We start from the raw sequence: 72,089 nt of genomic DNA, 5'->3' as shown, positions 1-72,089 counted from the left end.
TAATTTAATTTTGAAATTGTGGTGAAATAGGGGCTAAATTGAGTTTTTCTACTTTAAGTGTTAAAAGATTTGGAATTGAATTGAATTATGTTTTGTTTAATTTTAGTTTCAATTAGTTTAAAATTAATCTTAAAGTATATCTAACTTAATTTAATCAAAATTTTGAAATTTTGGCATGAGGTGGGGTGGATATTTAGATATCAACATATGTTTGTTTTTAAAATAATAATGAAATCAAATTTTGTTTTAGAAAATTTTAAAATTTATTTCTCAATAAAAATTAATTTGGGCCTCAAACATTTTATTGGGTTTAATTTTAAAAGATGCTTAAAGTGAAGACCCAAATTAACTTTATTTGTTAAAGTCAAGGCCTAATTTTAAACTGTTGTATAAAGCATAAAATCAGCTAAGGCCCAATTTTAAACTATTTTCCAAATGAAAGATTATTTAATATTGAAAAAGTATACAAAATGATAAATATGTTATGAATGCTATTAAGTGGATGTTTAACCTTTCACCTTTCATCTTCCTTAAACTTTCACCTTTGTCTTCCTTAACTCTTCACCTTTCATCTCCTTGTAATCCCTTTCCTATTTATGCATTAGAAAATGAAGAGTCTAATTTCCCTATATATATAGGAGTATACTAATTGTAATGATGATGAAAAATAAGATAACGCGATATAAGCCATCATATTCTCATATCCATCTTTTATCTATTATTCTTGTTTATAATACGTTATCAAGACGAGCGTTTAAATTAATCCAAGAGTCTTGTATTTTTCGTTAATTTGGATCCAGTTGTGTAATACGTTTTATCATGATGTCCATTACAATAAAATTACTTATGTTTATAATGTGTTTCATTTTTAAAGGTTTCACTAATCCCGTAATTTGTTAAAATTTCTAACATAGTCAAATTACTTGTAATTTATTTTGTGACCAAATTGTTGTAATTATTTGAGTACTCTTATTTTATGTTATGCTTGAAAGTTTGTTAAGGGACTACTGATATCTATATTAAATTTACGTTTTAGTTGTATCATCAATGTCGAACCTTGCAAAACTTGAATTTGCAGCTCTTGATATTACTAGAAAGAACTATTTATCCTGGATGTTAGATGTTGAAATACACTTAGATGCAAAAGGCCTTGGTGAAACAATTAATAAAGGAAATGAAACATCTAGTTAAGATAAGGCCAAAGCTATGATATTTCTTTACCATCACCTTTATGAGGGATTAAAGACTGAATATTTGATTGTTAAAGATCCACTTGTCCTTTGGAATAGTCTAAAAGAAATATATGACCACCAGAAAATCGTAATACTTCCAAAAGCTCACTATGATTGGCTACATTTGAGATTATAAGATGTTAAATCTGTGTGTGAATATAACTCAGCTATGTTTAGAATCACTTCCTAATTGAAACTATGTGGAAAGAACATAATTGATGAGGATATGTTAGAAAAAACATGCTCCTCATTTCCCGCAAATAATGTTGTCCTGCAGACACAATATCGTGAAAAAAGTTTTAAGAAATATTATGAGTTAATGTATTGTGGCTGATCAAAATAATGAACTGTTAATGAAAAATCATGAATCACGTCCAACTGGCTTTACTCCATTCCCTGAAGTGAATGTGATATCATATAATGGAAAGGATAAGGGCTACGTTATCAGTCCTGGTCGAGGACATGGTCGTGGCTGTGGTCGCAGTCACGGTCGAGGATGTGGACGAGGTGGTCATTTCAAGAATACCCACCGAAAGTGGGATTATAAGGATGGAAAGAATGATAAAGTTACAATTGGGAAAGTGGAAAGTTTGTGTTATCATTGTGGATGTAAAAACCATTGGTCCTGTACCTGTCGTACACCAAAGCATCTTGTGGAACTATATCAACAATAATTGAAAGATAAAAAGGGAAGAAAATAGAGACAATTTTTTTTGTGAGAATGACGAAGATAATTATGGCATCGTTTGTACAACTCACTTGGAAGTTGTTGATTTCTTTACCACTCCTGAAGGGAATAATCGATCTTTTAATTTTATTATTATAGTTTTAAAGAATAAATTTTATGTTAATTTATTATGTTATTGATAGCATGATTATTATATTATGTTTTTAACTATTTACAAAAAGTTTATATATTTGAAACTTTGTGACATTTGTTTGTTTTCTTTGAAGAATATGAATACCTTTCAAATTCAATTAGTGATAAATTGTGAAAACTTATGCTTAGTAAACAGTGCAACTACTCATACTATACTTACGAATAAGAAATATTTTTCTCATTTGATAATGCAAAAAGCTAGTGTGAGTACTATATCAAGTAGCGCCAAAATCATAGAAGGCTCCGGAAGATCAAATATATTGTTTCCTAGAGGAACTGAGTTTCAAATTAATGATGCGTTATACTCTCCTAAGTCTCAAAGAAATTTGTTGAGTTTTAAATATATTCTCCATAATGGATATCATATTGAGATAATAAGTGAAGAGAATGATGAATATCTTCAAATTACGAGTATAGTTCAAAGAACTAAACATATTTTGGAGAAATTGCTCGGACTCTCCTCTGGTTTTTACTACATGAGAAACAGTACAATTGAAGTACATGGTATAATAAATCAGAAGTTTACTGATGAATTTATTATTTGACATGATTGGTTAGGCCATTCTGGTTCAATTATGATGTGAAAAATTATTGAAAATTCATGCGGACACTCATTGAAGAGCCAACAGATTCTTCAAGCTAACCATTTTTCATGTGATGCTTGTTCTCAAGGCAAATTAATCATTCGACCATCACCAGTCAAGATAAATTATGAATTTAACACTTTTCTAGAATGGATACAAGGAGATATATGTGGACCAATACACCCTCCGTGTGGACCATTTAGATATTTTATGGTTTTACTCGATACTTTGACTAAATGGTCGTATATATCCCTGTTATGAACTCGTAACCTAGAATTTGCGACGTTATTTGTTCAGTTGATCAAATTACGAGCAAATTTTCCAGATTTCTCTATCAAGACAATTCATTTTGACAATTCTAGTGAATTTACTTCCCACACTTTCAATGATTTTTGTATGTCTGTTGAAATAAGTGTTAAACATCCTGTAACACATGTTCATACACAAAATGCTCTTGCCGAATCATTAATCAAACATCTCCAATTGATTGCAAAACTATCCCATATGAAGTCAAAACTTCCAATTTCTGCTTGGGGCATGCCATACTACATGCAACATCACTAATTCGAGTTAGGACAATAAATTATCATAAGTTCTCCTCATTACAAATGGTTTCTGGTCAGGAACCAAATATTTCCCATCTGAGAATTTTTGGGTATGATGTATATGTTTCGATTGCTCCACCATAACGCTCTAAGATGAGTCTTCATAAGAGGTTAGGAATATATGTTGGATATAAATCCCCATCAATAATTAAATATCTCAAGCCATCAATGAGAATTTTATTTACAACTCGATTTGCTGAATGTCATTTTAATGAGTCAGTTTTTACAATGTTAGGGAGAGAAAATAAACAACTGGAAAAATAAATAGATAGGAATGAATTATCACTGTCTCATCTGGATCCTCATATGTAACAATGTGAATTGGAGGTTTCAGAGGATAAATCATTTTCAAATTTTAGCAAATCAATTACCAAACGCATTTACTAATCCAAAAAGAGTGACAAAATCACATATACCAGCTGTAAATGCTCAAATCAAAATTGATGTCCTTGAAGGAAAAAAAATCTAGTTGCTAGTGAGTCTATAGTACGTTTGAAGCGTGGTTGACCAGTCGATTCCAGAGATAAGAATCCTAGAAAAAGAAAAAGAGTAAAAACAGATGATGGCCAGATCGAAGAAGCGATGATGTTAAGAGGACCTCTAGAAGAGATTTTAGACATGACTGAAGTTCAAGAAAAATATCAGGTACCTGATAATGAAGACATCTTAACGAATTATGCCATTCCTAGAATTAAGTGGAACCGAAATCAAATCGACGTCGATGACATATTTGCATGCAATGTAGTGCTAGATATTTTGAATGACAATGTGGATCATGGACCAATGTCAATTGAAGAATGTAGACAAATAGATGATTGGCTAAAATGGAAAGAAGCAATTGAAGCAGAATTAAAATCTCTTGCGAAGAGATATGTATTCGGACATGTAGTTCATACACCTGAAGGTATAAAACCTGAGGGATATAAATGGGTTTTTATGAGAAAAAGAAACAAAAAGGGAGAAATTGTAAGATATAAAGCGTGTTTGGTTGCACAAGGATTTTCACAAAGATCTGATATTGATTATGAAAAGACATATTCTCCTTTGGTAGATGCAACTATTTTTAGGTTCTTGATTAGTCTGGCAATAAAAGAGGGGCTTGATTTATGCCTAATGGATGTAGTTACAACCTATTTGTATGACCCATTTGATAATAACATTTACATGAAAATCTCGGAAGGTTTGAAATTGCTATGAGCAGCTAATTCATGTTTTCGAGAACATTACTCGATTAAATTAAATTGATCCCTTTATGGATTGAAACAATTTGGGCACATGTGGTATAATCGCCTTAGTGAGTACTTATTGAGGAAAAACTATAAGTATGATCCTATTTCCTCGTGCATTTTTATAAAGAGGTTTGGACCAAGATTTGTTATAGTTTCTATGTATGTTGCTGATTTAAATATCATTGAGACTCCTGAAGAGATTTTAGTGACAATGGAGTGCTTAAAGAAAGAAGTTGAAATGAAAGACCTTGGATAGACCATATTTTGTTTAGGGTTACAAATTAAGCACCTAAAAAATGGAATCCTTGTGCATCAAACAACATATGTAGAAAAATTTCTAAGAAGATTTTACATGCATAACGCACATCCATTGAGCACCCCAATGGTTGTTATGTCACTTGATGTAAATAAAGACCCTTTCCGTCCTCTAGAAAATGATGAAGATTTTCTTGGTCTTGAAATACCATATTTAAGTGCTATTGATGCATGTGATGTATCTTGCTTGTTATACATGATGTGATATATCATTTGCTGTTAACTTATTAGCAAGATTTAGCTTTTGCCCAACCTAAAGACATTGGAATGAGGTTAAACATGTTTTTCGTTATCTTCAAGGTACAAAAGATATGAGTTTGTTCTTCCCTAACCTACCCAAAATAGAACTGGTTGGTTTTGTAGATGCAAGGTACTTATTTGATCCTCACAATGCTTGACCACAAACTAGTTATGCTTTCACATATGGTGGTACTGTAATTTCTTGGCGCTTTATGAAACAAATAATTGCTACTACTGCTTCTAATCATGCTGAGATTTTTGCAATCCACGAGGATAGTCATAAATGTTTGTGGCGAAGGTCTGAAATTCATCACATACAAAAAGATTATGGTTTATGCTCTGGAAAAGAAGCTCCAACAATCTTATATAAAGATAATACAGCTTGCTTTGCACAACTTAAAGAATGGTGTATTAAGGGTGATAGAACAAAACATATATCACCAAAAATTTTCTTCACTCATGATCTACAAAAGAATGCAGATATAAATGTTCAACAAATTCGTTCAAGTGAGAATTTGGTAGATCTTTTTACTGAGACTGTAACACCCATAACCTGTTTTCGTTGTCGAATTAGGGTTACGGAGTATTACCGGATGATTCAGAACAATCAATAACATAAAGCATCAAGTTACCGAATTAATTAACGAAATTCATAAATAATTCAAATAAGAGTAGAACTTACACTTATGGACCTTAAATAGAACCTACAAGGCCTTTAAAATAGTTTAGGAACAATCGGGGATCAATTTGAGACAAAACAAAAGATTTGGGGTAAAAGTAAAAATTTTCAAATCAGGGGTCACACGGTCGTGTGTCCAAGCCGTGTGACAGAGCCCAGACTATGTGGCTCAAACATGGTCGTGTGGCCATTCCACACGCCAGTGTAGCTACTCCACACGCCCGTGTAGCCCGTGGAGCTCACTGACTTGGCTCATACACCCATGTCCTAGCCCGTGTGTCTGCCCGTGTTAGCTACTAACTTGGGTCACATGACCGTGTCGTAGGCTGTGTGTCAGCCCGTATGAACCCTGCACCTAGCACAATAGGGGTACATGCCCATGTGGGTTGTTCGTATGTGGCACATGGTAATGTGGCAACCTATGCCCTAGACCGTGCATATAAAAAACCAGTCCAAATCATGTCATTTTCACTCCCAAATGCTTAGGTGGTTAAACACACTAAAGTACCTGCATACCAACCCTCAAAACATAATCAAGAACACTCAAACCATGTCATAACAATCAACCTATGTGTCTAACCAATGTGCCACCATTCACACCACAATTCAAATACACAACATTAAACTAATTAAGCTAGAATCTCAATTCATAAGTATATGTCCTAGTGATTATAAATCACTTAAGTACTATACCATAGTCCATGTCAAGGCTTACCATTTCCTATACTCATTCAGCCACAACCTTGCATCATGGAAACATACACCAAAGGACCATTTAACACAACAACCTTACAAGCACTCCAACTATATAGGATGAGTACATAAGGATTAATACAAAACATATTCCAAATTTCCTATTACATGTCGTATAAACCAAAGTTTGTATTCAAATTCTACCAAAGGTTCTTGGGTAGTGTGATTCTTCGAGTTGATCTGATCTCCCGATTTCCACAAAATGTATCTATAAGAAATAAAACAAACAACATAAGTAAGCTGTCATAAAGCTTAGTAAGTTCATCGTTTAACGATAAAGCTTACCGAATTAAACATAATAATTAAAATAAAAAGGTTAATGAATATAGTTCCTGTCACAAGGTTATTAACAGAGTTCCTGTCAATCACAGCTCATAACAGGTGGGTAATGCTTAACACAATAATACTAACAAATTTTTACATTTCAATACCATACAGAGATCAATAGAACATATCCCGATGAACGATAAGTGGACGTGAGTACACAGTTAACCATTCAACCCACTAGATGCTTGAATAAGCCAAACCAACCAACACACCAGATGCTCGTATGAGCCAGACCAACCAACACACTAGAATACACTATAATATAACACGATAGTCCGCAAAAAATGCAGGACTTCGGCATATCTAATGAACAAACCAAAATCATCTCTACTACTTAAATCAATCCCATACAGTGCGCAAAATAACCTATTGCATGTCAATCATACTCTATCCTACGTTTATCAGCTCAAGAGATATAAACAGTAACTGGTGTTTAATCAAATCGTTATTTCAGTTCTCATTTACATGATATCAATACATTAATCCACAATCAACAGATAAGTTTCATTTAATATATATTTAAAACGTATTAGAATTGACCGAACGAACTTACTAGACTAAACTGCAGCGATGACAAAAGTACAGGGACTATTTAGCAACTTCTCAATGCCTCGATTTTCAACCCATTCTTGGTCTAAAATAATAATTCCATTCAATTAACTAATTCCAACAGCAAAATCAACTCATTTTATGCAATTAAGTCAATTTTGAAATTTTTACAAATTTACCCCCAACATTTCATTTTTATGCAATTTAGTCCCTAGGCCCCAAACAAGCAATTTAACCAATATTAATTAATACTAAATTCAGCCGAATTGTATAACACACCACTACAGGCCATACATGCTGTTATTTCACATCAAGTCATTGTAATTTTATCACTTTAACATTTTAATCCTTAAACATTAAAATTATCAGAAACTACTTTACAAAATAGTCATATTTAACAACCAAGCTTACTAATATATCATTAAACTTCAAGAACATAAAAAATTTCTCAATGACATAATCCATAACATTTAATAGCTTTACAGATTAGTTCTCGAATTAGCTAGATCAAGCTAATACGAGCTCAAAAACATAAAAAAATTACTAAAAAAGGGAAATGTTTACTCACCATATCGAAGGGTCTAAGCTTGGCCGAAGCTTCCTAATTCTAGCTATGGTGTTTCGGCTATAGAAAAGAAAATTCAAAGAAGATGATAGCCAATTTGGCTTTTATTTTAATTAAATTTCTTTTATTTACTTAATTACTATTATACCCTTTTAATTTACACCTAAATTTAACAATTACAAGCCCCATTACCGTCCACTATAGTTATTTATGGTTTAATACAATTTAAATCCATTGATTTTCCTTTTAACAAATAGAAACCATCTTTATCAACTTTTACAATTTAGTCCCTTTAAATTAATGAGGATATATTTACAATTAATCACAATCTAGAGAATTCTACATCATTCTTACCATTTGGCCATCTAGGAGGGTCCAATTACACAATTGCTCCTTCAATTATTATTATTCTTTAATTATTAAGTAATTAAACTTTATTTCAATTTAACATTAAAGTATTAGGACCTAATGAATAAATAACCTAAAGGTTAGTGGAATGATTGACATCCACCACCGCTTGGACTTTTTGTTCATGGTTTAATCACCATTTTAGTCCCTTTAGTAATTTAAATCTATAGCAATTAACTTTTACCTCTTTTACAATTTAATCCTTTTACCTTAATTAACTATCTAAACATTAAAATTTTTTAATCAAACCTTCATATACCAAAATAATTACTCTGTAAATATTTAATAATAATATTCATGAGCTCGGTTTACAAAACAAGGTCTCGATACCTCATTTTCTGAAACAACTTGACTTCCGGGACAACTACTTATACTAACCCTTAATTCAATTAATTAAAATAAATCAAAATTTAATATAAAAATTATTATTGACTCATATAAATTTGAATACTAATTATACGAACTTACTCGTTGGATTTGGGGTCCCAAAACCACTGTTTCCGACAACACTTAAAAATGGGTTATTACAAAGACGCTTCTTACTGCTACATTTGAGAAGTTAATTTTCAACATTGGATTGTGTTGTCTCAAAGATCTTAAGTGATGCTTACATGAGGGGGAGTAAATTCACGCTGCATTTTTTGTTGTACTCTTTTTTCCTTCACTAGGTTTTTTTTCCCACAGAGATTTCCTAGTAAGGTTTTTAATGAGGCATATCATTTATATAATGAACATCCAAGGGGGAGTGGTATGAATGCTATTAAGTGGATGTTAAACTTTTCACCTTTCATCTCCATTAGTCTTTCATCTTCTTTAACCTTTCACCTTTCATCTTCCTTAACTCTTTACCTTTCATCTTCTTAACTCTTCACCTTTCATCTCATTGTATCCCCTTTCCTTTTTATGTATTAGAAAATGAGGAGTCTAATCTCCCTATATATATATATAGGAATACACTACTTGTAATGATGATGAAAAATAAGAGAATGTAATAGAAATCCTCTTATTCTCATATCCATCTTTTATCTATTATTCTTGTTTATAATAAAATAGATAATGAGTTACTTATCATGAAGATTTTTCAATAATTTATTTTAACATTATATTATTGTTTACAAGCTTTACTTTTAAATTTTTAAAATTTACATTTATCAAATAATCTAATTATATTTCGTACTTAGTAATATACCAAACAAATTTTATAATTTAAATTCAAGTACTTAATTTTTTAATACTTAATTTTATACCAATTAATTTTTTAGTTTATCAATGGCTTAAATAAAAATTGTCCCCCAAACTATAACGCTTTTCCCATTTAGGTACCTAAATTATTTTTTGGTCAAAAGTGGTACCTAAACTTTAATTTCATTACTAATTTTAGTCCAAACCATTAGTTTCGTTAAAAAAATCTCATAACCAATAAAAGTGCGACACTTTCGAATTTTTTTAATGGCTTAAATATAAAATTGGTACTTAACATTGTCCACCTCTCCCAAATTGGTACTTAAAGTTTTTTTTTTTTGTCTTCGATTGGTAGATGAATTTTTCTTCCGTTAACTAAATCAATACATTTTTTTAACGCTGTGAAGTTCAGAACAAGTGGAAGAATAGGATTTAAAAATAAATAAAAATATTTTAAAAAATAAAAAATCTAAAAAAAAAAAGATTTCCTATTTCTATCGTTCTTCTCTTTGTATTCCACCAATAGCGAAGCCGATGAGAGGTCGGCGTTCTCCTTCTGTCTCTGGCTCCAGTTCCTCTTCTCGTTCTCATTCACGGTCTAGGTCTCGCTCCTACTCTTATTCCAGTTTAGACTCCAAGTCCAGTTCTCGCTCTCATTCCGTGTCCCGCTCCAAATCTGCTTCCCCGTCTAGCTATCATTCTCGCTCTAGATCTTTCTCCCCTTCTCTCCTTCTCGTAGTGGTAGCTCTCGAAATCATAGTCCTCTTCAATGTTGAAGGTTACTCCCTCCATAGATTTTATGATTTTTTATGAAATTTTCATATCTGAATTTTTAAAGATATAACTCTAGTTGAAAGGCACCTAAATGGTGAGGTATGTTTTGTTCCAGTTATCTATATGAATCCTTAAATTGGGATTTTTCCAGATCTGAGTAAACAGTAATTTCGTGTTTGTGATGAACAATAGTTGAAATCCATGATTTCGAATATGATGTTTATTACATTTCAATTTGTTAGTTGTTTTTTAAGATATGATTTTTTTATAAGATCTGTATATATTCGAGATATAGGTACTTAAAGTTAGTAAATGAATGATCTACATCATGATAAGAACTTGGAAACTTGGATCATGTTGTTCTAGTTCACCTACTCACTTTATGCAGTAATTTAACTTTATTGAGTTATGGTTGCTTGGAAGGGTTGGAAGGGTGAATTCTAACATATCTTTGTTTGTTGATTGAGTTGGAATCCAATATATGTATACAATGTCGATGAACGTTATGATTTTAAATATATTTTTTAGATTTTTATTTTTTTAAATATTTTTATTAATTTTAAATATATTTTTTAGATTATGACATTATCATGATGTCATAAATGTCACGTGACATAATCCTATTCTACCACCCATCTCGAATTTAACGATGTTACAAAAGAATACTGATTTAGTTGACGGAAAAAAATTTTGATCCCAATTTGGGGGAAAAAATCTTAATTACTAATTTTGGAGAAGTTGATAAGTTTAGGTATCTATTTTATATTTAAGTCTTTTTTAATTAAATAAAAAATTAAATTTAATATTAAATGAATTAAATTAGATTAAATATTTTTTCCCTATCCCACTTTCATGTTCTTCTTCCTTCTTAACAGAGGCGAGGAGTAGCTGTGAGGGAAAAGGGAAAGATTTTGGTGGTTACTCATGGTTTTTTAGGTCTTGGCAAGAAGGGAAAGGCCGGTCATATATGTGTGAATACTCTTGTTCACACTCTCATGAAAAGAATTTAATTAAATAAGATTAGAAAACATTAAATATCTTACAATTTATAAAATATGAACTATAAACATAAATTGTATTCATCATTCATGGACAAGTTAAAGATTTTGGGTTTTATAATAATAATAATAAATTAAAGGAGGAAAAAGAAAAAAATGAGAAATCCAAAAGTTGGACAAGCTAAATGAGTTTTGTGAAAAAAAAGAAAAAGAAAAAGAAATTCCATTGATTAGTTTATTCTTCCCTTATAAATGACATATAAAGAGAAATCTCATATTCTTTCCTTTTCCTCACAGCTCTTCTTAGTCACTGTTATCAGGGAGGCACATACTTTGATTGGTTATGAGATTTTTTAATGAATTTAATGGTTTAGACCAAAATTAGTATCGAGTTAAAATTTAGATATCATTTTAGACAAAAAAATAGTTTAAGTACTTAAGTGAGAAAAATACGAGTCAATTTTTTGTTTAAGCATTTAACAAACAACACGGCATGAATTGTGAATTTTTAAAAAGTTATGATTATAAATGTGATTTTTAAATATTGTGGATGAAAATGAAATTCTAATAAATGAAGATGGACTATAAGTAAATTTTATCAAGTTTTCCACTTAAAACCTCTTTGCTACTTCAATGAGAAGCAACCATTGGTCTATTTAAGCTTAGATATTCTTCTTTCTATTCCACTACAAAATGCAATAAAGAAGAGAAACAAGAGACCATTGAAAGCAAGAAGGGTAGACCAAAGGTCGAGTCTGACACAATCCACATACCAACTGTTGTGAAGTGACCATTTATGCAATGGCAAACTTAGGCTGTGAAGCTGTGAGCTCATTTAAACTTGCAAGTTCTAAAGATGTGAGCTCATTGGAAACTACGAGCCCACTCAAAGTTGTGAGCTCAAACAAAACTACGAGCTCTGCCAAAATTGCTAGCTCACTTGAAGTTACGAGCTAATTGGAAGCTGCGAGCTGTCAAGACTTTTGGTGAAGTGCAAGATGAAGTGCAAGATGGGTTCGCATGTGTTGAAATTGATTTTTGTTTTTGGTTGCTTGTTGATATTACTTATTAAAACAAGCAAATTTAGTATTGAATTGATGTTTTTAAGTAATGATTTAACTAATCAGTTAGTGTACAAGTTTTATCTTTATTTTTCCAAGACGATTTGATAGGATTAGTTGATAACTTGTAACCGTTTCTCTTATATATTCTAATATTCTGGAATGAAAATATGATGAAAAAATTGATAGCAATTCATTCAATTTGCTAAATGTTCCTTTTGCATTTCTTGTTAATTATCTTTGTTTTGTTCTCTCAACTTAAAAAATACCAACAATTGGTATCAATAGCCTAAGTCTTTAAGGGTTTTGTGAGTGTTTTCTTTTTTAAAAAAGTGTTGATTGTATCTTGTTTGTATTGCAATATCATCTGGAAGTTTTACACCCCCTCTACCTCCTATCTTTGCTGGAGAAAACTACTATATTTGGGTAGTGAAGATGAAGACATATCTTTAGGCATATGAATTGTGGGAAGCTTTTGATTCATACAGATAACCACCATCTTTGCGAGCTAATTCAATTATAGCTCAAATTAGACAAAATAATGATGAGGCTGTTAAAAAATATAAGATTTTGTCTTTCCTTGAAAGTGGTGTGTCTGATGTTATTTTCACAAGAATCATGGCTTGTGAAACTCCCAAACAAGCCTAGGATAAGTTGAAGGAGGAGTTCCAATGGGCTGAGAAGATAAGGCAGCAACAACTTTTGAACTTGAGGAGAGACATTGAGAACTTGAACAAGAAAGAAACTGAAACAATCATGTAATACATAGACAAGATCATGTCTATTGTCAACAACATAATGATGCTTAGCGATCAGATCAGTGATCGAAGGATTGCTGAGAAAGTCATCACAACACTGCCAAAAAAGTATGAGTCCAGGATCTCATCCTTGGAGGACTTGAGAGACGTGACAACAATCTCTCTATCAGAGCTCATAAATGCCCTATATGCACAGGAGCAAATAATAGCAAGTAGAAAAGAGGGGTACACTGAAGGTGCTTACTAAGCAAGGAACAAGGAGAGTCTAAGCTCTTCAAGAAACAAAGGCAAAAAGAAAAGGAATCAAACAAAAGAAAGGCCAAAAAGAGATGGTGAGAAGGAAAAATATCCACCATGCTCTAATTGTAAAAAGATGGGTCATTCAGAGAATTTTTATTGGACCAGACCTGGTGTGCAGTGTAAAAACTACAACCAATTTGGCCATGATGTTACAATTTGCAAAAACAAAGTGCAACAGTCTAATCAGACTCAAGCTGCTGATGAAAATCAAGCTTAGAAGGAGCTTGCATTCATTGTCTCATGCTTCGCAGTCAACAACGAAGTCAAGAAAAACTAGTTGATTGATAGTAGTTGTACAAATAATATGGTTTCAGATGAAAGCATGTTCAAGGAGATTGATAGAGCCTTCTGTTCGAGAATCAGAGTTAGAAATGGCCATATCCTTGAAGCCAAGGGAAAGGGAGATGTTCAGGTTAGCACTCCTGCAGGTACAAAAGTTATTACTGATGTTCTTTTTGTACCAAATATAGATCAGAACTTGCTCAGTGTTGGTCAGCTTGTTGAGAAGAATTATTCTGTTGTTTTTGAAAAGAATAAATGTGATGTATCTGAATCAACTGGTCATGAGCTTATGTGAGTTAAAATGAGTGATATGAGCTTTGTTCTAAAATGGAACTTAGTTACCTTTAAAGCCTACTTTAGTTCAACTGATGGTACTGACTTGTGGTGTAAGAGACTGAGGCATATTAATTACATGTCACTTAATATGTTGTATAAGCATGGTTTGGTTGAGAACATGTCTAATGTTGCAGAGCGAACTGCAATGTGCGAGGTATGTCAGTTTGGGAAGCAAGCAAGGCTTCTATTTCTTATCAACAAGGCATGACGAGCTACTGAGAAGCTACATTTAGTTTACACTAATGTATGTGGACCAATGAAGATTGCTTCACTTAGCAATAGCAGATACTTCATTTTATTTATTGATGACTACACTAGATATTGTTGGGTGTATTTTTTGAAGGCCAAGTCCGAAGTTGCTGAGGCTTTTTAGAAGTTTAAAGCTTCTGTGTAACACACCAAACCTGGCACAGTCGTTATGGCCGAATTTAGAAAGCTACATTGGCTACCGAAATGGCTCAAAAAAAATTTTAATTTCAAACATACTTTTTGAACCATTTGCGCAGTTTGTTCAAAACTAGTAAAATCTAATGTTCAAATTCATTTTCAATCGCATTTTAAATCCATTTGTCCATGAAAATGGTCGAAATAATCTTTCAAAATTTTGAAAAATATTTTAAAACTATTGGCTTATCAATTCAAAACAAATGAAGTAAAGTGTTTATTTTAATTTCAGTAAAAATTATGCAAATTTCAAGAATTGAAATAATTAATATCTCAATCGAGACATTCAATCATTTATTCAAAGTATTTGATTTTCAATCATACTTCTAATCATTTGTATATTAACTTCGAAATCAAATGCCTTTAGAAAACTCATTTGTAAACATTAATAATTTTGAAAACTTAGTCTAATTTTATTGAAAGCTCACTTTTCAAAAATGCAGCGAAAAAATATGTTATTGACAGATTCTATTTTAAAAACTGAGTTTCAAGCGAAATCTTATCAAATACTAATTTATGCAGTTTTTAAAACTTAATGTCATGCAAGCAATTTATGCAAATGAGAATGAAAAATCCCCAAAATAAAATCTCATGCCACAGTCCATACATAAACTTATTACAAACCTAAAATATCAAAATAAAATTTAATTACTTTAATTTAAAAAGACTTCCGAGAAACTCCTCCAAATGTCATCGTCGAATCCTAACCTTGGGGTTATCTGTAGCATCAGAAAACTATAAGGGCTGAGGTATAAAGCTCAGTGTGAGATTAACATAAACACAATCACATACATATAAACATACACGTTATACAATCATAATAATCATATCAATTTCATATAACTCAATAATTCACACTTATACTATGCATGATCACGTCAATGCACATTTCGTAGAACGATGCAGATTTTGTGAAAACTATCCTACCCATCTCTGCTACACACAAAAATCGAGTTCCTCAGAACTTTTCCATCCAATAACACAACAAATTGTGAATAGTGTCACAATAACGCAAATAAACTACCAATAATCAATATTGCGAACAAGCTACCAAAATCGCAGACAAGCTACCAAAATCGCAGATAAACAGTCAATAATCAATATCGTGGACAAGCTACAAAAATAGCAAGTAAACTACCAATAACTTCCACCTTTCACATATCCCACCCAATGCATGTGATATGGCCAAAATCACTCAAATTCATATACGCATGTTTAACATGCAAATCACATATGTACACATGGTACCAAAATTTCACATTTTGTAATCATGCAAAAATCACAGATGCCATATGATCACATAACATGAGATGAGATTTACATATTTTTCAAATCAATAATAATCATTAATATCACACAACATGCTTTTCACAACATATACGATTTGGAAAACATTTACTTGATATAGTCCATAACGATGGGTTTATCTCTCTTTATGGATACATAATGTATCATCATCAAAAAACATAATTTAAATAATAATTTTTTTATCAACATAAAATAAAGACTTAATTTTGTTTAGTGTTAAAACCCACACCTGATCGTAGTAATTCTAATGCGAAAACTCCTTCTGATGCCCACTTCTGAATTTATTTAGATCTATCTCAGATCTAAACATAAAACGAATAATCTATCATTAAAACACCCTTGATAAATCTTTGATAAATGATTACGCTTTGGCTTCTATGACAATACTTACTCTTTATTAATCCAATATGATTCCATTATTTGAATCATAGGAAATTATATGCTTGAAATCGATCCTTCAAATAAGAAACACCTAGTTAGGAAGATGGCAATCAGTCACTATATAAGGATTAAGAAGTTTTGAATAAAGTAAGTATTCCAAATACTTTTGATCCCACTATTTAGGAATCGGTACGGAAGACAAGATGACTGAGATTTGGGAGTAATAGCCACAATATCTAAGATATCCAATACTAAGAAGAATTAATAGACAATAATAAATAATCCTACTATGATAAATAATAAAATCGCTATAGAGAGGAAGGGAAAAATATTATTATTTTACGGTTGTTTTCACGGTGGCAATCACGGTGGTAGACAATAAAAAAAGAAAGGGGTTTGACACTTGCGAAAAGGAGGAGAAAATAAAAGAAAGAAAAGAAAAATGAGTATTAAAATTGGTGATGCAAGGTGGTTGTCACAACAGAGGAGGGTGGCACTTAGGGCGGTGGTGGAGAAAATAGAGGAGAAAAGTGGCGGCAATGTGGAGGTCTTGTGGTGACAATGGTGGTTCAAGGTAAATAAGTGGTGGAGGAAAGGAAGAAAGATAATACAAATGGTGGTTGATGGCTAAAACAAAAGAAAAAAAGGGAGAAAATAAGGATGAGCAAAAGAGGGGGTGGAAAAAATGAATAGGAAAATAAAAGATGGACAACAAAAGGTGTCATTCACCTTGTCCAGGTTCAATGTATGACACACAAGATAAGGGTGAAGAAAATAGGCATATAGAGGGGACAATGGAGCAAAAAGGGGATCATGGGAGTGAAAAGTGGGCTTAATGAGGAAAGATACACTCACACACAATCAAGAATCTTTCCCCATGCGTTGTAACTAGGTTTGATGGTAAGGAGTGTTCACACTAGCAAAAGTTGTTAAAAAATTAAATAAAAATTTGAGAGTGTGGAAAATTGAACATTGGACCTCTAGAAATTTATTTAAGCACTCAACCACTTAACCACATTACTCCTTGTGATAATTTTAACATAAAATATTTAAAAACATGGGATAACCTTTGCTAAGGGTTTAAAAGAATCTATACCAAATAGAAATTAACAAAAGGGAAGGGATTCAAATACAAGGACAACTCCACCACTACTCAATCATTATAATTGATATTTCTTTATTATCAAATGGGCAAAAGATTACCAAAATAAAAGTTTGGTCATGACCACTCTCAGTTCATTAACCCAATTTCTACTAACCCAGTTTTTGAGATGTGACATGTTGAAAACCAAACTTGTTACAAGCTAAGAATACTCAGGTCAGACAATGAGACTAAAGACACTTTTGAAAACTTTCAAAGGTTTTGCGAAAATGCTGGGATCGAGCATCAGTTGACAAATACATACACTCCTCAAGAAAACAGTATATGTGAAAGAAAGAATAGAATAATGATGGATATGCCAATGTGTTTTTTGTTTGAGAAGAAGTTACCAAACAAGCTACCAAACAAGCTGTGGGCTGAAGCTGCGAACACCTATGTTTATCTGCTCAACAGATTACCAACAAAAGCTGTGAAGGATATGACACATTTTGTAGAATGGTTTGGATTCAAGCCTTTAGTGTCACACTTGAAGATCTTTGGTTGCTTGTGCTATGCACTTATTCCTGCTGTTAAAAGGAATAAGCTGGAAAGAAGAGCTCAATCAGGTATCTTTATTAGTTACAACAGTTGCAAGAAAGGGTACAGAATCTTTGATCCCTTTATGAGCAAAGTGTTTGAGAGCAGGGATGTGAAGTTCAACGAATAAGCTTTGTGGAATTGGGAAGCTAAAAAAGTTGAGATGGTTGAACTAAGTCAGACTGAGCTGAATGTACAACCAAATGAAGCTTAAAATTACGATGATGATTATCTTGATGACTTACTAGTTAGAAGCACTAGGCCTATCTCTGATGTATATGAAAGGTGTAATGTAGTTGTGTTGGAGCCAATCAATTATGAAGAGGCAGCAAAAAAAAAAAGGCTGGATAGAAGCTATGGAAGCTGAGAAAGCCATGATCAAGAAGAATGAGACTTGGGAGTTGGTTGACAGACCAGTTCGCAGGAAGGTCATTGGGGTAAAATGGGTTTATAAAACCAAGTTAAATGTAGATGATTCAGTAAACAAACTCAAAGCTAGACTAGTTGCAAAAGGATTTAGTCAACAATATGGTGTTGACTATGCTGAAACCTTTTCACAAATAGTTAGATTAGATACGATCAAGTTGCTATCAACTATGGCAGCGCAGAAAGGGTGAAAAATACATCAACTCGATGTAAAGTTAGCATTCCTCAGTGGTATTTTGAAGGAAGAAGTTTATGTTGAACATCCACAAGGATTTGTAACTGATGGTGAAAAGCATATGGTATGCAAGCTGAAGAAGGCTTTCCATGGCCTGAAACAGGCTCTATGAGCTTGCTATGAGAGAGTTGACAAGCATCTAGTGAGCTTGGGATTTGAAATAAGCATCAGCAAATCCACATTGTATGTCAAGAAAGGATAGAAGGAGACCTTGCTGATAGTGTTTTTGTATGTTGATCATTTGCTAGTAACTGGCAGTGGTGAAAACCTGCTAACATAGTTGAATTTGAAATGTCTGATCTTGGAGACATGACTTATTTCCTTGGTCTAGAAGTGTTTCAGTTAGAACAATAAATCCTCATTAGTCAAAAGAGCTTTACATTAAAGATCTTGAACAGGTTTTGTATGGAGAATTGCAAGCCAGTAGGAACTCCCATTGCTCAAGGTGAAAAACTCTCAAGCCAAGTTGATTTTGAAAGAGTTGATGAAGGGAGCTATAGGAGCCTTATAGGAAGTTTGCTTTATTTGACAAAATTGAGGCCAGATATTATGTTTTTTGTTAGTTTGCTTTTGAGATTTATGCACTATTGTAATGTAGTTCATTTTACAGCTGCGAAGAGGGTTCTCAGGTATGTCAAAGGAACTCTGAGTTATGGAGTTAAATATGTGAAAGAAAAGGAGCTGAAGTTAACTAGTTTCACATGCAGTGATTAGGGTGGTTCTGTTGAAGATATGAAGAGCACTTCAGGATACTTCTTCATTTTGGGATCAAGTGTATTTAGTTGGAGCTCAAAAAAGCAAAAGATTGTTGCACAATCAACTACCAAAGCTGAGTACATCGTAGCAGGTGCAGCTGTAAGCCAAGCATTTTGGCTAAGAAGGTTAATGTCTGATTTAAATATTAAGCAAGTGGAAGCAATAGAAAAACACTATGACAATCAATATGCTGTTGTAATTGCAAAGAACCCTATCTTCTATGGCAAGACAAAACACTTCAAGATAAAGTATCATTTTGTACAAGTGGTCGAACAATCAAATAAAGTGAAACTGGTTCATTGCAGTTCAGATTTTCAACTTGCTAATATTCTCACAAAACCTCTTAAAAAGATGAGGTTCGAGAGTCTAAGACATAATATTGGAGTTCACAACATTATGGCCAAGGAGGAGTGTTGCGAAGTGGCCATTCATACAATGGCAAACTTAGGATGTAACCTACAAGCTCAAAAGATGCAAACTCATTAGAAACTACGAGCCTACTCAAAGTCGTGAGCTCAAACAAAATTGTGAGTTGCGAGCTTACTTGAAGTTGCAAGCTCATTGGAAGCTGCAAGCTGTCAAGACTTTTGGCGAACTGCAAGATGAAGTGTGAGATGGGTTCACATGTGTTGAAACTGATATTTTTTTTGGTCTGCATATTGAGATTACTTGTTAAAGCAATGTTTTTAGGTACTGATTTACCTAATCAGTTAGTGTACAAGTTTTATCTTTATTTTTCCAAGATGATTTGATAGGATTAGTTAATAACTTGTGACCATTTCTCTTATATATTGTAATCTTTTGGAATGAAAATATGATGAAAAAAATTGATAACTATTCATTCAATCTGCTAAGTGTTCCTTTTGCATTTGTTGCTAATTATCTTTTTTCTATTCTCTCAACTTCAAAAACACCAACACCAGTGTATCTATTCAGTGCTGGAGCTAATGATCTAAGTTCAGAACTTGAGTTTCTATCAATGGCGGGCAAAGTTACTTTGAAGCTTTTGGTTGACATGAGAGGCCAAAGAGTTTTGTTTGCCGAAGCCGGCAAAGACTTTGTTGTTTTCCTTTTCAACATAATGTCATTGCCTGTAGGCACTGTTGTTAGACTTTTTATCAAGGAAGGCATGGTGGGTTCACTTAGAAACCTTTATGAGTGCATTGAAAAGTTGAGTGAGGTGTATATGCAACCATTTTAGGCCAATGAAGTACTGTTGAACCCTAAAGTTTTAGCCTCTACTGCACCAAACTAGCCTCAGTTGTTGCATAATATTGATGTTGGAAAATATGGACATTACATATATAATAAGGGTAATTACATGTTTTTATTTACTATCATAATATGTTAGCCCAAATTAAAAGTGATCTAATTTGGTTATAGTTTATTGGGTTTTAATTATTAAATAAAGTATGAGTCAAATATGTGTAGATACTCTAGTAACTAATTTCTAATCGATGATGGGCTGATTAAAAATTAGGGCTAATGTGTCAAAGTTATATAGATTAGGGTTATGGTCCCCAAATTACACACAAAGTAACTTTTCTAATATCCTATCTTTAGAAAAGATCAAAGAGAGAGCCAACTTATCAAGATTTCTTGTGTGCTAATTTGGAAGATCAAATCCCTAATATTTGAAAATTTTCTAGTGACCCATGGATTCAGGTACGATTCTGCATCTAGTTTTATTCTTGTTTTGTTCTTGATGATTTGACATGAAAGATCTTGATTTATGATTAATTAAGTTTTATATCATATCTTAATTTATGATATTAACAAGTGGCATCCGAGCCTCATCATATCGAATCATTGAGAGTTGATTAAGGTTCTTCCCTTGAATGATTGATTCATGAAATTTCATGGGTTTTATATTTCAGATATATATGTTGACCTTTGAAGGTTTATGTTGAAGTATTTTTTAAGATATTGATTATCTTGAATTCATATTAAAATTTTAAGGTTTTGTTTTAATATTTTTAATTTGGGTGATTTTCAATTGATGGATTCAATTACGAGTTTGGAATATTTGTGTAATATATACTTGCATTTTAATCTATTTCTTGCGATTCAGTTTGTTTTCTTTCTTCATGATTTGTGCTGCTGTATGTTATATATATTTGCAAATCATGTTATTATTATTCGTTACTTTAGTGCCCTTTCTTTGAAAGCCATAGGTCCTATTATTATTTTTAAATGGTATAAGGAATTTAATTTGATGTTTAAAAAATGGTTAACATATACTCATGGCTTAATTCTTTAATATATATATTTTATTATATATACATATATAATACATGCATGTTGTTTTGGAAAAGTATATAAATACATATATATACACAATTATCTTTTAATTTGATAAAAGATAAGATTAAGATAGATCTTTTGAAACAAATAAGTTCGATTTTGGCTTTAGGTTTTAATTAAGGATGTCTAATATTTTAAATAGATTAGTTGAAAGAAAATGTTGCCAAAGTGACCTCTTTTGTGTAGATTAGTTTATTTAAAATATCAAAATGATTATATGTTTTTATGATTCATGCGTTTATTAATTGGCCCAAAGGTAAGTTAATATTTGATGATTTTTAATGACATTTGTGGTGATAAATGTGTGACAATTATAAGGTAATTTATGTGAACAATAAGTTAGTCCAAATATTAATTCATTATTTGACATAATTTATTGTCAATGTTTGATTGTTGCAACAAGAGTACCATTTATCGTTAATATTATTTTCCAAAGACTTGATACTAATATTGTGTTTGATATCTTGAGATGGGATTAGTCATTATCTTGAATTTATTGTTTACTTATGAATATTGATGTGATCTTGTTTTTATTTATTTTCGTTCTATATTCAGCTAGTTCATCTTCTGTTGCCACAATATCTGCTAATATAAATTCTATACCCATACTTAATGTGAATAATTTTAAGGAATGGAAAAGGCGCTTACTTATAGTGCTTGGTTGTATGGACATAGACCTTGCACTAAGGGGAGAACAACCTGCACCTCTCACTACGGAAAGCACCCCTAATGTTAAGAGGGATTTTGAGAGGTGGGTTCATTCAAATTGCATGAGTCTAATGATCATGAAACACAACATTCTAGAAGCCTTTAGGGGCACAAAATTTGAAAAGATTACTTAGGCCAAGTGTTTCCTTGATGAAATTGAGAAACGTTTTGCTAAAAGCAATAAGGTTGAGATGACATCATTTCTGAATTCTTTGATGTCTGTGAAGTATAAGGGTCAAGGAAACATAGGAGAGTACATTATGGAGATGTTTCATGTTGCCTCAAGACTTAAGGCACTTAAGATCGAGCTTTTTGAGGAATTACCTTTTCTTATGGTTTTGGTATCGCTTCCTGGATAGTTTAACCAATTTAAAATTGGTTACATCTATCAATAGGAGAAATGGACTCTAAATGAGCTCATTTTTTATTGTGTGTAAAAAGAAGAAAGGTTGAAACATGATAAGTGTGAAGGTGCTCATTTGGTCAGTGCCTTTAAAAACAACAACTTACATTCTGAATAAAATACCATTAAAGCAGTTGCAAAAACACCTTATGAGCTTTGGACAGGTCGAAAACCTAGTCTAAAGCACTTTCACATTTGGGGATGTCCACTTGAGGCAAGGCCTTATAAGCCACATGAAAAGAAATTGGACATATTTTTGAGATGAGAACTACAACATATTTTGAGGATGTTAAGTTTGGAGAGAGAAATAAAGTTAGAGACATTTCTTTTGAGAAGGAATTGAATTCTAACTCAGTTCCTGCTATCACTTTTAACGATGTTCTGGTCCTCATACCTATCATTGATCAAGAAGTGAATCCAGAACCTCAATAAGACAATGTTGAACAACTCCCTATTCAAGATGAGGTAATTGTTCCAAAAAAACAAACTCAACAACCTTAAGAATGAATGTCATTAAAAAAGGTCCACTAGAGAAAGGATTATAATGGCTTTAGTGGAATATTTCACTACACCAAAACAGGCTTTTAACAGCAGTTTTAGCGGCGTTTGGACAAAAAACGTCGGCAAAAATCGAGCATTAGCGGCACTTTATGGAAATCGCCACTAAAGATTGAGCATTAGCGGCGTTTTTTTGGAAAACGCCGCTAAAAATGAGCGTTAGCCACCGCAAAAACCTAAGCCCAACGGCGTCATTTTCTGACCTTTCGGGGCTTTAGCGGCATTTTTGAAAAAGCGCCGCTAATGCTCGGGGCTTTAACGGCATTTTTGAAAAAGCGCCGCTCTGGGCTTTAGCAGAGTTTTTAACAAAGCGCCGCTAATGCTCTGGTCTTTAGCGGCGTTTTTGAAGAAGCGTCGCTAAAAAACATTTTTATCTTAATTGGTTTATTTATATTAATTAAATAAAATTCAATTTATTTCTAATTGAATATTTAAAATCTTCAGAAAAAAATAATGACACGTAGAAATAATTTGAAATAAAACACATGGAAAAATTAAAATACTATTATTTAAAATAATTTTAAAGTTTTTTTGGTACATGATTACTGATTGTTTTTTAATTTGTATATTAAAAAATTTATTATATAATCGTAAAAGAGATAGTATTAATTTTAAAATATTGAATTAATTATCACTATAGTTTAGGGTTTTTGATTTAGGATATATGATTAATTTAAGATTTAAGGCCGATTTAGGGAGTATGAATTTATGGATTATGAATTAGGGATTATGGTTTAAGTGTTGGGATTTAAGGTTTAAGGTTGGGGGTTTAAGGGTTAGACATTATGGGGTTAAGAGTTAGGGATTTAGGGTTTTAGGATTTAGGGGCCGGGTTAGGGTTTTGGATTTAGATTAATTAGTTTTTTATTTATATTTTAAATATGTTCTTATATAATTGTAAAAGAGATAATATTAATTTTAAAATATTGAATTAATTATGATTATAGTTTATGGTTTATGGTTTATGGTATATGGTGTAGGGTTTAAGGTTTAAGAGTTACTATTTTAAGGTTTATGGATTATGGGTTTAGGGATTATGGTTTACGGTTTATTGTTTAAGGGTTGGGATTTAAGGTTTAGGGGTTATGTTTTATGATTTATGCTTTAGGGGATAGGGTTTAGGGTTTAGATTAATTAGTGTTTTTAATTTATATATATTAAATAATTTCTTATATAATTGTGAAAGAGATAATATTAATTTTAATATATTAAAATTATGATTATGGTTTAAATTATTTAAGAGATAATCGATAAACTTTATATATATTAAATGATTTAGGATTTAAGGTTTACTTGAGATTTGTTAAATGATAAAATTTTATACAATCAATTAATGCTTTTATATTTAAAATATTTAATGTAAACCATTTGATATATTTAAATATTAGATTTAAAAAAACATTGATAAATAAATAAATAAAAAGTAATGATTGATATGGATATGTAACTATCTATTTTGGATAGGACCAAATTTATCTAATTCTTTTAAATATTACTTAAAATTTTAAAAAAAATATTTATTTAAAATTTATATGAAAGATAAAATAATTTAATATAAAAAATTGTAAAAATGTTGAGCTTTAGCGGCGTTTATGAAAAAACGCCGCAAAAGGTAAGCAATAGCGGCAAAAAAGTTGAATAATAGTCGTTTTTGTTCTAAACGCCGCTAAAAGTAGAACAATAATGGCGTTTTTGTTTCAAACGCCACAAATATTTATTTGCAAAACGGCGCCGTTTTGTAATTATATTTTTTTAAATGAAAATCTTTCTTTTTTTCCCTTCTTTTTCCCAAAATCGATGCCCCTAATTTTTTCCCCTCCATTTTCCCTAAATCGGCAACCCTCCGCAGCCCATACCCGCTAATTTTGTTCTTTCTTATTCTTGATTTTTTATTTTCTCGGTTGTGGCGGTGGTTTTATTTTTGAACGATTTCACGATTTCGCGATTTTTTATTTGGGTTTTTATTTTTCGAGAACTTTCTTTGGTTTCTCCATTAAAAATTGTTCATCTTCTCTTCTTTTTTTTTTACCCTTTTCATTTGCATCGTATCCATTTGTCTGTCATCATGCACCTATTTTCCATCTTAGCTAAGACGGTAAGTTAAATGGGAAGTGTAGGAAAAAAGTAGCTGAAAGTTTTGGGTTTTGCTTGGTTGATTTTCTTTTTGTTTCACATTTTCCTACTGACCAAACAAAGGGTAAAGATAGAATGTTGTTTTCCAGTATCTAAGAGAATTTGCATATACAATTTACTTAAGTATTTTTCTTCTTCTTCTTATTATTTAGGGTGCGATGCGGGGTTTTTTTTTTTGGGTGGAAATTTGGGTTTGAATACTATATTTTAGATTTCTAAAGTTTCTTTTAGTAGTGTAAATCTGCAATTCGTTGTGATGTTTGGATCGGGACCGGGGATGAATTTCATGTTTATGGCATGTTTGGTTGTTGAGGAAGCTAAGGAAAACAAAAAAGCAAAGAACTGGAATTTGAATTACCAGCTGTTAAAGCTATTTAGTACGTCAAAATTCTCTATCAAAAGATAAATAGACTTTGTTTCAGTTGAGGTATACTTAAAATGTCCTTTCCTTGATTAATTGATATAGAGAATTTAATTTTCAATTAATAAGGAAAAATGAATAGGGCGGTTTAGTTCTGTGCATTATGGATGCTTTCTCGCTTTACCTTGACATGCTATGAACATTTGGTTTCTCAGCGACAAGCGATGAATGTTGTTCGGTTCAACTTATTGATGGAGATGGTTCATTCAATGATACTGGAATCGAAAGTTTTATCAAGGAAGTGAAACTTCATGAATGCGGTCTGTCATATGTCGTGGTTTCCATCATGGGACCGCAAAGCAGCGGTATGCCTTGTTATCTTTGTGACTTTCTTCTTTATACTTTCCTTTCCCTGTTACTTAGGTGTCTATTCCCAGTTCATAGTAAGCTGCTTTGTTTATTTACTTTGCATTATGTTTAATGATATTGTACTAGAAATATGTGGGATACAAATGATAGTATGATAAGCTTGAAGCCTAGTCATGTCAGTTTTCAGAAAATGGCATGTCTTTCATATTGCACTTTCATGTGAACTTGTTACTACATGATACTGTTAAATTACTTTTGTAGTTAGTGTTATATCCATCTTTTGTTATTGTTATTTTGAATGTAACTATTGCCGTAAATGATTTCATTTTAGCATATCTTTCATATCTCACTTTCATGTGAACTTGTTACCACATGATATTGTTAAATTACTTTTGTAGCTAGTGTTATATCCATATTTTGTTTATATTTTGAATGTAACACATTCCATAATTGATTTCAATTTTTAGCTGTTTTATCATTCTATGGTTGTTAAATAAGTTCTGCTTATGCCATTAAAAGTTTCTCTTCACTTTCCTTGATCTTGACAGGTAAAAGCACACTGTTAAACAATTTGTTTTACACCAATTTCAGGGAGATGGATGCATTTAAGGGAAGGTAACTTTTGTTTATGTAATAGCAAATTGCATTTGTTTCAATCGGTTCAAACAATTAATGAAATGAGCTTCTTATCAGGTCTCAAACCACTAAAGGTATTTGGATGGCAAAATGTGCTGGTATAGAGCCTTGCACTATAGTAATGGATTTGGAGGGCACTGATGGAAGAGAGTGTTCCATTCTCTCATTAACATGTTTTGTCAAAAAATTGAAACTACATTCAGGAAAATTCTCCTTCCTTGCCCTGACCCCAAAGGACAATAAAAAAGAGTATTTTTGGCATTGCATTTTGATTTATTAATCGAGTGCTTAGTGCCTGCTTTGTTGGCAATTTATCAACTACATCTAAAAAATTCTAACAAGTTTTGATTGGCTTGGTGTTGCTAATGAATTGTTAGTTGTAGGCAGTAGTTCTAATATTGAATGAATTTTTGTTTTACCTGATAGTAAAATGAAATTAAAGGTCAGTCATCAATTCTTTCTTTTTCTAATGTCAAGGTTTTAGTTCTGAATGTTCCATTCTCTTTTTGCTTGTTTAAACAAAGGTTATACCATAGGTGATATTTGTTCCCTAGCATTATTTTCAGCAACATTGATTAGTAGAATATACTTGAAATTGGAGCAATCAAATCGATCATGATGAAAGTACAAAATTTGGTGATTTGCACTGGAGTTTTTTTGTTAAAAGAAGAATTGGTGATTTTAGACAGAGGTCTTGGTGCTCCAATAACACGTAAAGCTTAGAGTGATGTACCAAGCTGAACAAATCAATAGTGGTTTGAGATTATAAAAGTTGAATATGAAGTTGATAATCTGTTTGTTTTTGTCTGTTCCTATCTATCTTCCTTGTTTTGTGAAAAATGCAGAGGATTAGAGTTTCTTTCCAAGTTATCTTATTAATTATTTTCTTTGCATTATTCCAGGATGACACAGCATTTGAGAAACAAAGTGCACTTTTTGCACTGGCGGTTTCAGATATAGTACTCATAAACATGTAAGCGTTGGCACCTACATGGTGCTTGATATAGTTTTGAATTTTCATTTTAAGTTAATTGCTGTCAGTACTGCATGCAAATAATATTATTGAGCAACTTTCATTTAGGTGGTGTCACGATATTGGTCGTGAGCAGTGTAAACTGTTTGCAATGTTAACTTTCAAGAATTGATTTTTTTTTGTGATGTTAACTTTCAAGAAAAATCAATTATTTGGTTTTTCCTGCTTCATGTCTCGTTTTTGTTTGAGAGGAGTTAACGAAACTGAAAATACCCTGTAAATTGTATTTTATAAATATTCTTAACCATTATTGATTGTCTGGTCTCTTTGCTGTAATCTATGATGTTAGGGCCTTCACTAATTTTCTATTTGTCTATTACAGTTTGGTAGTTTTGGGAGTGGTTAGGATATTAATTATTTTCTCAACTATTTTGTTCTGAAGGAATTAAGTTTTCTTGGGGTTTGAATTACTGGGAAGCTATTTCTGTTGTGATATACATACTTTTACATTTAAAATTATCTTAACACCTTACTGTTTTCTTCTTCCTATGGATACCATTACAGCTTGCAGTTGAATGTTTCTTTTAGGTATTTCTGCCTCCAATTCGCCTTCTGTTTGTTGATTGAATTTTTTTAAGTTATTAGGTTTGGACGTTGGTGCTAGGGAGAAGCAAGGAAATCCTAAAGTTGATGATGGATTCAATGTTCGAAAAGAAAAAATCACCTGCATTGCTGCATCTGTTGATGTGGATGAGGAGTTTGAATCTTCTGGAGTTGAAGAAACTAGGAGTACTGTTACAAATGGCAGCCGAAGCCACACTAACAGACGCTATCGTGATAAGACAGCTAATTTAACAACTAATTCTGGTAAGCTTTTTATCTTTATTTTGTCTTTAATAAGATTTTTTTAATTAAGAAACTGTTTTTTTCTTTTTAAAATGTAAAACTTTTATAGTAAGCAACAACATAACTAAATCACCATGTGTTGATAATGAGAAGATTTATTGTTCCTATTCCCTTGGCTCCAATTTTTTTAGTTCAAAACTTGATGTCTAAGTGCATGCTTGAGTATTTGGCAATCAATCCTGTGAAATAGTTTCTAGTTAAGGTGGCATAGAAGCATATAGTACTCCAGGCATAATCTCTTTTTGTAGAAATTTCAGGAATAACATATCCTCCTTTGTTTTGAAGTGTTCGATCTATTTTTGTTAGCTTGGCATTGCTTATGCTTAATTTAGTCTTCATACAATTGCTATAATTTGGTTATCAACCAGATTTATGATTGTTTTCTACTGACTCATTTATGATTGTTTTTTATTTTGATTGATTTATGTAATCAATCTCAATTCTGCTTTTCCAAATTAATACTATTGTTCCTTGTTAAAAAATTGAATAGTTTAGACAATCATTAGAAAGAATGCCTATTTGTGACACATGGAAGAGCTATGATTGAGATTGTTTGTTAGTATGGTTCAACTTGCTACTAAAGCTGCACGTAATTGTTTGTTATATATATTTTTTTGAGCCTTAATGGCTATATATAATTTTTATTTGATCATTTGGTTTTGCATCCTTTAGATATTGAAGGTGTTGTAGAGGATTCAATCTCTTCAAGCTGGAAAAGTCAAGGCTTAGCACTTCTTCAAGTGGAGTGTTATTTAATTTTTCATTCCATGGTCGTTTATCTTAGTCGGAACTTGAATTTGGTGTTATTGAAATAGGGTTTTGTAGCTACTTTGTGTACTAGCTTCTTTAACCATGATTGTTAATTATTACGTGTTTTGTAGCTTCTTCTATATTTGGCCGAGTTAATATAGATCAGATGAGTTGTGAGGTAGATTGCTCATTTATTTAAACATTATTTTTAATTCTAAATTTAAATTCATTAATTTTTATATTTAGCTTTAAAGTTAAAATTTTAATAGAAATTTTAATTTTATTAATTTTTATCCTTAAAAGTATATAGTTTAAAGTTTAAATTTCAAAATAAAACATAATATAATATTTATCATAGAAATAAATATTATTTAATTAAATACTTTTTTAAAAGTCATGTTTTTAGCAGCGTTTGTGAAAAAGCGCCACTAAAAGAACATAATATAATATTTATCATAGAAATAAATATTATTTAATTAAAATATTTTTTTAAAAGTCATGTTTTTAGTGGCGTTTATGGTAAAAGTGTCGTTAAAGTCATGATTTTTAGTGGCGTTTGTGGTAGAAGTGCCGCTAAAGGTCATGATCTTTAGCGGCGTTGTCTATAGCGGTACTTTTTGTGGCGCTTAAAGACACCGTTAAAAACCTAAAAAAGCGCCGCTAAAAGCCTGTTTTGGTGTAGTGTTTTGACCTTAAGCTGCATCAGATGAATATTAAGTTAATGTTTTCTCAATGGTTACATTGACCATACATTTATATGGTGCAACTAAAAAATCTTGTGCCTAATGATGCAAAGTTAATGATTTGCAAATTAAAGAACTTCATCTATGGGCTTAAGCGGACTTCTCGTCAATAATATTACAAATTTTACCAAATGGTTATCTCATTCAGTTTAGAGATGAATTTGATCGATAATTATATATACCACAAGGTCAGTGGAAGTAAGGTTCTATATTTGGTTTTATATGTTAATGACATACTATTTGTCAATAATAAGTTAAGTCTTGACCAATACCCCAAGAATCGTTTTGAGATTAAGGAAATGCACAAGATTCCCTACGTCTCAAAACTGGGAGTCTAATGTATGCTTCTCAAAACTGGGAGTCTAATGTATGCTTAAGTATTTATACGTCCTGACATTGCGTACATTGTTGGGATGTTAGGCAGATATTTAAACAACCCTGGTATGAACCATTGGTTAGTAGGCAAGAGGGTTATGAGGTATCTTCAGAGAACAAAAGATTACATGCTCACATATCGGAGGTCTGATAAGTTAGAGATCATCAAGTATACATACTCCGATTTTGATGGAATATTTATACAAAATTTTGTCACTAGGGTGCAAATTGTGACAATAATTGGTAGTCATTTATTCCAATAACAATAGGAGAACATCAAATTCAAAGTACATAGACTTAAAGTTCTTGGTTGTTAAAGTAAAAGTTTAGAATGTTAGTTGTCTATAAAGCATATTGGGACAAACTCTATAATTGCGAATCCGCTTATTAAGGGACTACACCCAAGGTTTTTCATGAGCACATTGCTCATATGGGTGTAATATCATTTAAGGATATTTGGTTTTCGTGGAAGTTTGTACTTTTAAATGATTTTATATTATAGACACATTTTCAGTTATTTCAATTTACGGATGTTAAGTTTATTTTCTGTAGAAAGAAAGTTTATTTGGTTTATTCACATTCTGGTTTTGGTAATGTTTGATCGCACTAAGGTTTAAGGAGGACCAGTTAGAAATAGACATGTTTAGATCATATTGCATGTAATTTCCATGCTACACGTCCATACTTGATCTATGTCATTTGGTTGTGTTGATATATGTGATCAGGGATGGATTTAGTTACGATATATGTAACGAAAGTCGCATTGGTTCTATGTTAACATAATTAATGGACGAGATTGTTCGGAATACCTTTTGGATATAATAGTAAAATTTTGAGCTCAAAAGGTTATATAATGACATGTAGTTATAGAGTAATTAGTATATATATGTGGTCTAAGTAAGAGATTGTTATAAAATATGGACATCACATATATAATAAGGGTAATTACATGTTATTATTTACTATCATAATATGTTAGCCCAAATTAAAAGTGTTCTAATTTGGTTATTGTTTATTGGGTTTTAATTATTAAATAAAGTATGAGTCAAATATGTGTAGATACTCTAGTAACTAATTTCTAATTGATGATGGGCTGATTAGAAATTAGGGCTAATGTGCCAAAGTTATATATATTAGGGTTATGGTCCCCAAATTACATACAAGGTAACTTTTCTAATATCCCGTCTTTAGAAAAGATCTAAGAGAGAGCCAACTTCTCAAGATTTCTTTTGTGCTAATTTGGAAGATCAAATCCCTAAGATCCGAAAAATTTCTATTAACCCATGGATCCAGGTATGCTTCCGTATTTAGTTTTGTTAATGATTTATTCTTGATGATTTGACATGATAGATCTTAGTTTACAATTCTAATTTTATATTAGATATTATTTACGGTTCTAACAATTGAGTCATCAAACAATTTAAGAAACCAAGGTTTTTACAGGTGTAGCAATAATGGCTGTCAGTTGTATATTATAGAGGATCCGAAGGCTGTTTGTTCTCAGTGAGGTTGTACGATGAGTAACCAAGTGAAACTTGTTAAGATAGATCATAAAACATGTCTTAAATCCCTGTCTTCATCAAATGAAGGTGAGGAGGGAGGATATGTGATAAGGGTGGTTACATATATGGTTATGGATGATCTTATAGTGAAGCCATTGTCAACTATTTCTAGTCTAGGTTTGCTTAACAGGTTTTCTGTCAAAGATAGTGGGGCACTCCAAGAGAAAACGATCAAAATCCGTATGGATGAGGTAATTACGTACATCTTTTTTTGTTTTTAACTATATTATACTTTGAGATATCACATTTTTGTTTTGCTTGTGTGTCAGGCTGTGAAATTGCTCAAGGCATCGTCGCCGTCCAAGACTGTGCTTAATGATATCTTCTATGGAAAGAAGGCACATGTATAACGTTCTCACCTAGTAATTTGTATCAGTCGAATGGGGTCTTTCTATGTTCTAATTTACTTGTTTGCTTTTAATTATTTTGCATTCTAAATTTGTATGACAACTTATTACCCTTTTAAGTTAATAAAAGTTGAGAGTTCTACACTTATTAAATATATTTTTTTAAGTATAAAATGTATAATGCATATTTTTTTTATATATTATTAGAAAGATTAATATTTTATAAAGCGTAAAACGAAACATATCGCACTAATAAACTAAAAGTGTCATAGAAATAAACATTCCAAGTTAAAATGTTAAAAAAAAAAAAAGTTCATTCCTATTCTCTATGATTAATGTGAATGAGTAACCTGTGGAGTAGGATACAAGAATGATTTTCTGGTGGGTATTGAGTTTGCATAACTTAGTTCACGACATGCATTTTCAGCTTACAGTAAAGCAGGAATATCTTACAGAACCATTAACTTGGGGAATCAATCAGTCAGTAAAGACGTAAAACACATGGAACAGTGATAGATTTAAAACAGCTAATTTACGAGATTATGATGCGGAAATTTAGAGAACTGATGGAGAACGGCTTGCCTTGAGAGTCAGAAAAACCAATGGAGAAAAATTCCATAATAGAACACAAGCAAGCGCAACCCAATCGACTTTTATAAATAATGTCCAAATGGCTTGAATGAAAGCACGGAGCCGTCCGGTGGGCACAGAGCGAACTATTCTTTCGCCTTTTACTAAAGAATACCGTGTGCTCGCCGCTCTTTGCGGCATACGCCTATTTTTGGAGGGCTGTTATTTCTAGAACCGGTCCATCAATATCAAGTTTAGAAAGCTTTAGTATTCATAGATTGTAGGGTTTCTTCTTTCTTTTTACTCCATAGGATTTTGTTGGCCTGGTCTTTACATGATTCTATAGCAGAGACCAAGCGAATTGGTTAGTAATAGAGAAATATGTCATACTGAAAACTGGTATACACTAGTCAAGGTTTTCACCATATATAATATTAAAGCTGCATGACCATGTTTCATGAAGTGCCTCGTGCTAGTTGTGCAGGGCTGAAGACAAAGGGCTTCTTGTTCGTCCAAACACAGTAGGTTTGTTTTAGTATTCTCTATTCTTAATTTTTATTCGGACACCCTCTAGATTCTTGGCTTTGCCTAGTTGGAAACTAGTGAGGTAGGGATGTGCAAGGATTGGGTTGTTGATTTTGATAGCTCTAGTGGAATAATCAATGAAAAGGGATTTGAGATCAGCAGCCTTAAAGTATAACAATGGAACAGCAGTTTTGAAAGGCATGCTCCACTGATTCTGGAAATAAACCCTTACTTTTGGTTGGGAACTTAATAGCATGTAAACTACATCCTTCTATTGTGACTGCTACACCAGCAAGGAAGTAACTCACACTCAAAGCATCACCTTCAACATAAGCATCACCTACTAGTTAACAAATGTATATACTATAAGCAATATAAATTAAAACACCAAAAAATACCGAATTCATATATACAAAGCAATTATATTTACCGGTAAGATGTATACATATTAAATAGGTAGAAAAATTTCAATAGTAAGCATTAAAGTTTTGTGTTTCCGACTTGAATTTATATAAAAATAAGATTGAGAATAATAATATTAAGATAGATGTAATTTAACAAGTAGTAACATAATAGTGAAAAGTTAATAAAATTGGGAGAAAACAACAAGAAAATAGCTTTAAAATAATAAAAATAGTAGATTTTTTTGTCATTTTGTGAATTCAGGTCGGGCCGGTACAAAAAATACCTTATTTGAGGCTCAATTTGTTTTTAAATATGCTTTTTTTTTGCCTATATTTTTATTCAAATCCTACCACTTTTAAAGTAGACCTTCGGACCGGATCGGGTGGCCCGACCCATGAACAAGTCTAGATATATGAAAGAAAATATTTTTGATAATGTTATGCGTAAATTAAAATGTATAATATTCAATTTATTATAATACTACACATAATTAATGTTTTTGGTAAGTGAGATTAAAATTATTTTATTTCCTTATATTTTATGCAATTAAGTGAAGAGAGGAGAGGAAAACAAATGCATTTACTATAACTCTATTGGTGGATCTCTCCCTCTTATATCGTCAGCAAAAGAAATGTAAAATACAATTCCATCAAGATAGTTATTTATATTAGGGGTGAGCAAAACTCGATTCGACTCGAAAAAATTGAAAAAAAAATCGAATTTCGAGTTAAACGAATCGAGTTATTCGAGTTAATCGAGTTATTCGAATCAACTCGAATTTTTTTTCGAATTTCGAGTTCGAATCGAGTTGAGTTTTCGAATTCGAATAACTCGAATAATTCGAATATTAAACTATAATACTTTACATTTTTACCCCAAACTCCCAAATCTTTTTACTTTTTCCTCAAAACTTTTACTCCTTCCCACTTTCCCTCCAAAACTTTTACTCCCCTCCCAACCCCCCAATCTACCCAAAATCCATTTCCCACCAAAATTTTACTCTTTCATTTTTTTTCTCAAAATTTTACTCCCCAAAACCTTTTATTTTGCCCCAAAATTTTTACTCCCTCCCACTTTTCCCCTAAAACTTTTATTCCCTTCCCATCCCACCTCCCATCTATCCCAAACCCTCCCCTCCAATTTTTTTAATATTTTCCTCCAAAATTTTACTCCCTATTTACTTTCCTCAAACTTTTATTCCCCAAAACTTTTATTTTTCCCTAAACTTTTACTTCTCACCATTTACTCTCAAATAAAAATAAAAATTATGCAAAAAAATCACCAAACATAAATAGTAATAATTTTATTTATATCTACTATTTATATTATTAAATTAAATTTCACATTTTATATTATTTATATTATTGAATTGTTTAGTCATATTGAATATTTATATTAAAATTGAATTATTAATTATGCCATAAAATATTCGTGTTAAAATTTTATATTGGTATCAATTTCACATTTTGTTTTTAAAATAGCTTTTATTAAAAAATCATATTTTTGCATTTAATATATTTTTAATTCTAAAATACATAGTGACAAGAATCAAGATAATTGAAACAAAAGCAAGCAAAGAAGCTAACCAATATATAAAAAATTAATAAATAAATTATGAAGTGATGAAAGTTAATAAAAAAATTGATTAAGGTGGATAAATTTTATTACGATGGGTGACAATGGTTACAATGACCCAAAATTATTTTTTAAAATTTAACTCGAACAACTATATTCGATTCGATTCGAATTCCATCTCACTCGACTCGATTCGAGAAAATTTCAAATAAAATTAAGATGATAAAATGAGATTCGAAAACTCGATTAACTCGAAAATTTTCAATTCGATTCGATCGAATGTTCACCCTAATTTATATTATAATATTTTAGTCTTTAATTATTATTAAACAACAAATTTTTTAATGTTTTTTAACCTTTTTTGTGTTGTTGGTTATTTTCCTTTCTGCTTCTCTTGTGCTTCTGCCTCTGTTACCTCCCTTCTTCATTAAAGTAGTTTTTCTATGTTAAATATCATTTCAAACATTCTTATTTTCTTTCTACCGCTTCATTTCTGCACATTCATGGAGAATTAAGTTATTTGACTGTAAAGTTGGGGTGGGTCTTTTCTTCTCCATTTGGGCCTTTACAATAACATCCCTCGCTTTTCCTTTTTGTTCCTTCAATTTTGGTACTCTATAAATTAAATTTCTTCACATGAAAAGGAAGGACAAAGAAAGTGATAAAACAATGGCTGTTTCCACTGAGTTGGACTTGCAGAGCAGCAGCGATTGCTCTTTTGTATGGGATCCTCAAACTCACCTCTATTTTCATGCCAGGTTGATTTATTTATTTACTTCAAATTTTCTATTTTATATATCTATAAACTATTACTATTAATTCTTCCTCTCATTTTTAATAAAATTAGTTTTTATATTTGAGAAATTAATTGTAGATTTTTTCCCTTTAAACTTCGATGATTCTATCCCAATATGTCATACAATTGGGTTTTTTTCCTCTCTCTGTCTCTCTCAATGATCTTTTGTTCATTTTGGCACCGTACGCCTTCGTTTGATTTGTTGCAGTAGTGGATTTTACCATGACCCTGATGCCGGATGGTACTATAGCAGTAGAGATGGTCTCTATTACACATTTGAGAATGGAAATTATGTGCTTTTGGACATGGTAGTTAGCTCATACCTTCTTTTATCTGGATGATTAATCCTATGTTCGGTATGCTTTTCATTTTAGGTTTTTGATTCCAAAATGATTTTGCAGGAAGGAGCTGTGGCTGATAATTCTGTTTTAGATGAGCCTTGTGCCACTGCTTCTTATAATGGTCCCGAGTATAATCGCTCTTCGTCTCAGGGCAATGAAGTTGATGCTCAGAATACTACTATAAATGTTGCTGATGAATCTACTAGTACAGGTAAAATTTCTCTTTACTCAATATTATGCTGTGGAATGATTGAAGGGTAGTTGAAGGAACAAGTTTTTCTTTGAGCGGTGCAATCTGTGAATCTGATTCATTAGTACAAAATTTCATCTCAAAAATAAGTTCTACTTCTGTAAATAATGTTCTATTGATTGGATTCTTTCTCAAAAATAAGTGCTTTAAACTAATTCACGGTACTTCTGATTACCAGGTCCAATAGAGGACACCAGTGCTCAAGCATCTGAGCAGCCACCACCACCATCAGAGTGGTTTGCTACTTCTGACATTTTATATCCTATATTTTGGTTGAACTAGTTGATTACATGTTTTCTTACTGAGGTATCATCTTGATTCAGGTTAGAAGACACACTCATTGACCTTTATCTTTCTGGGTATAACTTAGCTGCCAATTCTGCTGCTGATGCAAGTATTTCGTTGGAAACAGACGAAAAAGAGAATTTCAAGTTTCCTACTGATGGTTTGTCACAAATTTGTTTGTTCGAAATTTCTAAACGCTTGCTAGCTTCTGAAGATGATTGTAAAAAGTTGGTTATGTTCTGAAGTTTATCTAATGGTGTTCTGTTGAGGGGCAGGAAATGATGAGATGTACGAGTTGGAAGAGGGTGAATGGATCCCAGAGGAAAGCTTTGGTTTGGGCGGTTCAAGTGAAGTTGTCCCATATGAAGGTCTTGCGACAATGTTGCTATTGTTACATTTGACTGATATCCAATTTATTTGAAATAAACATCTACTTCAGTTTTGCCTACAAATTTTACCACTTAAGGGATTCCTGTGGGACAAATTCCACAAGTCTAAATCAACACACTGGAAAATTTTCATTCAGGTGATACATGGGATGAAGAAAACTGGCGAGCCCAATACGGACAAGTCACACGTTGCAAAGATGAGCCCTTGCTAGAATTTCCAGTTGTGGATTTGTGGGATTGGAGTATGGTGACAAAACCAAAAGAGGATGGAAAAAAGCAAGTGGCTAGACTGATAGGTCGGCTGGTGAAGCGGTCGGCTAAAGTTCACCCCTCCGTGCCTCTTGGCGGTGGTCTATTAAAAACTGCTCCTATATGTGAAGTTCATCTTGATCTGGTACGAGTTAGAACAGGTTTGCATCTGCCACTTCTCTAGAACAACTTTTGCGAACCAAACAAAGGGTGATTCTTGGGTTTTGATCGGGAGGAAGTAAGGAAAATATGTCTTCTTCTAAAACAACTCTCTTCATGAAATCTAATGTTAGTGCTCCTAATTTGTAAGGTTGTACCCCCTCCCCCATTATTTATTACAGGACAAGTGTACAAATTGCGAACTCCATGTCCAAGGTATTTAGCTTCCTTGTCAACATATGATTCTTCTGATCCAACAAAAGATTGGGGCTTCCCTGATTTATTAGTCAATAAGAAAAGCTTCGTCCAGTTCAAATCTAGACAAAAGCAAAAATCAGAAGCAACTAGAGAGAAAGGCTTAAAGGATTTGTCTATGTTGTCAGATCAGCTCTCTACATCATTGAAGGTAGCATTTGCTTTCGTGAAGTTTAATTCCAAGTTCTTTTTCTGTAGTTATGCATGTGAAGAATATAATTAAAAACTATAAGTAGATAGGAAAGTATAAGAAATTTAATAACAATGAAAGAATTGGTATTCTATTGAAGTTGAAGACAGTATTTATTTGGGGTGTAATTAAGCTGAGCTGAGCTCAAGTTATAAGAAGTTCGAGCTCCTCTCAAAATTTGGGGTTGGAATTTGGCTCAAGCTCAAATCTCACTTTTATAGCTCAAGGTCGATTCAAGATTAAAAAAAAGATTGTTTGAGCTCTTTTGGTTAGGATCATTTAAACTCGTTTATGTGTAAAAAATGAGATTGATTCTTATGATCAACTTCAAACTCGATTTTTATGTGTGAGCTCAAATTGATATTTTTAAATATTACCAAAAAACAAAACTAGAGGACTCAAGTAGGCTTGCAAACTACTTGAGTCAATTATTAAGATATTCGAATTTGGTTTACTCAATAGCTTGAGCTACTTGAGCTTGACTCAAAAATTACTAAACCAGAATCTTTTTTTTGTTTTTCAAGTCAAACTCGTGTAGCTTGTGTGCACATCTCATTCACACCCCAATGAGATGATATCAAGTAAACATTCCAAAGTTTCATGGGAAAATATACGATCTTCACATGTAGTCCATTTTTCCTGATTTGGCTTGTTAAAAATTCATTTAATTCCAATACCATTTATGTTGCCAAGAGACTGCCTAATGGTCATCACACACTCAAAACCTTTACATCAAATTTGGAGGCTCAATTTATATACCTATTCCCACTTAACTGTTATTTCTTTCTTGTTTCACCCAAAAGAAGAAATTAAAAAGAAATCAGTTTTTTTCTATAAGAAAATTCATATGTTGACTGGAGGTAATTTTTGTTAGTGTCTTGGAACTCAATTATATTGGTTGTCATTTTTTATAGGAGTTTGTGTGCGCTATGCTGATTCCTTTCACACTCTGCCTTTTCCTTTGTCTCTTGCAGGGAAGCCATGCATATCGTGATAGAGCTGCTGAGAGAAGAGCCTTGCGTGGTGGCTTTGGTCTGGGTCCAGGGCAAAAGAATGCAGGAAGTGATCATGATAATGATCCTACCTGTATAGAAGATGCCAAAGCTGAAGCCTTGAACATGTCATTTGGGGCTGGTAGTTATGCCAGACGAATTATGGAAGGCATGGGCTGGAAAGAGGTGAGTGTTGATCTTATTACATGTGGTACATGAGACAAATACTTACATCTATGATGATATTGAGGGGTATGAAACCTTTTATCCTAGATGATATTTATCAGTCATGACTGACACTAATTTCTCGTGTTGATTGGATGAAAGAATTATTTTTAAAAAGGAAAAAAGTAAGATTAAGACGTTAGAGAAAAATGCTTCTTCGATTATACTTGACACTTTTGTCATAAAGTCATATATAACCACCATTTTCCTACTGTTTGAAACTTAAATTGGATGCAGGGGGAGGCTCTTGGTAGCACCACAAAGGGCTTGACAGAACCATTACAGCCAACCGGGAACATTGGTAATGCTGGATTAGGATGGCCTCAAACAAGGCATCGCTAGGATTGCTAGCCACCATCAACCTTCTTTTTATACTTTGGGCCGATGGTATATATTATAGTTTCTGGAAACTCTTGTGTGGACAGTAAAGCACCATGATCAAAAGTTACATAAATGGAATAACATCATAATGGTGTTCACGGTTTAAATTCCTTTATCGTCCTCTCTTTTGGGTACATAAATTCCTCTTGTTTTAGGTAATACTGGCTGTGAGTAAATGTGAATGGGGGTGATATCATTATTGTCGTAAACGTTGTGGGTTATATCAATATTGATTTGTTGCTTTCAAAGGAGGCCAACTTTTCTTCAAATAATGATATAATGTCCACCCATAACAAATACATTAATTATATAAGGAAAAATATATATTCAAAGTGAAACTTCAAAGTAGTATTCTGATTTATTACTTGCTCGTAAAATATCAGATAGTGTGTTGTGTGTGTGTATGAAGTTGCTAAAGAACTATACGTGAAGTGTCTTACGATCCATTAACCAAAAATAGCTTTTGATCATTACTAATCATACTGGTATCAAGAACTTTAGCACCATCCTGGGACAAAATGCAGCAATAACCATCACCACATTGTAACTGCTCCTTGGCTTCCTTGACGAGTTCATTCATGCTTTGCGGCACCCATAACACCACTCCCTGTCTTTTCTTCTCCTTTTCATGCCATGGATGATATGGGAAAACTGTGCATTTTTTCTTCCACATCTCCCCTGTTATTGCCAACATTATTTGCTTAAATTTGTCACAAAATAAGTTGATCCGTAACATCGCATTTATAAACTAGAAAGATCATATGCTTGATGATCAAATCTAATAGACTTTAGACAGAAGTCTCACAAACTATGTAAACAAAACATTCATGATACTCCCTATAAATTGTTTAATGTGGAAACGGAATAAGTGAGCTACTGGTTAAATATATAAGTTATATATTCAGGGGATGATTGCTAATTTATTTTCCTATTCCATGTTGGTATTCTTTTTCATTAATCTTCAAATACTACAGTCCAAAAGGTTCTTCCACAAGGAAAGGGAAAGGGAAAAAAAGGGAAGATTGAAGAGAAAAGATATATCAATAGAAAAATGGAAGATACCAAAAAAAATACTCTTCATCTTGCCCTTTTATTAGGAAGATGACCCAATATGTAACAAAAGATTAACAACATATATTTTTTTTTCACAACTTCCGTATCTAGTTTATAGTGAAGTTAAAGAATAGATTGAAGATGATTGCAATTCAAAGGCAACAAAATAAATGAAAATTTTTGGCCATTAAACAAAATGCATTACAGAGTAAATGAGAAGATCTCTTTGAAAATTTATGTATTTAAGAATTTAACAGAAGAGTAGTATTGTTTGAAGAGCAAATCTGTTCAGGGACCAGTGTTAGGATCAAAATTAGCTATGTACTGATTAGCGGATAATTTCCTAGCTCGAAGGCAAAATATTCTCTGGGATGGCGGTTAAGAACTTTAATTTTAGAGAATGAGTTTTCATGGCAAGTGAATGTTTCTTAGAACAAAAGCTCACAAAACAAGGCATGCAACAAACAAAGGTTAGCTTGTACCTCGAATTTGTTGAGGATGATCAAAGAAGTCAGCCATTTGAGAAGCTCTTGCAGCTTCAAGCAATGCAATCAAATTTCTATTTCCACCTATGCGGGCATCATCAACTGGAGTATTTCCCCATCTACAAACATGAATTGGCTTAACAAAACTCAACTTCCAGAAAATTTTGTGGCAAAGGCGATATAAAACCCAAACTGTTAAACACTGTTAGCACACAAACATGATTCTTCTTTTGAAATTTTCATATTAATTTTTGGAATATTGACACTAAAAATTGCCCTCGAAGGGCTATATCTGAAAAACTGAATTGCTCTGAGCTACAATAGTGATAAGCTACACATGGCTCATTCAACTTTTGGACAGATTATATGAACAAACAACTATTTATAATTATATCTAGAGTTCTAAAATCACAGTTCCAAGACTCAGAATCAAGTACTTTTAGAGGTATGTACCAAGTCCAGGAAAATGAGAAACATAAGAGGTTAAACCATGCATAAATGAACCCTCGAAGGAACAAGTTTTCTCAATGAAAAAAATGATCATAAAAATGCAAAGAAGAATATAGGAACACATGACCTATTTTGGTCTTTAAAACACCTGATCAATCTATAAATTATACCTGTCTATTGACAAAACGCTAGCTCCTGCTTCAATAAGTGTTTTGGCCACAAAATATAGCCCTTCTGAGGCAGCAACATGAAGTGGTGTTCGGTAGTCATAGCTTTTGGCATTTGGATCGATGCCACCAGCCAAAGCACGTTTTAGGAGATCCAAATCCCTTCTTGCAACAGTCATACAGAGAAAAGAAGAAGCATCGTCCATTGCAAGTAATGCTCCCGCTTGAACAAGTAAATAAGTAACTTGGTCATGCCCATGCTTGATGGCTTCAAGTAAAGGAGTGTTCCCAAACTTATCTGATTATTGTTAGGAGATTTCCTCAGAAGCAATATCTACTTTGAAAATATGTGAACAATTCTTGAGGTAAATTAAAGAGAAATATCATATAAGAAAGTTACCTGATATGTTCAGGTCTACCTTTTGTTCAATAAGAAAACCGGTTATATCTTCATATCCTCTGGATGCTGCAATGTGCTGTAAAAGAAAACACTTAAGATCACCCTAAAAGAAGGTCAAGATTTGTTATATTAAAAAGAAGATGATGCAAAAAGCATGACATCATTTAATGATACTTATACGTACTGGAAACTAAAGTAATAGCACTTGAAAGAAAATACTAAATCTTATATAGTATCTAATAATGCATCCCTCTTTAGGTAAAATTAGGATGATGATTGATGAAATACTAAACAGTTAATAATTCAGATATAAACATTAAAAAATAATCAGCTTAGTGATAATCCTATGAATTACATGCAGTGCTTTGTATAAGATAGGAAAAGAGTATAGAAGAGCAACTGTTTAAAAATATTAATGGTAGCTCACAAGAAACCATACCAAGGGTGATCTTCCATCATAATCAGTCTTATTGGGATCCGCTCCAGCTCCAATGAGACGTTTCAGTCGATGCAAATCTCCATTGTAGGCAGCACAATTCAATCTTGCAGCTAGCTCCGATTCAAGCTTTCCAATATAAAGGGTAACATCCGACTCCAATATTTCATTTTTCATATTGGCATCTTTTCCCTATATAAAAATAGATTTGTTTAGATAAACCTCAGTAACCCACTCATGTAACAGTTGTACACTAGAGAAAGGCAGTTGAATGTTTTTGCTGCCAATAGTGTTAATACAAAAAAAAAAAAAAAGACTCTCATTATGATGGACCAGTATGTAAAGATGATGATCCAAAAGATGCAGGAAAAGAAGATTATTGTTATTGATGTTAATTCACCTCAAGAAGGTTGTTCAAGATAATCCTTCCATCAGAAAAGTATATCTCAATGATCTCCATAAATGATCGTTTATCAATTCGTAAAACCTTACATAACTCACGAACTTGGATTGTGTAAGGCTGAGGAGTGTTGCAGAGGAAAGAAACTTCACCAAAAGAGCTATAAGTTTGGAGATCCATGAGAGGATCCCCAGTTTCATCATTTTTGCCTCTCCCTACTTCCACCTGTGCATATTTGTAAACTGTCAACTACCTAGGCCTACAAATTAAAAATTAAAGAAGACACTAGTAAATATAAAAGTTATCAACTTTTTCTAAATTTCAACTATATACACAAATTTAATATGTCGATCACAACATCTTAAATTAGGATACTATTTATAACAACTTTTACAACAGCTTGGTCTAAAACTTTTAACCTAATAAAAAATAACATATCTAGTAAACATATTGTGCTTTTCTTCCTCAAGTGGGGTGTTTTTTAGGAAATGTCAATCTTCTTATATAAAAAGTTAAAATTTGTGCTTCCGTGGAATTCCACTTTTTTCATGCACGAGGTGAAGGTCAATACGAGAAAGCAAGATTCAACAAAATGGTTACTTTTACCTAACCATAATGAATTTACTTTTAAAGGGTTTATCTTTCTTTTTTAGCTCTTTTTTTCATGTTACTTTGGGGAGGTTCGGTTAAAGTTATTTTAAGGATAAGAAATATATTTTCTTACGGATTTAATGCTATATAAAGAACTCTTGCTGCAGGCAGTAACAGTAGTATCCAAGAAAAGTGTTAATCTTTGAGTTCCCTAGCCTTAGATATTAGAATATCAGGCTTTCAACATATAACTGATCTATATCTATATCTATATCTATATATATTCTTATATGAAATTTGGCATTATGTTTCCGTAAAACAACAAGAGTTTCTTAATGTTGAGCCCAGGAGATGTTGAAGATGCCAATATAAAAAGTCATTAGTGGAAGTAATCAGCAATCATAACTGGAAAAAAGAACTGAATCAAGATCTCTAAAATTCAATCAGTAGATACTTTATAAGGATAGTAAACTAACTAGTAAAAAAGTTTATGTAAGATAGACATTCTTTTGAAAACATAACTAAAGACAACAACATAGAGCTGGTTGAAGAAAATCTTACCAGTTTTCCATGACAAACAATATAGAGTTGGTCGACTACATTTCCCTGTTCAATAATCACTTCCCCTGGAAGGAAAAACTCCTCATGGACTTTAATTGCCTAACAAACCACAAGGAACGATGCATTTCTTAGAAAAATTGCTACAGAGCCAAAAACTTGTGGTGTACTTGATTGGCCAGAATGGCTATTCTATCCCATTCATATTCGGCATAGTAGACTTCCTATTTCATTGGTCAAATAGGCAGAAATAGACTTCTTTATTTTCAATTTCACATTTTTTTCCCTTTTCCTCTTCTTTATTTGCACAAAAGGATGATGAAAGAATATTTACATTTAGGCCAAAAAATATGCTTAATGGCTATAAATATGCTCCAAACCGATACACCGCTCATGATTGACCATGTAGCTGAGCTAATGCTTTGAGCAATGCATTTTTTTTTTTGAAAATTAATCTAAAACAAAGATAGTTCCATGACAAGTTGCAGCATGTGAAAACAAAAGGGTCTTGGAAAAAATGGGGCCCTTATGCAAGTAGGAGAACTAGCCTAATCCATGATTGATCAACAATATTGACAAGTTCCATGACAATAACTTAACCTATTGATGTAAAAGAGTGAAATGAAAAACAATAGTGCCTATCCTAAAGGAAAAGCTACTTTAGATAAGCAATAAAATGGCTTACAATTTGCTTAATGAATCCTGTTGAGCAACCCTTGAATAGAAAAACTTCTTTGATGAATGGCTCATATAATTTCTGTGAAATCTATCCAAAAAGTTTTAAATGTATGGTATGAGCATAAACCAGCAATGCCAGATATCCAACCATAAACACAGAAAAAAAACAATGACATGATAGTTTTTTTATTTTTTTTAATAAGGGGGAGGGTGAACTGGGTTGTCTTAGACTCAAACCCTAGATCTTATGTCAACTGAAACTTCAAATGAACGGAAAACCTTTTCCACTAAACAATGGCTTAGTTGACAATGACATAATAGTTAATAGGTGAAAGATGAAGAAACAAGCATCTAGAATTGCAGTATTAATTCAATTCAAATATTGAAATAAAACAAAATTAATATCATAACAAAAATCAAAACAATGGGTTGTGAACCAAAATGCTAGAAAAAACAACATAAACCCAAATGAGGACTAAAGATTCAACCCATGGGCTAAAAGAAGTCCATGCAACATTGAGCTGAATCCCAATAAAATGACAACAAACTATGCTTTTGACTATAGCCATGGCTCTAAAAGCATCAAAGAAAGATTTTGCTACCTTATTCCACATAGATTTTAAAGTTAAACTGTTGAAACTAGCATCATAATTATGTAAAATAATTTAAGCCTTTCATATTAGCACAAGGCTTAATTTCTTGATCACTTTGATGGCTATTTATTAATGTGATTATTTAGAAAAATCCACACACACCACTATTACCTAATTACCAATCATAAGTATGATTCTTTTTTCTTTTTTTTTGTGCTTATAATTATGACCTTAGAATCATTTGTTTTTGCAACATTTTCCTCTATTCTTACAATTCAAATTACTTGCATATGTCCATTATAAAGTCTTGTTCATAGGAAGAGGAGCAAGTAACCACATCCATATACTTTGGGGATGTGAGCCTCTTGCTAGGTTCACAAGTCTCTTTAAATACAAGGCAATGGCATTGCAACTCAATTTGGATGACTAATATGCATTTTCCCCTCTAAATAGTTTTAGTTTTGGAAGTGCCATAATTTTTTACAAGCATATATTTTGGTTTTATCTTAGTTTAATTTAAACAGTCTAAACAAAAGCAGAAATCATTTAGTTTTATCTTCTTTCAAACTTCATTATTTTTTATCAACATTGAAGTAACCGTATATAAAGTATCTAACCTTTTAACATGTTGTTGGTCTTGTGCGGTATTGCTTAAAACTAAAATAGGGTTCAAATGAAACATAAATGAGATGAACTCTATGGATACCATAATGTTGAATTCTTGCTTCTTCTGTTCATCTTATTCCCAAGTCCATTGTTTCCTTTTACCTGCCGCATTTCTAAGCAATCATGTCAGATTCAAATGAAACTAGTCCTATCTTGGAAACTACCATGATTCAACACGTAGCTGCTTCAATCACTGGAACTGGAGATCCAACCAGCTTATCGATTCATCAGGAAGAATTATCTGAAATTGTCACAACTGATTCATACGTTCTTGAAGGGTAAAGGGAAATGAAGTCTCTTGTTGGGCACAGGTTCTCCAAAAGGAGATCCTAAATTTGAGGCATGAGAGTGACAAGATTCCACGGTGATGTCTTGGTTATGGAATTCGATGCTTTTAGAGATTAGTGATACACATATGTTCCTTGCCTTTGCCAAAGACATTTGGGATGCTATTTGGCAGACATATGTAAAGGTCCATGATGTTACCCAAATCTATGAAGTTAAAGAAGAAATTTCAGGAACCAAACAAGGGAATCGATCTATTACGAAATATTTGAGTCTCTTGCAAGGTTTGTGGCAGGAAAATGATCCTATCAGTGCATACAGATGAGTTATAGTGAGGATGTTGCAACCCTAAAATGATCCATAGAGAAAAACGTTCCTTGGAGTTTTCAAGTATCTCTTCTTCCACTTGTGTTGATAATACCTCAAAATTTTCTCCACTGATATGGGATAGATTCTAAAACCACAGATCATATAAGTTCTTTCAAATATTTTTCTTCTTATACCCCTTTGTCTAGCCACAAAAAGATTACCATGTTTGATGGATAAATAACTCTCTTACTCTAAAAAATGTTCTCCATGATCCTAACTTTTTGCAAATCTTTTTTTAAAAAAAAAACTCACTAAAAGATTCTAAGTGCTAAGTAACTGTTTTTTTTTTCCTTTGCATTGTCTATTTCACGAACAAGATATAAGGAGAATGATTGAAAAAGCTAGTGAGAGATGGTCTTTATTACTTGGATGGCCAAGGTGAAAGCGCTGGAATTGAAACTTCCCCATCTACATCATTCCTTTCCAAAATTTTCATGTTCAATACCTAGAAAGTCTGGCTTTATCATTGTTGGTTAGGTCACCCTTCATTCCCTATATCTAATATATATAGTCCACCAAAACTGAAACACTTACACACAAATCGACCGTCAACATTGCACATAACCCAGTGCAACAAAATAAAGCCAAGCATGATGAAGTAGATAGACATCTTATTAAGGAGAAACTCAACAACAGACTTACATGTACCTTCTCAATAAGGATCAACAAGCAGTTATACTTACTAAGGGACTGTCAAATAATGTATTCCAAGACATAGTCAACAAGCTCGAAATGGAGGATATCCATTCACCAACTTGAAGGGGAGTGTCGGATAAAGTGATAATGTGGGTGAGTGTTTGAGTTTTGGTGGACCATATATATCAAATATAGTGTATATATCATATAAGATTTCTAATTTTGTAGGATACTAGTTGCTGTTAAGCTTTCCTAGTTTGATAGGATCAAAATGGTGTATAAATAGACAAATTATTAGATAGGCTCTTCTTACCACAACATATATCATCCCTTCCAATGAAATTAAGCCACATAAACATATTTTTTTACATGTAAGCTCTTCATTCCAAACCGCTGCTGGCAATAACCCATATCTAACCACTATTAGATTCATTCCAAACCACTTTCCATGTAAGAAAACTGTTAAAAGGTGGCAACACAACAATAACATGCAAATGTCCATGGTGTAATTCGGTTGTAGAGCTTTTGTAATAGTTGACTTTTGCTAGTTTGGTTGTAATCCTTTTTTGTTTGATTAGCTAAGGTTTAATCATGTACTTAGCTGATTTAGTAGTCATTTAGGCTGTCTTTAAGCTGATTTAACAGCTTGGATACTTACACAAGCAAGCTTTATTTTTTACAAATGTAATTAAACTACTTATGTATATGGATTTTTTTCTTATTCAAGTAATGAAGTTAATATTTTCTTCATCATCCAACATCTGAATTTTGCTTCTGTCTTTCATATTTCAAACACAAAATTTTATTTTCGATATTTAGTTATTGATTTAAAACTCAACAAATGGTATCAAGAGCCTCTCATCTTTGAGGGCCTTTGCTGTGTGTTGGTTTGTGTTGATTCTTTGAGTGATTCATGCTTGAAAGAAAAGAAACAAAAGCTGTCTTTGTTGGGTTGTTTAGTTGCTGCAAAAGGATGAGTTTTTCACCACCACCACCACTAGTCTTTGCTGGTGAAAACTACAACATTTGAGATGTGAAAATGAAGACATATCTGCAGACTCATGATCTGTGGAGTGTTGTTCTAACTGACACAGAGCCACCACCTCTGAGAGCTAATCCAACTATAGCTTAAATCAAGCAGCACAATAAGGACTGTGCCAAAAAAGTATAAGACTATGTCATACCTTCAAAATGGAGTTTCAGATGTGATCTTCACAAGAATAGTGGCTTGTGACACTCCAAAGTAGGCCTGAGACAGACTCAAAGAAGAGCTTCAAGGGTCAAACAAGACCAGACAGCAGCAGCTGATCAACTTGAGAAAGGACTTCGAGAATCTGAGGATGAAGGAGTCTGAGACCATCAAGCAGTATGCTGACAGGATTATGGCCACAGTCAACAATATAAGACTACTTAGAGATGAGTTTAGTGACAAGAGGATAGTTGAAAAGGTCATTACTACTCTACCAGAGAAGTATGAGTCAAAAATCTCTTCTTTGGAAGACTCGAGGGACCTATTAGCTATACTCTTGATAGAGCTGATAAATACTCTCTATGGACAAGAGCAGAGAAGAGCAAATAGAATGGAGGAGCATTCTGAAGGAGCTTTTTAGGCCAGGAGCAGAGAAAGCTCAAGCTCGAGCTCAAGTTACAAAGGCAAGAAGCCTTGGACAGAAAAGAAAGAAAAAGGGAAGAAGGATGCTGTTAAAAAGAAGTTTCCATCATGCACTCATTGCAAAAAGACCACTCACTTAGAAAAATATTACTGGTACAGGCCTAACATTTAGTGTAGATGCTACAAGCAACTAGGCCACATTGAAAAGGTATGTAAGAACAAGGCAAAGATACAACCACAACAGCAGAATCAATCTCAAGCTGTTTAAAATGTGCAATCTCAAGAGGAGCATGCCTTTACTGCTTCTTGCTTTACAAGTTCAAGCAAAGTCAGTAAAAATTGGCTGATTAACAGTAGCTGCACTCATCACATAGCTTTAGATAAAGGCATGTTTAAGGAGCTAGACACCAGCCTTATGTCCAAAGTCAGAATTGGGAATGATGAGTTCATCGAGGCCAAAGGAAAAGGCAAAGCTGTGATTTGCACTCAGTTTGGTAACAAAACCATTTCAGAAGTTCTTTTTGTACTTGCCATTGACCAGAATTTGCTCAGTGTTGGTCAATTGTTGGAGAAGGGGTACTCTCTTATCTTTGAAGATAAGGCATGTGTAATCAAAGATCCCTCTGATAAAGGGCTAGTGAAAGTAGCCATGCATGATAGGTCCTTCATTTTAGATGTGAATCGGCTAGAAGAAAAGGCACATACAGCTCTGGCTGATAAATCATGTTTGTGGCACAAGAGGCTGAGGCATGTGAACTATAAGTCACTAAGTTTGCTGCACAAGATGAGCCTAGTTGAAGACATGTCCAAGATTGAGCCTAGGAAAGATGTTTGTGAAGTCTGTCAGTTTGGCAAGTAGACCAGACTGCCTTTTCCTGTCAACAAGGTTTGAGAGCTCAAGAGAGGCTTCAATTGGTTCATACTGACATTTGTGGACCCATGAAGACTTCTTCTTTGAATGGCAGTAGGTATTTTGCATTGTTCATTGATGATTGCAGCAGATTTTGTTGGGTGAGCTTTTTGAAACAAAAGTCAGATGCGGTTGACTTCTTCTGCAAGTTCAAGGCACTAGCTGAGAATCAAGCCAGTTGCAAGTTTAAGATTTTGAGGTCAGATAATAGGAGTGTGTATGTGTCTCAAAAGTTTCAGAAGATTTATGATGAAGCTAGACTTCAACGCCAATTAACCACCATCTACACACCACAGCAGAATGGTGTTTGTGAAAGAAAGAACATGAGTGTTCTCGATATGGCCAGGTGCCTGTTGTTTGAAGGCAAAATGCCTAACATTTTTTGGGCTCAGGCAGTAAATACCTCTGTGTATTTGCTAAACAGGCTGCCAACTAATGTAGTTAAAGGAAAAACACCATTTGAAGCTTGGTTTGGACACAAGCAAACTGTCTCACACTTGAAAGTGTTTGGCTGTATATAATATACACTGGTGCCAGCTAAGAAGAGAACTAAGCTAAAGAAGAAGTCTATACCTAGAGTCTTTGTTGGCTACATCAGTGTGAAGAAAGGGTATAGGATCTTTGATCCATCTACTAAGAGGATTGTTGTGAGCAGTGATGTGAAATTCAATGAAGGGAGCTGTTGGAAATGAGATGGAACAGATGCAAGTTTGTCTGAGCAAGACTAGCATGATCTTGATTGGCAACATGTTGAAATTGAAGCTGAAACTGAGAATGATATGATGATGCACCTGTCAGAGATACTAGAACCTTAATGGACATCTATGAGAGGTGTGGTATGACCATTGTTGAGCCTTTCTGCTTTAATAAGGCTGCAAGAGAGGGTTGTTGGAAAGAAGCAATGGAGGCTGAATTCAGAATGATCCATAAAAATGACACATGGGAGTTGGTTGATAGACTAGCAAACAGAAAGGTAATTAGTGTAAAATGAGTGTTCAGGACCAAACACAATGCAGAAGGGTCACTGAACAAGCACAAAGCTAGGTTGGTTGTGAAGGGGTACAGTCAATAGCATGGCATCGATTTCTTTAAAACCTTTGCACCAGTTGCAAGGTTGGACACCATAAGGTTATTGTTTTCCTTGGCTACTCAAAAGCATGGAAAGTACATCAATTGGATGTTAAATTAACTTTTCTAAATGGATTTCTCAAGGAAGAGATCTTTGTTGAGCAACCTGATGGAATTAAGGTCCCTGGTGAAGAGCATAAGGTCTATAAGCTCAAGAAGGCTTTGTATGGCCTAAAACAGGCTCCAAGGGCCTGGTATGACAGGATTGATGCATAATTGTCAAGGCTGGGGTTCGAGAAAAGCATTACTGAGCCTACACTCTATGTGAAGAAGGCTGAAAAGGAAACCTTGCTAATTGTGTCTCTGTATGTGGATGACTTGTTGGTTACTGGTTGTAGAGGTAAGTTGATTGAAGAATTCAAGAAGCAGATGCAAGATGTTTTTGAGATGACTGATTTAGGCTTGATGACCTACTTCCTTGGTATGGAAGTGAATCAAAGTGAGCATAGTATTTTTATAAGCCAACAAGATTTTGCATTGAAAGTTTTAAGCAAGTTTTGCATGACAAATTGCAAGCCTGCTAGCACTCTTATGGCACTAGGAGAAAAACTCTCAAGCAACAGTGATCAAGATCGTGTGGATAAGAAGAGCTATAGAAGTCTGGTTGGTTGCCTACTTTACTTGACAACAACAAGGCCAGACATCATGTATGCTGCAATGTAGCTCATTTTAAAGCTGCTAAAAGAGTCTTAAGGTATGTCAAAGGGACCTTAAGCTATGGAGTGAAGTTTGAAAGAGCTAAGGAGCTGAAGCTGGTTGACTATTCAGACAGTGACTGGGCTGGCTCAGCTGATGATATGAAGAGCACATCGGGCTACTTCTTCACTCTAGGTTTAGGAGTTTTTTGTTAGAGCTCTAAGAAACAACAGACAGTAGCTCAATCCACTACAGAGGTAGAGTATATTGCAGCTGCTACTGCTGTTAATCAAGCCATTTGGCTTAGGAAGCTTTTGTGTGACTTGAATGCTGATTAAGAGGATGCAACAGAAATCGAAGTAGATAATCAATCAGCTGTTGCTATTGCCAAGAATCCTATTTTTCATGGCAAGACCAAGTATTTCAAGATTAAGTATCACTTTGTAAGGGAGGTAGAATTGTCAAAGGAAGTCAACTTAATTCATTGTTGCTCGGAGGTTCAGCTTGCAGACATTCTGACCAAGCCACTAGCTGCTACAAGATTCGAGTATTTGAAGAAGAAAATTGGAGTTTGCTGCTTGTAGCCAAGGAGGAATGTTAAAATGTGGCAACACAACAGCAGCATGCAAATATCCATGGTGTAATTCGATTGTAGAGCTTTTGTAATAGTTGACTTTTGCTAGTTTGGTTGTAATCCTTTTTTGTTTGATCAGCGAAGGTTTAATCTGATTTAGTAGTCATTTAGGTTGTCTTTAAGTTGATTTAATAGCTTGGATACTTGCACAAGCAAGCTTTGTTTTTTACTAATGTAATTGAACTACTTATGTATATGGCTTTTTTGCTTATTCAAGTAATGAAGTCAATATTTTCTTCATCATCCAACATCCGAATTTTGCTTCTGTTTTTCATCTTTCAAACGCAAAATTTTGTTTTTGATCTTTAGTTATTGATTTAAAACTCAACAAAAATTTTCCATTTTTTGAGCTCTAAACAAAATATTCACCGCGGGAAATAATCCATGCTACCCATATTGAAAATAAGAGAAAACAATAATAGAATAAAAGTATGTTGCGATTGAAAACTCTATCCCTAGTAGCAATGAGTTCAAATTAAAATTAATAATAACCTTATTTTTAATTCAATAATCTATAGAATAATTTCTCGTATAAATAGGAGATTGTAGAAGTTGTATTTTCACAATTGAATTAATTCAAGTGAGATAAATTCTCTACATAGTTTATATATGTGTCTGCATGATGTAGTTTGTTAAGCCATAATAGTTTCTAAAGAAAGGTTTTTCTAGGTAAAAGGTTATGGATAAGCTTTATAGCAAAGATGCTAATACATCAAAAAACACTTTTAAACATTGGATTATAGAATTTTAGTTTCTATGAAGTGGGGAATGTTATGAAAGATGAAAGAATTACCTTGGTGCGAATAGAAGCTGGAATATCTTGAAGAGCACTTGCCTCAGTATAACTACAATCATACTGTAATCTTAGGTGGCCTTTAATCTCCTTACTTATTTGCTTGTCAAGATTATTTCTATTCATGTATTTGATAAGGTCCGCCATTTTATCCCTAAACCTTTCTGTCTTTGATCCTTTTACTATCAAGGCTGCCATGTTACCGAGCAAATAAGCACCCAGAATCATGTCAAAAGAAACATAAATCATCACAAATATCATTTCTCTGACATTGACTGCATGTATGTCTCCATAACCTGCAGGTGAGAGAACATGATCAACAAGGAGAATAGAGAATCCCAAGTCATATGGAGCCACTTCCACTTGCTATTTTAGAAACAAGATATACCAACTAATTGAACTTTTTGAAAGTACATAAAAATCCAATTTCATACAAAGAAGAATCACATACATGGAATCCCCTCTTCAAAAGATAAACAGAGTTTGATTAGATCTCACCAAAGGGTGACTTGTAAACACAAGCATTATGTAGAGGCAATATTAAAGTCTATTCAATGGTTATAAGATCTTCAACATCCTAGGATGAAGAATCCACTAGATGGAATATGTCTCAACCAACTAATATTTGCAGAAATGCATGGTTGTGTGATGATAGTAAAAAGAGTTGAGAAAAATAATGATTAATGGCTTTATTGATATAACAGGTAAGAGAAGAAAATGTTAAAGTGAATCATCAACATAAAAAAAAAGAAACCAAAATATAATAAAAAGCAATTGAAGTTTCTAAATTCACCAAAAATCTCCTAATGGAAATCAAACAAAGTTGAAAAACTTACCAACAGTTACCATGGTTACAACAGAGAAATAGAGAGATAATATATACCGCTTCCACAGATCAATCTCCCTGAAATTTGAATAACGATATTCACCCATTTGTAAACTTCCTATCCATGTGTAACCTTCCTTGGAAGGAGGAACTGTTGTAGCAAGATAGTAAAAGATGCAACCAGCAGCATGTGTGCAATAGTATTCAACCACAATAAGCTTAACAATCCTGATGAAAAGGTAATTGATTCGAATGTCTTTCTCCAACTTCTCGAAAAATTCTGTCACTCGTAGAGCCCGACTTAGCCTAATCCATAGCATGTATCTAATAGGCTCTTTTCGTCCACAAACCTTGTCACAGTAAAATGACTTTAGACCACTAATCATCATACTCATTCCTAAATATATGCTAAGGTTAAGTAGTTATAGTTGGGTCCTATGAGTGTGTTATACTACGATGTATCCAAAATATATATGTTCAAACTTTTTTAAAATTTTCATATATATGAATAGTTGAATCTCTATACCTTTTTTCGTCATTTATGTGGATTAAAGGAGAAAATTGCTATCTATAATGGATATTGTAATTTGCCACCATACTTTTATTTACATACCATTTTACTTTGATACTATTGGCAAATTTTCCACACTAGTTTTATTTATTTATTTAATTTTGCAACTAAACTTCTAATTTTTATTCAACTTTGCCACTCAAATTTTAGTTTTGATTACTTTTTGATTCAATGTTTATTTAACAAATTAGCAGTTGGATTTAGTAATATAATTCTTCATCATTATCATTTTTATCAATACTAGTCAAACATTTCTTTCTCCTAGATATTTGACATTAATGAAATGCAATGGTGGAAATAAACAAACATAACTTGTATAAGAAATTTGTTAATCAATTACTAGTTTCCTTTTGAAAAAGAAAAAAAAAAGGAAAAAGAAATGGGTACCTTATAAATAGCATCCCAAGGCAAACATCCAAGGAAATCAACAATAAAACGAGATTTCAAGTACCTGGAATGAGGAATGAAAGGAATGGGTAATAATTAAGAGTAAGAAGCAAAGAAGAAGGAATAGAGGGAAATGGAGATACCTGAGGGCGATGAGCCTGCGATCGTAAACCAAATGATGGGAGTGAGTGTGGCGATAGGCAAGGAAAAAGTGTACGACAATATCGAAGAGAAAGGCAAGTTGGCCAGCAATGTCTAAGAGGAAAAGGTTCTCTGGGAGTCCTCTGAAAAACCCGAACTCCAGGGGTGTGAAGAAGGAGGAGTATATTGCCCATATCAGTATGAAATGCGTCCATGCCACGTACCACCTGTGTCAGTCAGTTACTCTATGCGTCATCATCCTTCTCTCAATCACTACATTGTTTTCCTATTTTGTGTCTACATCATTTCAATCACTAGAAATGAATTATTCTCAATACCTAAATTGTAGGTAATACAAAATTAAAATTATCTGAGAAATAAAATAGGTTTAAATGGAAATTTTATTAATCAAATTTGATAGTGTTCATGCATATTTACTATTCTACTTTGACCTTACATGTAAACTTTGAATATTGTATTTATACTTTAATTTGTATTGAGTTGTTGTACACAATGATTAAAGAATAACACTTTCATTTTAGTTACTCAACTTTTAAAATATTTTTATTTTAATCATTCAATCATTAAATCTTTAACGAAAGGTAATTATATATGGGGGTATAAATGAATAGAATGTTCGATAAACTGTTCGTGAATCATTCGTTTATTAAGCTAAATAAATAAGTATGAACAAAATTTTTATTTTTGTTTAATAAACAAATGAACACAAACAGAGGTGTGTTCTGTTCGTTTACGTTCACAAACAAGCTTATTTAAAAACTCGTTTATTGGCTAGTTTATAAGCTTGTGTATTGACTTGTTTATGATTTGTTTATTTATTAATGAATTTTTCTTATAAAAAATTCATTAGTATATATTAATAAAATTATCTTAAAACTCGTTTATTGTTCCATTAGTATATATTAATAAAATTATCTTGATTTGTATTCTTTTATTTATAATATAATTATTAATATTTATATTTGACTATTTTATATCTAAACAATATGTGTGTGTATGTATGTATGTATGTATGTATGTATGTATTTATTGTTTGTTTGTTTATTATTTATTAACATTGTTCGTGAACATGTTGGATTAAGTTAAATGAACATGTTCATTTAATGTTTGTGAACATGTTCGATTAAATTAAATGAACATGTTCGTGAACATTAAACAAACGAACATAAGCACACATAATTTTAAATAAACGAACATGAACAAAAATTTGAACTTCTTAACGAACACAAACTGGACACGAACAAGCTTAAAAATAAACAAACGAACACGAACAGAGGTTTGTTCGTTCAAGCTCGGTTCATTTACAGCCCTAACTATATACGCCACAACATGTTTGCACTTTCATTTTGGTCACCCAACTTCTAGGTCGCTTTCATTTTGATCACCAAAAAAATACGCTTTCTTGTTAAATATTGATTAAGGTAAAAAAAATAAACTAAGGATTAAAGTAAAAAAGTGGTAGAAACTAATAATGCATTAAACAATTGTCAAATTGTACTTGTTTATCACATTGTCAAAATTTTAATTTTTTTAATATTGAAAATTTAATTTTCAAAACATCAAAATAAATTAAATAAATTGTTGAGAAGTTTTATCCTTTGATAATGACAACTGATTTGTTCTTGTAACACTAAAATGAATTAAATTAATCTCCTTCTAAATTTTAAAATTTTATTTTATGTTTCCTTATTATTCTTAATTAAATCAACTCGATAACTCATATTCAATAATTGTCTATAAAATTAATTTTTATTATATAATCTCGGATGTTCCATACTAAGTTAAAAGAAAAGAAAAGTCTTGCAATTAATTAAATTAATTGCTTGTTCTTCGCTTGGGTAAAGAAGTGATGAAAAATTCTGAATTTTTGTTTGCTATGAAAGATAAATTAATTAATTAAATTAATTGTAAGATTTTTTCTTTGATTTTAGCTTAGTATGAAAGACTCAAAATCATATAATCAAAAGAAATTTGAGTTTTATAGACGAATATTCAAGATTATTTAATTGAGTTGGTTTTAATTTGAAAACATAAAATAAAATTTTAAAATTTTGAAGGAGACTAAATTAATTAAGTTCAATATTCTAGTAACAAATCGGTTGCCACTGCCAAGTGAATTTTTTTCAATAACTTATTTAGGGCTAGTTTGACAATGTTTTTGAAAAGTGTGGTGGGAAAGTGCTTTTGAGAAGTGCTTTTGAGAAGTGCTTTTAAAAAGTTTAGTTTAAAATTTGAGTGTTTAGCATTCTTTGTCAAAAAGTGATTTTGAGAAATAAAATGTCCATTTTAGACATGTTATTATCAAATAACAAATATGCATTTAAATAATATTTAAATTAGTTAATATTATTATATTTTAGTAAGAATATAAAAAATTATTATAACTTGTTGTTAATATTTTAATATATGAAATATAAATTTTAAATATTTTAAGCAATAAATATTAATTATTTATATAAAATTTAATTAGAATATATAAACTATATTTTAAATATTTAAATATAACCATTAAATATTTGTAATTAGTATTTTAAAAAATATTTTTTATTTTTAATTAATGATTTTAATACATTTGTAATTAAGCACCAAGGAAAAAAAAGGAAAGTACTATGTTATTGGAGGGGTGAAAAAGCAATTAAGCACCAAAAGTGCTTTTGGGAGAGGAAAAACTAAAATTTTTAGCTTCTCCTTTTCAGAAGTGCTTTTGAAAATCACTTCTAAAAGTTAAAAATTTTAGCAAAAACAGCTTGTTTAGCACAAATTTTTTTTCCAAACGTGCTTTTGGAGTCAGAAGTGCTTTTTTTTAAGCAATGAAGAATAGGCCTTTAATTGATTTTGATATTTAGAAATTTAAAATTTCTTAAAAAAAAAAAGAAATTTAGAACTTTCATCAATTGGGTAAACAAGTACAAATTGATAATTTTTAAAGCATTATTTTAGTTTCTACAACTTTTTTCTTTAATCCTTAATGTTTTTCTTACTCTAACCAATACTTTTTTGTGTGACCAAAATGAATGTGTGAACATGGTGTGACGTGTATAGTTAACTGCGGTTAGAAATTTAAAGGTTGAGTGACTAAAAAGAAAGTGTCCTAAAAGTTGACTAACAAAATTGTAACAATTTTATTTTGCGTGACCAAAATGAATGCCTCTAAAAGTTGGGTGCCAACTAAGTAGTTTGCCCTAAAGTATTTGTAAAAGTAGCACCCATTTAGAGTTAAAAGCCTACAAACCACACCCTGGTTCCTAATCTAACAACAAATGGTAAACTTCACTATTAGTCATTAAACTATGGAAAACTTTCGTTTTAGTTATTTAGCTAAAAAACAGTTACAATTTGGTCACTGAAATATTCAAAAGTTTTCATTTAAGTTACTGAATTATTCAAAAGTTTTTATTTAAGTCACTAGGTTGTTAAGTTTTTTTTTTTTTTTTTAAATTCCACCATTGAGCTTCAAGTGACAATTTGATGATTAGTATGATGGACCAGGTATATATTAATGCTTAGAAGAACATACCTTATATCTAAGTTGATCTAACAATCCATGTTTGATATTAGAGAAAAAAGTTTGAATTTTGGTTTGTAAATTCGTGATGTCTAAAACCATTTCATGAAAAAAAATTGAATTGTAGAAGAGAATGGGGAAGAGAGCTTTTGATTGGTGCAGGTAGTGCGAAGAGAAAAAGCCATATAGCATCGATTTTAATAGCCTAGTGACTTAAATGAAAATTTTTGAATAATTTAGTGATCAAATTGTAACGTTTTTTAGTTAAGTGATCAAAACGAAAATTTATCTATAATATAATGACTAATAGTATAATTTACCCGACAACAAAAATAATATTGCACATAAAAAATAAGAAATATTAAAGTTTTATAATATTTTAGGTGTACAAAATGTTTATACAAACTTTATGTTACCTTTCCTTTTTGTGCAGTGTTACTAGAAACATAGAACATAAGAGTTCATTAAAAAGTAAATACCTAAAATAACCTTCTCAACGTAAGAAATTTTTGTGTCAACAAATTTATACATGTCACTCGCTAATCAAGCAATCAAAATAATTTATTTTTAATTATTACCAATATTTCTAAAATAAAATTATATATAAAAGAAGTCTTAAATACTAAATTTTGGATAGGCAAAGAACCCTAAAATGAAAAATTGCTATTTAGATCCTTTAAAAATTTAAAATTTAAAATTAGTAAAGGTAAAGTTGCACTTTACCTCCCTAAAATTAGAAAAATTTGATTTAATCCTTTAAAATTATAAAGATATAAACTATTAAAATTAAAATTTCTTTTTGCCTCTTAAATATTTTTTTCGGCTTCACCTTTAGCCGATAAACAACTTTAAATTATGATCATAAACTCAAATAAGTTTCCTCAAGAAATTTATTTTTAATTTTTAAATATTACATATTTAAAAATATTTAAAAGAATTAAAGTCTTTGTGTCAAAAATTGTATATTCTAATAAAAATAGTAATTATATAATGTTTCAAAAGGAAAACAAAATATTATATATGTTTAAAAAAGTAAATAATGTTAATATATAATTGGTATCAAATATTGTAATGGTTTTGGGTTTTTTTCTTATCAGCAAAAGTTAAAAAATAAATTTTAACTAAAATATTAATTTAATAAGAAATATAAGTGTGAACTTGATTAATTGAAAAGATATATAGAAAACACTAAATTAATGCCGATTGAGTCTTAGGTCGATTGGCATTAGCATTGTTGTCAGTATAGAAGGACGTGGGCTTGAGTGTGTTGAAGTACATTATCCTCCTATTTAAGGGTTGTGAAGGGGCTATGAGTTGTTTTATACATTATATTTGAAAGAACAGATGTGATAACAACTTATAATGAGATTAATGTAAAAAAAAAAACTAAACTAATAATAATTAATAAAATTTTTAAGGCATAATGATTTATTTTACCCTTCAACTTTAAAAAAATAATTTCAGTCATCTATTTAATTTTTCGTCCTTTTAGCTGAAAAAGTTAACACTGTTGACTTATTAATTTTTAAGATTAAATAATTCTTTAAAATTTTAAAAACTTCAAAAGATTTATTAAAATTATTAAAAAGATATTTTAACATTTTAACTTATGAAAAATTAAATAGTTGCTAACACCACATACTCATAGACTGCCAGTGCCATGTACATATCACGCTAGAAAAGTTAACATAAGTTAGCTTTTCTATCCCCGATTTTGATAAAAATGTAAGTTTAAAAATTAAAAAATAAAAATTAAGTGAAAAGTATAAATAAATTTTTATTATAAAATTAAAGCATCAAATAAATCATTATAATAAATTTTAATTACGAAAAATTTGTTATATCAAATGGTAAATATTTTAGTGATGAAAATAAAAGTTAAAAAAGGGATTAAGTACCAACTGATATATATGATGTTTACAGAAAGTTTTTGTTTAAAAATGATTAGGAATCAAAGTTGAAAATTGGGGGACACAAAAAGATTGGCTTTGCTTTTATTTCGCAATAGATGCTAAAACCTCCAAAGTCATATAAAAGAAGAGTTGGGATGCTCCGCACGCACTACTGTTGTTCTTCAGAGGTGTCCACCCATTAAACATTACTTCAATTATTTTTAAATTGTTACTAATTAATTAAACAAATAATACATTATTTAATATTTGAAGGAAAAAAAAAAAACCCAAATCTCCTACGATTTTATTAATAATCATAATTTTTTTCAAGAAACAAGTTATTAGTTAAATAATTTTCATTTTTCTTCACCCTCAAAATGAGTGTACATAAAACTAATATGTCTAAGCTAAATTCGAATCTAACAAATTGCTTCGTTTGAGGGTTGATTTGGGGAGCAGATTGAATATATGCAAATTAATTCAATTGTTGTAGATTCCAATAATTGTTGTAGAACTTGAGATAGTGCTTTTTTAACTCTCTCAAAACAGAATCTATTCCAAACATACATGTCATAGTTCCTTACTTCGATAGGGTATAAATATTTAAATTTGATATTTTTAGATACTTTTTAGACCTATTGTCGATACTAAGTAGCAGAAGAAATTTCTATCCATTTTAATGATATTATGCATGGATCGATATATCGTGATATTAAATGAATACAATTATTTATCATAATGTTGTCATCAATCCTAAGTTGGTGTTGAGTTAATTTGTAACACCATCTCAATCAACAACATTATTAATATATACAATTAATGAAGGTAATAAGGTGTGCATAATAAAATTAAAATGTAAGAAAAAATTAAAATAAAGCTTTAGTTAAGTGGTAAAATTAAGGTTTTATGTATTTATATAAGTCCAAATTCCACTATAAGCATTTTTTTATATTTTTAAATAAAAAACTAAAGCATCATCAAATAATATAATATGAATAGATATTTTATAATTTTCCTAAATGAGTTGATGTCCAATTGACTCATGAGATCATAATAATATAGATGTGAATATTAAAATTAATATACAATAGTAGAACGTAAGGGTGAAGTAGGTTGGAATTTAAGATTAGACGAAATAACTGAAATTCTACCGTCCTTCTACCCATTTACTTTTATACCACCTTAATTAAAAAAAAAAAGACCCTAAACGTGTGAGCAAATTATTTTAAAGCTGTATTAAATAGCAAAATAAGGAAGGAAATGGACTAACATGTTAAGTTTGAGTTGCATGATTATTATACAAGTTAGAGAGAGAGTTGTGACCTTAGGAGTGTAGTAATGGAAAGTAAAAGAAATATATAGGTTACCAGTTATGAGGATGAATTATGAATCCATTGGCATGGGATCTGCTTCTGCTCCCACCTTCACTCAACTCCGACTCCGTTTTCAGCATTGAAAACACCCTCTTCCACAACGGTCTTCGTCTCCGCTCCACCCTCTCCTCTTCTAACCTAATCATTTGGAGAACACAAGTGGAACGAAATCAAGAATTGCATATGTTTCCTGAGACTCACTGCAATTTAAAGCCATGTCAGAAGAGAGAGCGGCACATCTTAATTATTCCCTTATAGTAATTTTATTTGAAAAAGTGAAGTTCTGTGGTGACACAAAGAATCTCTCTACAGGTTTTAGACAAAAGGCAAACCCTTATCCTATGTCTCATTCATTTGATTTGGATTTACCACTACTAGGAATTATATCTTAAGACTCACCAACCATGGTAATGGGAAAAGAATATTATTACAACCCTAATTGAAATTTCCTACATAATAAAATTATATATTACCTTATCACTTTTCATTAATGGCTATCATCATCCTCTGGTGTTGAAATTATTTTTAATGTTAAAAAGTTCCCTTTACATTGTACATACTTGTTACCATGTCTCTCATATATCATCATTGCTCAATACTCGTTTAGTTGCATGTTAGTGTTTTGAGTGCTTGGAAGTTTGTGTAATATTAAAATTAATTAAATTAAACTTTTTAAACTTTATTTTAAATTTTCAAATTGTTCTTAATAAAATAAAATCGGTAATTTATATTTAATAATTGTCTATAAAATTTAAAATTCTTTTGATTATATAATCTCGATCTTCCATATTAAGTTAAAAGCAAAGAAAAATATTGCAATTAATTAGATTATTTGCTTGTTCTTTGCTCGGGTAAAGAAGTGATAAAAAAGTTCTAGGTTTTGTTTGGCACGAAAGATACATTTAATTAATTGTAGCTTGTAAGGATATATATATATATATATATATATATATATATATATATATATATATTTGCTTTTAGCTTAGAATGAAAGACCATATAATCAAAAGAAATTTGAGTTTTATAGACAATTATTAAGGATGATTTAATTGAGTTTATTTTAATTTAAAACATAAAATAAAAATTTAAAATTTAGGAGACTAAATTAATTAATTTCAATATTATAGTAACAAATCGGTCAACACTATCAAGGAAAAAGTTTCAATAACTTATTTTGTTGGAACATTTTCAAAATATTTATAGTGTTCCAATAGTTGTAAATGAAAAATTATATAAATAACCAAAAATTTTGTCACTTGGTTATTAACCAAAAGTTGTCACTATTTATAGTGATGAGTTACGTCTCTTAAATTCAAAAGTTATATCACTTGATTATTAACAAATAGTCATAATTATTCAAGTAGATATCTATTGAATAATTATGTTTAATGCTAAAGTTTTAACTATCCATTTGGGTAGTTATGTCCATATAAATGACATGAGACTACTTATAAATATGAGTGAACTTTCATTGTATGACACATTCAAAAACATAGAATAAAATTTATTTATTTTCTCTCACCATCTTTTATATTCCTAGATTGTTCTATAATGCAATAATTCTTTATAGAAAATGATATCCTCGCTGTGCTCTGCTCAATGCCCAGTAGATTGTTTCCATCAATGCAAAATGTAGACAGTCATTGGATTTCATTGTATCCTCGAGGTTCATTTGTTAGTAACTCTTTTTGCACACCATAATATAGGTGGGGGCGAATAGAAACTTAAAGAAAGTGGCATTGATACATGCCTTAAAGTCTTGGTTAATTTCTTATAATTTTATTTTTATCCCCACTCACCAACAATTTTAAGGTTCCATTTTTGCAAGTTTTGAGAAACTAATGAAGGCATGTTTGTTTACCACATATTCACATGACATTGCAAGTATGGTAATATGAGGATGGCTATCGACAAATGCGGTTGCATCGAGGTTAGTGATCTTGTCAAATTTTATTGTTTTACTCTTATTGAATGAATTAGATTTCAATTGTTATGTATTTATTGAATTGCATTATGCAAAAGATGTGGGTGTCTCATACATCAATTACTTGACAAAAAAAATAATCAAATGCTAGTTCATTGTATGCATGACTTTTTAAGATGCATGATTATGTATAAGATACTTGTATATTTTATTTAGTAATCATTCATATAGTCACATATCATATTTATATTATACTTTCCATGGTTTCGGAGTTCAAAGTTTGATTAATCTCCTACAAACATACTTCAGTGTAAACAGTATACATGTAAGAGTCAGCGTAGAACTCACCTACTGCAGTTCAAACCTCTAGATCAATATATCCATCATGAACCAGTAGCAACCACTGCTTAGAAACATAATTTCACTATTAATTCTCTTGTACATACAAATTAATTATCAATTCAATCGCTGACAATCTCATTCAAAAGCCCTATACTTACAACTTACTATTCAAAAACCACATATAGACTTACTCATTTGGAACTTGACATGCAGAGCTAAAGCACTTACCTTGATACAAAGTAACTACCGATCATAAAAGAGCCATAGCCTCTAGATCATCGAAGTAGGATACATTAAGACTTAAAGAGGGTTTTAGTAAATACCACTTAACGAAGAGAAAGAAGAAAGAACCTTCTCAGAACTCATCTCTCACACACATATATATAGCTTAACTTACTTAGTGGAGTTTAACAAGTGTCATATGTTTCAAAACTTGCCTTCTTAATAGCCTACAGTTTTCGAGAGAAATATTAATAAATATCTTGAAATCACAATTACCCAGCTTGGCTATTTTACTGATTTCTAACCAAGTTACTTAAAATCTAACTAGCACAATATTCCTGACAAACTAGGCGTACTATACCTTTGGTGAATACTCATTCTATACTTACCCTTTATCTCTTAACACGGACTTTTCATTATTATATCAGAATATTTTGAAGTCAAATTCTTACTTTCTTATGTGGCGGATACTATATGCCCACACGTATATGCCAAAACAATCATTTGAGCATTTAACACTACTCCAGACAACTATTTATAACTATACACCAAAACTTTTGACCCATCAGATTTGGGGTGTTACAGGTGAGTTCTAAAGCTCAACTAGTGAATGGATGTTTTTGTGCAATTTCATGTGTAGAATATGTTACTTCAGTGTTATGTGAATGATAAATTATTCAAAGGTTGAACTATAAGTACGTTATGACGAAGTTATGATGCATGGTGATTGTATGCAGTGTGACATAAAATATACAAATGATTGTAAGCTAACTATGTTGAGTATATGATTTGTTTGGTGTAATGTGATATTGCGTAATAACATGATATGGTTGGTTGATAATAAGTGTGTTTATGATATGTAATTGGAATTGGCATGTTATATGACATGATTCATTATCGTTATTGGCGGAATGTGTGTATGATATACAATCTATTTATGTGGCTTTGAGGAGGTTTGGATGGTCATACACGAGATTCCATATGCATCATATTTATGTGGCTTTGAGGGAGGTTCGGTTGGACTAAGCTAGAAAAGAAGGTTGAATAATACATAGTCTTGGTGTGCACCCGTATATGAGAGCCTTTTATGGGACATTTGAGAGCCTTTTAGGAAACGTATGTGAAAGTCTTTAGTGGGACGATTGGAATTCCATGGCCATGGAAATTACCGTTTTAACACCCTTATACCTAACTCAACTATTGGATCAAATATAAGAATGCTAAATTAAATATCAGAGTATTAAACAATCAAACATTAACAAGCAAAGCTTTATTTGATACATATTCGTAACTTATCGAGTCATTAATTAACCATTATCAATGTTAGGGAGGAGCTCGAAAAGTTCCTTAAACATTTTAGTATTTAAAATAGTGTTTTAAAGTGAAATATGAATTTTTGCCAAAAACAGGGCACATGGTTGTGCGGCTAGGCCGTGTAAGTCTCTGAGCCAGTATGGTTCCAAACTGCACTAACATAGCCATGGTTGTGCGGCTAGGCCGTGTAAGTCTCTGAGCCAGTATGGTTCCAAACTGCACTAACATAGCCGCGTGGCTAGCCTGTATAACTCTTTGAGGCCGCGTGGGCCAAATTTGAAGGAAATTTTGAAAATTTTAAACTTTTACACCTTAGTCCCTGCATAACAAATTTTAGTTTCATTCCAATCCAAAACACCAATTTCAATGTAAAAGACACTCAAACACTTATGCATTACCATACAACATTAATTTACTAAAATCTCATTTAAATATTACAAGAATTGCAAAGTTTGTAGCATGACTTATCATATTCAAAACCCTCAACTTAAAAAACTATGTACATGTCTTTTTTACACCAAAACATAATACCTACTTTCTCGAGCTTGAAGAAGTGATGAGCAACTAATGACCCCAAATCAAACTTGTCAAATCTAACTGTACCTACCCATTGAAAATAAATGCATTAAGCCAATGAAGGCTTAGTAAGCACTACAAGAATAAATGAATATGACATATGTATAAAATGTTACAAATATATATCAAAATTCTATACATGAATATCATTATAATTAGACATTTATTTCTACTAACTTACTTACCTTGAATAATTTCCATGCTTACCTTAATACTTTAAATACTCATATTACTTGCATTTCACACATTTGCCCACAATAGACTATTTAGAACAATTTAGGATATACAGATCAAGTATAGAGGTGCAATTATATGCACAAATAAACGGAGGGCACATAGGAGCTAATACAGAGAGCACAACCGTGTTAGAAAACAGAGAATGCACTGAGGATCCTTAATGGCATGCTACTAATATCATAATAGTTCTAACTCTGTCTACTTGGGTAATAAAGCTGAATTTCATATCTGTATATACTTTAAATAAGTATTTCAGAAAAGATTTCACATCTTTTCCATATTTCATAATTAGTCCCTATATCACAAATCACAAATATCACACATTTTTAACACATATATTTCTTTCGAATATCATTGCTTAATATTCAAACAAATATACCATTTCATATTCTTCACCTATAATTATTTCATAATTTAACCCTTTATTTAATATCTATAATTAAATATATATTTAATTTACATTTCTATTCTAAGTAATTCCATATGACAACATAAGCATTTAAATAAAATAAATAAAAATCTTGTAGTACTTACAACAAAATGGTTGAGATGATACATTTTCTCCTCTTCTCACTCCTTGACCTTCTCTTTTCCTTTTTCTTCAATTTGAAGTTTCCCCTTCTTTACTTTTTCTACAATTTCATAAGAAACATATAACATTTATGTGTTAAAAACATTGTGAATTTTGTCTAACTCTAGTCGTAAAGTTAACTGGTAAGCAACTAGACCGACTCGTTCTAAAATCTTATACGACCAATGAATCTTGGATTTAGCTTCCCTTTCTTCCCAAACCAGTGAACCTTTTTCCATGACGACACGTTCAAAAATTCTTTATCACCCATATTGTATTCAATATCTTTCCTTTTGAGATCATCATAAGACTTTTGTCTATCTGAGGCTATTTTTAAATGGTCTTTGACCAACTTCATTTTCTCTTCTGTCTCTTTTATCAAGTCAAGACCCATTAATTTGTTTTCTCCCAATTCTGTCCAACATGGAGGAGTTCTACATTTCCTTCCGTACAACGTTTCATACGATGCCATTTGAATACTAGACTGGTAACTATTATTATAGGTAAATTCAACCAATGGTAAATACCTTTTCCAACTACCTTTAAATTCGATAATGTAACTTCTCAGCATATCTTCTAACGTCTAAATTACCCGTTTTGACTGCCTATTAGTTTGAGGGTGATATTTAGTGCTGAAATTCAGTCGAGTACCTAAAGCTTCATGTAGTTTCTCCCACAACTTCAACATAAATCTCGGGTCTCGATAAAAAATGATAGATGCTGGCACTCCGTAAAGCCTTACTATTTCATCTATATAAAACTGTGCGTACTTATCCATAAAGAAATTAGTCTTATTGCTCATCGGATGCAACGCAAAAGAACTGTGATGTGCTTTATTCAAAATACTTTGCGTTAAATCTTCTTGGTTAGGCACACATAGCCAACCATGAAATCTCAAACTCCCTTCACTATCAATCACAAATTCACCATTTTTCCTTTCTCAAGTTGTTTCTTGATCACCTATAACTCTCTATTTTCTTTTTGAGCATATTTCATCTCATGCAACAAAGTTGGTTTCACTCTTAACTCAACTAATAACTCACTATTTTGTTTCATCTCTAAATGTTCATTTATTGCTTTTAAGGTTGGCAATGGTTTTCTTCTTAAAGTGTTTGCTACTACATTCGCCTTCCTAAGGTGATAATCAATGATACAATCATAGTCCTTTAGAAATTTAATCTATCTTCTCTGTCTCAAGTTCAATTTTTTTTGGGTTAGCAAATACTTTAAACTCTTATGGTTTGTGTAGATATAGCATTTTCCCCCGTACAAATAATGTCTCCATATCTTTAATGCAAACACCATCGTAGCCAATTCAAGATCATGAGTCGGGTAGTTCTTTTCATGTGGCATCAACTATTTAGAAGCATATGCTACTACCTTTCCTCATTGCATTAGCACACAACCCAAGCCACTGTAGGAAGCATCACTATAAATTACATACTCTTTACTAGATTTTGGTTGGATCAACACAACAGCTTCTGTCAATGCTACTTTTAATCTTTCAAAGCTTTTCTAACACCGTTCTGTCCATTCAAATTTTACATTTTTTTTCATCAACTTTGTCAAGGGTGACGCAATCATACAAAATCCCTCAATGAATCTTTTATAGTACCTGGCCAAACTGAGAAAACTTCTTAGTTCTGTTACTTTCTTTGATGGCTTCCAATCGAGTATAGCTTCTTTCTTATTCAGATCTACTTAAATGCCATTTGCAGATACAACGTGTCACACCTTAAAAATAACAGATCCAAAAAGGAGAGTTTGGTATGCATGTTAACTATTTGGCACACCATGGTAGCATAATTTGCCACCCTGTTGGCTTGCCAACGCATTAGAGTATTGGCGCATACTAGCGTTAGAGTATCTACCTGTTACCGGTATATAAGGATTTAATTACAAGGAGTCTTCAAGTTAAGAAGAATACATCCAATGAAGAGTATTCCCCAAAGTTTTGGTTTAGCACGAAGAGCCTACCAATTTTATGAGGAAGCTATAAGAGACTTCATTGTCTTTAAGACCACGCCATACGCAAGTCACTATCAAGGTATAGTATGCTCGATTTGTATGAGCACTGTTCAAGTTGGTTCTTGTAACAGGATTAGTTGGGAGCCAATTGAATTGATTTAACCCTCCCCATGACTGGTCAAACAGTAATGTAGATCTTTACCAGATTTTCTTTCACCTACCCTAGATTTGGTAGGGAAATCAGAGGGACCGAGAGTATATAAAGTGAAAGGAGGGGGACATTCTAAATGATTTTTATTTTTGCTCAACATTTTGGTGTTTCTTTCTGACTTAAATGTTCTCTTCTTCTTTGTTAAGATAGAGCTAATATTTCATTTAATAAGTGGATGATTAAACTTTTTGGTAAGTTTTATAGCTCTGTATGTTTTGAGTGCTAAAGAGTAAGGATGTTAAAAGATGTAAGAATAGAAGGGTGTGAGTGGAAGACCCTACTGGAGGTCGCATGTAGTTGAAAGATTAGTAAACTATCTAAAATTGGGGATTCTAATGGAAATTCAATTATCTTTTAAGCATTTGTCACTGCATTGGGAAGGACAATTGAAGCAAAACTCCAGGCCGAGGTATAGGTAGGTCTCTAGTGAATTTCTAGACCCGTCTCCTGCATGTTATCTTATAATGAGTCTTTGTATGTTGATGTCTATATAGATGAGCGTGTATATATATATATGTTTGTGTACTTTTTGGGAAGCATTTGTATGTATGTACTGAAGTGTACGATGTGCTGCATGAAAATGTCGATGTGTTGTAAGCATGTATGAGAAATTATGTATTGGGAAGTATGATTCTGTTTAGGGTATGAGTGAAATCTGTGTAAATGTGTCAATTATGTTAATTGAGTGATGCATAACAAAGTATGGTTGGTGATAACGGGGTTCGGGTAGAGTGTAGAGAAAATATGTAATATGATAATGGATCCCGCGATGGTGCTTTGATGACGTTCGTCGGGACAGTAAACATGCGAAAGGGCCAGTATAGAAGATATGTGGAAAGACCACGGCCATGACATATTCTAGAAATAGTGGATGAGCCACACTTGTCTAGTAGGTTTCCTACATGTCCTAGGGGTGATGATGGGCAAACCTCAAGTGATGTTGAGTTTAGGTAAATCAATATTAGTTTTCTATGGTGCCTTGGTGGCAAACCAAACCTAGGCCTTGTGGCGAGTTATTTGTAAAGCCTTTGTGGCAAGTTATCTGTAAAACCCTTATGGCGAATTATCTGTAAAGCTCTTGTGGTGTATTATCTAAATAGCCTATATGACATATGTGACGTATTATTCGAAAAGCCTATGTGGCGTATTATTCAAAAAGCCTTAGTGGCAAAGTTATCTGAGAAGCCCTTGTGGCAAGTCATCTAGAATGTCTATTTGGTGAATTCTGTAACACCTAAGTGTGAGATGTTAGTCCGTCTTTGTGGTGAGATCTGGGTATTCCTTTGCGACAGTTTTGGAAAGTGTTCCCTATAGTGTAAATCGATGAATAAACCCACCATGATAATGGATCCTGTGATGGTGCTTTGATGACGTTCGTCGAGACAGTAAACATTCGAAAGGGCCAGTATAGAAAATATGTGGAAAATTTGCGGCATTTTCTGAAAGTGTTCCCTATAGTGTAACAATGAATAAACCCACCATGATAGAGAACTTGGCATATCCATAATTATAGGTGGTGTAAGTGCCCGCCGAACTTAGAAGTTCTCATTTTATGTATCGAAGACATCTTCGATTCTATTCGATGATATAAAACATTGTATTCATTGGAATAAGTTCATTGTTGGATTGACTTAAAGATACGGTATGACTGGAATTTTGTTAGCCGCCAAAGCTAGTATAAGAATCTGCCAAGATTAGTATACGCATGTATATCATTTCGATAAATGTATCCAAAATCTATCTTTAGAAGAGATTGTGAAATAAAGTATGCATTATAGTGTGAAGTTTGTGATCCGCTCATCACGCAGAATGTGTATAAGGTGGTTAAGTGTAGAGATGGATGTATAGTTATTCGCTAGGAATTAGACATGTATTCGTCAATGTTGGAAGGGAAGTCTAGAATCTTCAATTTGAGGAAACCAACAATAATGTTGTAGGTAATGTTGGTTAAGACTCACTATGTTCTGTTGAACTTAGAGGCATCTATTTGTAATGCAACTTCTTGGAATTGAACGAGTATGCTAGAAGGGACCAAGCCAAGAATAAGCCAAAGTGATCATTTGTAAAGCGATATTATGCATACAGAGAGGCACTCAATAATATGGTGAATAGTACTTTATGCCATGATTAAGTGGATTTTAACTAAGTTTTAAGTTGTAATGTATTAATCTACTTTCAAGAATCTATTGTATTTAGTAAACCTCCCTTTTTAAAAAATCTTTTAACCTCAGGAAGAATATAAATATATAAAATGTTCAATATGGTTTTCGTTGTTGAAAATTTTTTGTTAAGTATTTTTGTATTGTGGAATCCTATATCTGGGTCTGGTAAATTGATTTAGGTATAGGGCGTTACACAATCTGTCCAAAAAAGTGACTTCTTTTAACCAAAATTCACACTTACTCAACATAGCATACAACCATTTTTGTCTCAAAGTTTACGACACAATCTGGAGATGTCTATCATGTTCTTCTTCTCCTTTTGATTACACTAAAACATAATATATAAATACCACTACGAACTGATCT

At 32.1% G+C, this 72,089-nt stretch overlaps 3 protein-coding genes and 1 non-coding gene across 13 annotated transcripts; 3 read left to right on the top strand and 1 right to left on the bottom strand.

Annotated features, from left to right (window-relative positions):
* Nucleotides 1–25,034: 25,034 nt before the first annotated feature.
* LOC105794104 (protein ROOT HAIR DEFECTIVE 3-like) lies at nucleotides 25,035–29,567 on the top strand. Of its 6 annotated transcripts, none has more exons than XM_052628273.1 (6): nucleotides 25,035–25,768; nucleotides 25,968–26,117; nucleotides 26,670–26,736; nucleotides 27,660–27,730; nucleotides 28,369–28,597; nucleotides 29,309–29,567. In XM_052628273.1, exons 1-4 carry the CDS (start codon nucleotides 25,648–25,650, stop codon nucleotides 27,715–27,717), a joined length of 396 nt encoding a protein of 131 aa, XP_052484233.1. In that variant the 5' UTR covers nucleotides 25,035–25,647; the 3' UTR covers nucleotides 27,718–27,730; nucleotides 28,369–28,597; nucleotides 29,309–29,567. The 6 variants fall into 6 exon arrangements, 2 of the variants coding, with proteins under 2 accessions (XP_052484233.1, XP_052484232.1); XM_052628272.1 differs by having other exon boundaries at nucleotides 25,037–25,768; nucleotides 28,376–28,597; XR_008194401.1 differs by having other exon boundaries at nucleotides 25,039–25,818; nucleotides 26,815–27,730; nucleotides 28,376–28,597.
* Nucleotides 29,568–33,104: 3,537 nt separating this feature from the next.
* Nucleotides 33,105–33,220, top strand: LOC128040110 (U5 spliceosomal RNA). The gene has a single exon (XR_008194770.1). It is a non-coding gene; the product is annotated as a U5 spliceosomal RNA (small nuclear RNA).
* A 2,667-nt stretch (nucleotides 33,221–35,887) lies between these two features.
* On the top strand, nucleotides 35,888–40,107 carry LOC105794103 (uncharacterized). The gene is made up of 10 exons (XM_012623096.2): nucleotides 35,888–36,246; nucleotides 36,493–36,592; nucleotides 36,686–36,836; nucleotides 37,054–37,111; nucleotides 37,199–37,320; nucleotides 37,436–37,528; nucleotides 37,687–37,959; nucleotides 38,140–38,363; nucleotides 39,377–39,580; nucleotides 39,857–40,107. The coding sequence occupies exons 1-10, from the start codon at nucleotides 36,125–36,127 to the stop codon at nucleotides 39,959–39,961; spliced, it is 1,452 nt and encodes a 483-aa protein (XP_012478550.1). The 5' UTR covers nucleotides 35,888–36,124; the 3' UTR covers nucleotides 39,962–40,107.
* Nucleotides 40,108–40,277: 170 nt separating this feature from the next.
* Nucleotides 40,278–62,451, bottom strand: LOC105794101 (potassium channel SKOR). 5 transcript variants are annotated; one of them, XM_012623094.2, is made up of 13 exons: nucleotides 62,191–62,451; nucleotides 55,408–55,632; nucleotides 55,265–55,328; nucleotides 54,317–54,656; nucleotides 53,481–53,776; nucleotides 45,226–45,306; nucleotides 44,544–44,642; nucleotides 43,392–43,616; nucleotides 42,995–43,183; nucleotides 42,556–42,631; nucleotides 42,159–42,453; nucleotides 41,536–41,657; nucleotides 40,278–40,678 (listed from the first exon to the last, which is right to left on the bottom strand). In XM_012623094.2, exons 1-13 carry the CDS (start codon nucleotides 62,340–62,342, stop codon nucleotides 40,437–40,439), a joined length of 2,406 nt encoding a protein of 801 aa, XP_012478548.1. In that variant the 5' UTR covers nucleotides 62,343–62,451; the 3' UTR covers nucleotides 40,278–40,436. The 5 variants fall into 5 exon arrangements, with proteins under 5 accessions (XP_012478548.1, XP_052484228.1, XP_052484229.1 ...); XM_052628268.1 differs by having other exon boundaries at nucleotides 45,226–45,297; XM_052628269.1 differs by lacking the exon at nucleotides 45,226–45,306 and having other exon boundaries at nucleotides 62,191–62,449.
* Nucleotides 62,452–72,089: the final 9,638 nt, after the last annotated feature.

Source organism: Gossypium raimondii, chromosome 3, assembly GCF_025698545.1.
Source record: "Gossypium raimondii isolate GPD5lz chromosome 3, ASM2569854v1, whole genome shotgun sequence".
Classification (NCBI taxonomy): domain Eukaryota; kingdom Viridiplantae; phylum Streptophyta; class Magnoliopsida; order Malvales; family Malvaceae; genus Gossypium; species Gossypium raimondii.
Note: the sequence above shows the minus strand (reverse complement) of the source record. Positions and strands in the feature narration are given on the sequence as shown.

What these genes read in the sequence shown, in the direction of transcription:
- LOC105794104 (XM_052628273.1), top strand. Translation starts at nt 25,648, where the DNA reads ATGTTTGGATCGGGACCGGGGATGAATTTCATGTTTATGGCATGTTTG. An exon ending in CCAGCTGTTAAAGCTATTTA is followed by an intron (nt 25,769 to 25,967) that starts GTACGTCAAAAT and finishes TTGGTTTCTCAG; the next exon opens with CGACAAGCGATGAATGTTGT. An exon ending in CATGGGACCGCAAAGCAGCG is followed by an intron (nt 26,118 to 26,669) that starts GTATGCCTTGTT and finishes TGATCTTGACAG; the next exon opens with GTAAAAGCACACTGTTAAAC.
- LOC105794103 (XM_012623096.2), top strand. Translation starts at nt 36,125, where the DNA reads ATGAAAAGGAAGGACAAAGAAAGTGATAAAACAATGGCTGTTTCCACT. An exon ending in ATTATGTGCTTTTGGACATG is followed by an intron (nt 36,593 to 36,685) that starts GTAGTTAGCTCA and finishes ATGATTTTGCAG; the next exon opens with GAAGGAGCTGTGGCTGATAA. An exon ending in TGATGAATCTACTAGTACAG is followed by an intron (nt 36,837 to 37,053) that starts GTAAAATTTCTC and finishes TCTGATTACCAG; the next exon opens with GTCCAATAGAGGACACCAGT.
- LOC105794101 (XM_012623094.2), bottom strand. Translation starts at nt 62,342, where the DNA reads ATGATTAGGTTAGAAGAGGAGAGGGTGGAGCGGAGACGAAGACCGTTG. An exon ending in TTGTTTGTCATGGAAAACTG is followed by an intron (nt 43,617 to 44,543) that starts GTAAGATTTTCT and finishes AAATATGCACAG; the next exon opens with GTGGAAGTAGGGAGAGGCAA. An exon ending in TCATCCTCAACAAATTCGAG is followed by an intron (nt 40,679 to 41,535) that starts GTACAAGCTAAC and finishes TGGCAATAACAG; the next exon opens with GGGAGATGTGGAAGAAAAAA.